Genomic DNA, 72,089 nt, shown 5'->3' on the forward strand with positions numbered 1-72,089 from the left:
TGGTGGCCGAAATTCTCACTCCTTTCCTAATCTAATTTGGATTAATTAATTCCTTTATTTTGAATTAAGAATTAATTAATTTACAATGAAAATAATAAAATAATAACTTTCCTAAACTTATTGTTCCAGAAAATAAATAAATAAAAACTAAAAAGTAATGGTAATTTCCTAAAACAAAAAGCAGAATCAAATTAGGAAACTATAACACTAGCTTTTTGACTAAGTTGACTTTGACCAATCTTTGACCAAATTGAGCTCCAAATCAGCTTCAATATGCTTTTTAGGATGCCAAATATGCTTAATATGCTGTCCCACACGTTTCCCATGCTTGGACAAGGAAGAAAAAACCAACTCAACAAAATACAGTAAAGCAAGCACAAAATACAGTAAAAAACAGACCAAATTTGAAGCTGTCCGTACAGCCCCTTTTTGAATGCCTTTGAAGCTGCCTTGAATTGATTCCATATCCTATTAGACATATGTATTGATTCCATAAAGAGTTGGAACCATTTCATGCTATCCGTTGTCCATATTTTCACTAAAACTGCTACCTGGGTCCGTATCGGCTTCCACCATTTGTATGGTTAGGATAGGTCTTGGCTCTTCGGATATGGACAAGCCCTTTTGAGTATGCATTATTCCCTAGATAAAAGCAGCAATAACATCCTTAAACTTCATCTGTATCGAGTCAGCACCCCAGCGGGTTGTCGGTTGTGCGGGCTCGGGCAGAATCACATCACAGACCACCGGGCCGACAAGCTTATTCGAGAGATGTTTTTTATTTCATTCATACCTTTTGGAAAGAGCTGCTAAATTAAGTTCTCTTTTAGGTGAAGGAAGAATGACTGCTTTACCAATAGTTGAGACTCGATCGGGAGATGTTTCGACTTATATTCCTACTAATGTAATTTCCATTATAGATGGACAAATATTCTATCTGCCGATGTATTCAATGTCGGAATCATACCTGCTACTAATGTGGGTATTTTTGTATCCAGAGTAAGGTCCGCAACTCAAATTAAAGCCATGAAACAAGTAGCTAGAAAATCAAAATTGGAATTGGTGCAATTCGTAAAATTAGAAGCCTTTGCATAATTCGCTTCTTAACTCATTAAAGCTACTCAGAATCAATTGGCAAGAGGTCAACGATTACATGAGTTGCTCAAACAATCTCAATCAGCCCCTCTTGTGGTGGAAGAATAGATAATGACTATTTATACTAGAACCAATGCATTTCTTGATTCATTAGAAATTGGGCCGGTAAGGAAATTTCTCGTTGAGTTACGTACTTACTTAAAAATGAATAAAACTTGGTTCCAAGAAATCATAGCTTTTACCAAGACATTTACCGAGGAGGCAAAAGCCTTTTTGAAAGATGCTATTCAGAAACAGCTGGAACATTTTCTACTTCAAGAACAAGTATAAAGAAAATAAATTGATCATTTTTAATTTTTATCAATCGTAATTCAATATTAAGTAAATCTTAATTTAATACTAATTTTAAAATTTAATACTGATTTTAATAATAATAAATAAATTATATACTTTTTCTATTGTATAAGTATTTAAATTACGTTAAAATAAAATATAAAAAATTTATAAAATATAAAAGATTTTTTTTGTAATAAGTATTTTCTATACTAATATAGAAATAATAATATATTACATTTCTATATTAAATATAATATTAATATTAAATACATAATAATTATATACACATATTAACATACATTAAATATTCAATATATATTAAATATATGGAAATAATATATATACTAGATTATAGTTATATTACAAGTACTAAGTGTATTAGAGCGCCTCTTATTCAAATTATTCAAAAGATCTTTATTGGCATGGAAATCTAAAAATATATGGAAGTAAATTGCGTTTCATAGGATTTGAACCTATACCAAAGATTTAGAAGACCTCTGTCCTGTCCATTAGACAATGGACACTTTTCATTCCAATTTTTTTATATTTATTTTCTTTTCACATTTATTATTCGGACGAAACGAATATGTGAAAGAATTCTGGGAATTACCTATTCAACTACGCACTACATTAATTATATTCATTTTGTTTATATTTCTATAAAACATATTTATTAGAAATTTGATATTTTAATGCATATCAAAATATATAAATACATATTAGATATAAATATCTATTAGACATATAGATTTATAAGTTTCGACTATAAAAAAGAAATATTGAAAAACATTGAATAGAGAGTAGAGAAAGTAAGCACATGCAGGTAGCCAGAATCAAACCCGCATTGTTAGCTTTGAAGGCTAAGGGTTATAATCAACATTGATTCATCATTGTTAATGTCTCTAATTCAAAATTGAACATGAAACTTTGGTTTCATTAGGCTCCTTTATGGAAGATAAATAAATTTCCAGATATCAATTGAAATTAAAAAAAAAATTGACCCTTAACATCTATGTCCGCTTTTTGGTATGAATGCATTCAGAATGGCCCGCTTTCTAGATTAGCCTTATAACAATCTTTCTAGTTACTTTGTTCTCTACTTCTATTTGAAAGAATCCTTGGGAAAAGGATTTTGTTTCCATCGAGCTAAAACAATTTTTTGATGTCTCTAGTAAACCAACGTTATTGTTTAGTTAGCTATTTTGTTTCAATTTTCCCTATACAAAATAGACAAATTGAAGATTTAGTTATGATTAGAAATACCCTATCTATCTTTATCCATGGATCCTTTACTCATACTCATTCAATTGGAAATATTGATTGATCCAATTAAAAAAAAAAATTATGTTTCGTAATTTCATAATCCAATTTTTCAATTGCTAATTGACTCTTGGATACAAATCATGAGAATTTATATTCTTCCTCGATTTTTTCATTGAAAGGTAAAGGATTTAATCCTTTTAAGAAACAAAGTTTTTGCTCAGAATGGAATATTAATCAAACCGACATACTCCTTAACTATTCGAGAGTTCATAGAACGAATCGTACTTTTATCACTAAAATATACCCGCTCCTATCCAATTATTGCATATTAGTGAACATTTTGTCAAACACGAAATTCGGGCCTAATCAAAAGATAGGATCAGAAAAAAATGCATTGCGCACGAATCCATAGTTTCATTTTTTATAATATACATATTTTTATTTATTTATTATTTCAGTAAAATATCAGCAAACAAAAAAAAAAAAGAGGTCCGGCCCAGCTAGGTACCGACCAGGCCAAGCCATGGAAATAAAGGGCCCTTTTGGATGAACTCAAAGAGGTTTTTTTAATTTATTATTAATAATAAATATTTTTTTTCTCATTATTCCTATTTTTTCTTTTTTCTATTTCTTTTTTCTATTTATATATTAGTTTTTCTATTTATATATTATATAAAATACAGAATATATCTATTAAACATCTATTAATTATATAAATCTATTCAAAAAATCTAAAAAATCTATGTTCCATTTTTAGATTTGATTTATATTAGACTATTTTATGTTTATTTCATTTATATTGGATTTATATATTGGACTATTATAGATTGTGAAGATTGGATTGTTGATATCTCTTTCAAGTCTTTTCTTTATACATATATGTTATATGATTATAGAATTATATATAACATATATGCATACGTTTTATATACATTTTATATAATCTAATTATATAATATAGAATTATATATAACATATATGCATATGTTTTATATACATTTTATATAATTTAATTATATAATATAGATGCTTTTATTTTATCTAAATGGTCTAAATTAAATAGTCTAAATGGAATTTGATTCTATATTATTATTTTTTTATTATTTTATTATATAAACTATTGTATATATATACATATTATATATAATAAAATAATAAAAAATATATTAAAAAAAAGAAAAAAAAAAGGGCTTTTTTCAAGCCTTATTTTTGTGATGTAACATAGTAATTACCTCCTTTCTATTAGGGGAGAGATGGCTGAGTGGACGAAAGCGTCGGATTGCTAATCCGTTGTATGAGTTTTTCGTATTGACGGTCCGAGTCCCTCTCTTTTCATTTTCATCGATATCTTGTCCTTTTCTTTGAAATTTCTTGCAAGTTCAGTGTGGAATGGATAAAATCCTACTAAGCTAAGAACATTTTAAAATCAAGGAAGAAAAATGTTTTTTTTTTTTTTCTTTTTCTTCACATCCAGGATTACGCCCTAGGTCATTAGATATGAATCTGAAGATAAAGATTGTCTCCAAAATGCTTTTTTAGGAAAAAAGAGAATAGATTCGCTATTTTATTTTAGACCGCATACCTTACTCCTTTTATTTTGTATTTTGACACCAAGAAATAAAGTGTTTTTTAGAAATAGAATATGAAATTTTAAAAAAATGCATTTGTAACATTTATAATATAAGTGGGTAGGTGGAGTTTTTCATTACCAAAAATTTTCTTTCATACCCACAATTTGACAATGTGAGTACTCCAATAAGGCCTTTCAATGGAAAAAAAGGTCATAATAAGGAAATGGGTTGATCCAAATTTCTCGCAGCTATACAAAAATTTCAACATTGGAATTTAGAGTCCGTACTCTAAAACCTATCTAATCTTATCAAGCTTTATGTTAGAAATTTTTTTTGTTTCCTCGAATCAATCATGAATTTGGCTAGGATGTTATTAAAGATCCCATCGAAAACTTACAGGAGCCTGCCAAACAAAAGCTAAGAGAAAAAATAGCACTGCTATTACTGGCATAACATCTACGTTTGGATTCAAAAAAGCATAGGCCTCTGGTAATTTGGGGACAAAAAACCCATTTGGATAAAGGGCAGAATTAAGACAGATCCAGTTCAAACTAAATATATTAAGCATAACAAATATTTTGTTATTGAAGATAATTGTATTATTTTGATTGAGTTATTAATAAGTTGAGTTATTGATAGAAGGGAAAATGAATAAAACTAAATATGATAGTCCCTAAAAACCTTCTTTGATTTGAACTCCCCCAATCAAAAATCCTTCAATTCTCAAATCAAAAGAGAATAGAATAAATCATACTTTCATACAATATCTTAATTGAATTCTATGTAATGATCAATAAATTCAATTTAATTTTGTACCAACACATATTAAAATTCTAGCAACATTCTATATATTTTATAGATATTTATACTGAAGTTAATGAACAACCAATACCAATATTAGTGTTTATTAAGGTCGAATAGAAATGGGGCGTGGCCAAGTGGTAAGGCAACAAGTTTTGGTCCCACTATTCAGAGGTTCGAATCCTTTCATCTTAGAGCATGCCCAACCCATAATCGCATTATAATATATATATAATGCTATTTATCATAAAAAAGATTTCCTTTTAAAATAAAACACCTTTCTGTTTAAGAGTATAATATTGGATTGGAAAAATTTTATTAGTATTATTAATAATTCTTCTTTGAATCATATATTTTTCATAAATTGAATCGTGTTCAAATAACATGCAGATATAATTGGATCCATTTGTGATCCCTAAATGTTAAAATATTTAGCATAAAATATCTATAATTCCTTTCAGTTACAATTTTTTAGTCTATCTGTATAGGGGTCCCATATTATTGTTATTTCGATTCTACTTTTAGAAATTAGTATGAAAAAACAGCAACCTTACCTTATGCCAGTCTTTATCCACTAGTTCACTAAAAAAAAAAATTGGATTTTTTAGCTATCTAGTTTTTTAATCATTGATGGGTTAATACAAATATGGATTTCTCTTAGGATGCTAAAATGCAGTCCTTGCTTTAAAATGTTATTCAAGTAATGATCTTGAGTCCGGAAAATTTTCAATCACTTAAATCTTTTTGATGATTTCTTATGAGTTCGTAGTACTTGAAGAAGTGTGAAATTGGTAAATTTATCCTATCACTATCAAGTTACTTGAAGGTACAGATTCAAAAAGAAATTTTTTTATTTTATTTGTGGTAGTCATATTTTATTTATATTTTATTATATTAAATAAATAAAATATATGTTAAAATAAATATATGTATTGGGTGTTGGGGATTAAATTGAATTTGTTCTGAGACTTCATTAGAAGCTAGCCATTCATATTTTCATATAGAAATAAAAAGTATAGATTACTATGTATCGACCGAACCAATGACTATTCATGATTCCATAATTGAATCAATTACATACTAGTTCCAAACTAAAGGAATTTTATGGTAAAACTTTGTTTAGAATGATTGGTAGAAAGCAACGTGCAGCTTAAAGGACACGATCCGTTGTGGATTCTTACATCCGCCATTTTTTATTATGTAGGAATTATAGATGAATAAAAGTGCTCTTGACTCGACATCGTTTCTTCTGTTTCAATAGAACTCTCATTTTTTTTGTTTGGGGGGGGGGGGGGGTGATGTAAATCGTACATGATGGAGCTTGAGTAAAAAGTATTGATTCATTTCTCAGAGGCAACAATCTAGGGTTAGTATTAATCAATAAATTGGGACAACTTCGTACATATATTTGTAAATATATTTTCCATATATAAATCGAAAGGATCCAATTCAAGCAAGTTTCAAATTCAAAACTCAAATTTTTGGAATTGGTAAAACTTTTTCAATCAAATCAAAAGTGTATTACACAAGAATCATGATTCTTTAATAGAAAGACATAATAAAAAAAGGGTATGTTGCTGCCATTTTGAAACGATTCAAAATCACTGAAGTAATGTATAAACCCAATGATTCAAGGCAAAGATAAAGGATCCTGGAACAAGGAAGTACCATTTTCGATTGTCCCAATAATTGAATCAGAGTGCAAAATCAAAGAGATTCTAAAAAAGACAGACAATCGGGGGTTAAGGACCACTCAATAAATGAAATACTTAAAGGTTTCCTTGAGTTATTTGAGAGTTATCCAACTTGAGTTATGAGGGTGCAAATTGTAAATATGAATAATATTTTTGGTGGAGGAAAGAATAACTATTTAAATCATAGTCTAGTTGATTTGATGATTTGATGGATATATTTGACCTTATCATTCTATACATAGATATAGTTTCCAATTTTCTTAAGCCGTACGAGGAGAAAACTTCTTATACGTTTTTGGGGGGAATTGTTCATCTATCCCAATGAGCCAGTTATCGAATTCTTACAATTGATTTTCAATCCAGAAGAGAAGGAAGAGATATTTGGAAAATGGGTTTTTATGACCCTTATAAAGAATCATACCTATTTAAATGTTCCTTCTATTCTATATTTCCTTGAAAAAGGCGCTCACCCTAGAGGAACTATTCATGATATCTCAAAGAAAGCGGGGGCTTTTATGGAACTTACCCTTAATCACCAAACAACAATCAATTAATGAAAAATTAATGAAATATATCAAAATGAAATATATAAGAAATTTATAAATAAAGAAGGTGGAGATCACTTGTAAAGAGCTCTGTATAGTCTTTTTTCTGCTATTCTCTTTTAACTTGTTATTCCTACATTTGATTCTGGGTATTACCATTAATGGTAATGGGGGTTAGTTGGATTTCTATGAACAAATAAAAATGGGGATTAAGATTTTTTCTTTTACTTCGATTGATTGGTTGACTAAATTCGAGCTTTCTTCTACTTCTTTTTTTTTTATTTTTTTTCTTTTATTACTTTTTTCTTACATCTGCGTCCCTTATTTGTCTATATGTTGATTATCTATGTAGTGCTAATCCATCACAAGTCCTTATTTTTTTATATTGAAATTTATAATATTTCATTTTTTTCTAGTTCTCCATTGTATTCTTTTCTCAAATACTCATATTGACGGCAGTGTATCGAATAAATATAATTCAATCATGGATAAATGGATCTATTTCTTTTTTGTGCCATAGATTCAATTTCATTCAAGGAATGGGTTCATTGGATTTTTTGTAATACAAGAAGTTTTTTTTTGTATGATACAATTTGTTTTGCCATTTCAAATTCAATGTTGTGATTACGCCGTGCAATTCAACCTCTTTATTTATTTTATTGGGATTCTGATTGTATCTACACATTCCAATTATTTTATTCAGGTTGCTAACTCAATGGTAGAGTACTCGACTTTTAAGTGCAGCTAGCATCTTTTACACATTTGTATGAAGCAATGGATTCGTCCATACCACTGGTAGAGTTTGTAAGATAGCGACTGATCCTGCAAGGAATGAATGGAAGAAGTAGCATGTTGTATCAATGGAGAATTCTGAGAATATTTCATTCCTTCTGTATATGTCCAAAACTTTGTTTAAATTGTTTGAATTCTTGTTGTGGTAGAAAAAAAGAAATTGGAAAATCAATTTTAGGTCAGGTCGAGTGAATAAATGGAGAGAGCCCAACTATGGCCCTAATTATAGGGAAACAAAGAGTAATGTGCTTTTGGTCTTCATTTTTGAATGATTGTCCGAATGATTACCTGAACAAAGTGGATGTTAAAAATATATTAGTGCTTGATGTGGGAAAGGCTTTTCCATGATGGATTATCCATTTTTTATGAGTCCTACCTATTAGATATTCTCCATGGTTTTTTTTTTTTTTTTTTAAATCAAAAGAGCAATTGGAGTGAAAAAATAAGAGATTTCTAACCATCTTGTTATCTTAGATTGAACATAAACCACTTAGATGAAAAAACAGAGGATAGAAAGTCTAGCAATGGTCTTACCTTTTTCTGAGGTATCTATTTTTTTCGTACTATAATACCTTATTTTGACTATATTGTACTATATATCATTTGATAACCCAATAAACCCATTATCTTCGGTTCAAATGGAATTTCAAATGGAAGAATTTCAAAGATATTTGAAGCTAGATAGATCTTAGCAACACGATCTCCTATACCCATTTATCTTTCGGGAGTATATTTATGCATTTGCTCATTATCATGGTTTAAATGGATCGGGTTTGCTGGAAAATGTAGGTTATCACAATAAATATAGTTTACTAATTGTGAAACGTTTAATACTCGAATGTATCACCAAAATCATTTGATTATTTTCGCTAATGATTCTGACCAAAATAAATGTTTTATGTACAACAAGAATTTGTATTCTCAAAGCTCGAGAATGCCAGCCTCAAAAATGGACCTATGTTGCTGGAAACACTGTTTCCAAAACATAGCCATTTTACAAAATAAAATCAATACCCAACAAAGAGGTAATTCCTAAATTAAATACAATAAAATTTAGGCATTTAAAAAGATATTAAAAGGAACAAAAAACATACACATAAATATTGCATTAGGTTATTCAACAAAATATTTCTTTTAAAGAAAGAAAGAGGGTGCAAACCTCGGTAGATTTTGGTTTGCACAAGGTGGCAAAATTACTACATTTTCAACACTCTTCCCTGGTAATCTTGCTAGAGACATTAAGGGTAGTCCTTAATGCCTCAAATTTGGTCTTTCCAAGTGGCTTTGTGAATACATCTGCAAGGTTCTACCCCAAATTCACATACTCCAAAGAGACTTCTCCAAGATCTCCAAACTCCCTCATGAAATGATATTTCACTAGAATATGTTTTGTTATTCCATGTTGTACCTGGTTCTTGGCTATTGAAATTGCTGAAGTGTTGTCACATTTGATGATGGTTGGACTTTCTTGAGTATGACCAAGATCTCCCATCAACTTCCTTAACCAAATACATTGCTTTGCACAAGATGAGCAAGCAATGTATTCGGCTTCCACGGTACTTTGAGCCGTTGTGCTTTGCTTCTTTGCATTTCATGAGAAAGGACCACTCTCAAGTGAAAACAAGTAGCCCAAAGTACTCCTCATATCATCAATGCCGCCTGCCCAATCACTATCCGAATAGCCAACAAGCTTCAACTCATCCTTTGCTTCATATCAAACTCCATAATTACTAGTGCCCTTAAGATACCTAAGAGCTCTTTTAGCACTTTTAAGATGAGTTTGGGTGGGTGCTTACATCTATCTTGAAAGCACATACACGGCATACATAATATCCAATCTAGATGAGCACACACAAAGCAAACTACCAATTAAGGATCGATAAAGACTAGGATTTACCTTTGGTGTGCCATCCTCCTTTTGGTACTTCTCTCCTTGGATCATTGGAGTGCTCATTGGATTGCATTCTTCAAGATTAAATTTCTCCAAAAGATCCTTGATGTACTTTTCTTGTGATATAAATATTCCTCTTTGGCATTGCATTACTTCCACACCAAGGAAGTAATTCATGAGACCTAAGCTAGACATCTCAAACTCCTTCTCAAGTTCATGCCTTAGCTTATCCACATTCCTTGGGTCCTCACCGATGACCAACAAGTCATCCACATACAAAGAAACCACTATCATACTTCCTTCAACCCTCACATATAAAGTGGATTCATTTTGGCTCCTCCAGAAGCCATGTCAAAGTAAGTAGCCATCCATCCTTCCATACCAAGCCCTAGGTGCCTGCTTAAGACCATATAAGGCTTTGTGAAGCTCACAAACCTTATCTTCATGTCCTCAATCACATAACACTCGGATTGCTTCACATACACTTCTTCTTGCAATACACCATTCGAGAATGTCGATTTCACATCGAAGTGAAACACACTCTATTGCTTGGCAGTCGAAAGAGCAAGGATGAGTCTAATGGTTTCCATCCTTGCTATGGGTGCAAACATCTCCCCATAGTCAGCTCCGGCTTGTTGTGCATAACTTTTGACGACCAACCTTGCCTTGTGTTTGTAAATGGTGTAATCTAGATTGTATTTAGTGATACGAACCTACTACGACCTGCTCCTAAACCCGTATTATATTAGCCCGGATCTCAATTAAGTTCAAGTTCTAATGGAATGGACCTCAACCCCTAACCAACCTATGGTTAGAAACCTTGGTATAATGTAGATGCCACAATAGGGGATGGAAAACCTATTGATAAGTCAAGCTAAAACAACCAATTCTCTAAGGGTGTTTTAGGTGTTCTCAAAGAACAAAGAGATAATTAATCTCACAAGTATTTTCTCAATCAAATCAAAGTTGTATTCTTATTGATAACTAAGCCTTTAAATAGGCTTTGAAAAGACAACTTAAAAACCCTAGAACATAAAGAAAACCAGCCACCACACATAAAGAAACCTAGTTGGCCGAAACTATACTTCCTTTCCTAATCTAAGTTTGATTAATTCATTCCTTTATATTAAATTATGAATTAATTAATTTACAATTGAAAGAATAAAATAAAAACCTTCCTAAAATTATTTTTCCAGAAAATAAATAAATAAAAGCCAAAAAGTAATGGTAGTTTCCCAAAATAAAAAGTAAAAAACAAATTAGGAAACTAAAAATGCTAGCCTTTTTGATCAAGTTGACTTTGATCAATCTTTGACCTCTTTGAGCTCCAAATCAGCTTCTAGATGCTTTGTAGGATGCCAAATAAGCTGAATATGAAGTACCACACGTTGCCATGCTTGTAAAAATAATAAAAGGCCAATACAGTAAAGCTAGCAAGCAATACAGCAAATTCGGCCAAATTATTGATGCTGTCCGTACAAGCCCTTTTTAATTGCATTTGAGGCTGCTTTAACTTGATTCCATGACCTCTTAGGCATATGTATTGAACCCATAAAGCATTGGAACCATTTTATACTTCCCAGACTCCAAAAATGTAACAAAATCGTCACCCGGGTCCGTACTAGTCTCCAGTGCTTGTATCAGCAAAACAGGTCTTGGTTCTTTGGTCATGATCATTCCTTCTTGATTATGATTTATCCTTTCAATAAGTACAGTAAGGTTATCCTTGAACTTCTTGGCTTGTGCTCTAGTGATTGGTCCCACCTTCATCCGTAACGGATCGACACCCCAGCGGGTTGTCGGTTGTATAGGTTCGGGCGGATTCGCATCATTCCCCTCCATTTGAAAATGATTTGTCCTCAAATCGAAGTCATCACCAGCAGCAAAAGGAGGTAAATCAGCAACATTAAATGTAGCACTAACATTATACTCACCCAGTAAATCAAGTTTGTAGGCATTGCCATTTATCCTCTCCAAAACTTGAAAAGGTCCATCACCCCTCGGCATGAGTTTTTACTTCCTTTGTTTGGAAAATCTTTCCTTACATAAGTGCAACCTAATCAATTCTCCTAGGTCAAACACTATTATAACAAAATCTAGAAATACATGCTCATCTTTGCAAAAATCACATTTTTCAATGTTAGCAAACAATCTTTCCTTTCTAAGAACTTGAAAAACTTGCCTAAGTTGATTCACATGGTCATCCAAATTTCGGCTATATATTAGAATGTCATCAAAATAAACAACCACAAATTTACCAATAAATGGATGCATTACATGATTCATAAGTCTCATGAGACTACTAGGTGCATTGGATAATCCAAAAGGAGTTTTGAATGCGATTTTCCATTCATCACCTTCTTTTATCCTAATTTGATGATAACCACTACTAAGATCAATTTTTGTAAACATGCAAGCACCATGCAACTCATCAAGCATATCATCTAATCTAGGAATGGGATGTCTATATTTGATGGTAATGTTATTTATAACCCTACAATCAACACACATTCTCCATGTACCATCTTTTTTTGGCACCAATAAACAGGTACAGCACATGGACTTAAACTCTCACGAATATAACCTTTGTCAAGTAAATCACTTACCTGTTTTTACAGCTGTTTTGTTTCTTTGGGATTGCTCCTATAAGCTGGTCTATTTGGTATGGTAGCCCCTGGAACAAAGTCAATTTGATGTTCTATCCCTCAAATAGGTGGTAGTCCACTTGGAATTTCATTTGGGAAGACATCTCCAAATTCCTTCAAAGGAGAAATCATTAAACTTGGCAATTCAAGTTCTTCAAAGTTAGTTTGATCATTTAAATAATTTTCTTTATAAATCATGACCAGCAAAGGTTTCTTACACTCAATAAAATTATTAATATCCCCTAAACTCAAATAAAAGTTGCTACTTGACCTTTCTTTTCTTTCTTTTTCTTTTTCCCCATTGGATTGGCGCAAACCTTCGGATTTCCCTTCCTTCTCCAAGCTCTCGGGTTTGCCACTTTCTTTCCCCTCTCTTTTGGTTTTTCCTTGATCTTTCCACTCAATATGAGTCTTAGAAACCTTACCTTGATCAGAAATATCATTCTTACCTTCTTAAAAGGATAGTGAAGCCGTTGGTGCCATACTTGCTTTTTCCTTGAGCTTTTTGGCTTCTCTCCTTTGTTTCTTTTGTAATTGGTCTTTGTAAACGTCTTTAGGAGATAATGGTTCCAACTTGACCTTCTTCCCTTTAAACCTGAAAACAATACTATTTCCTCGACCAAAATGAGTAGGATCTTTATCAAATTGCCATGGCCTACCTAATAGTATATGTCCAGCAATCATGGGTACAATATCACATAAAACTACATCCTCATATCTACCTATATTAAATTTATCTTTGGCTTGTTTGTTTACTTTCATCTCACCACTATCATTAAGCCATTGTAATCTATATGGTTCAGGATGTTTTATTGTTTTTAAGCCCAATTTATCAACTGTAAGGTTACTTATTACATTAGTACAACTCCCACTATCTACAATCATGCTACAAATTTTACCATGTATTTCACAATGAGTGTGGAAGATGTTCTCCTGTTGACTTTGTTCTTCATCCTTGTAAACAGCAAGTACCCTCCTCGAGACCAAATTTAGCTCAACATTTGATGTGTTTAACAGTTCGGCCTCATCATCAAGTCCTTCATCTTCTTGTTCGATTTCAACCTCACTTTCGGATTCCACCTCTCCATTACCCTAATTACCATTATCCTTCTATTCGGGCATTGGCTGGCTATATGTCCTCTACCTTGGCACTTGAAACAAATAATTTCTCTTGACTTTTGTATTCTTACTGATAACTAAGCCTTTAAATAGGCTTTGAATAGACAACTTAAAAACCCTAGAACATAAAGAAAACCGGCCACCACACATAAAGAAACCTAGTTGGCCGAAACTATACTTCCTTTCCTAATCTAAGTTTGATTAATTAATTTCTTTATATTAAATTAGGAATTAATTAATTTACAATTGAAAGAATAAAATAAAAACCTTCCTAAAGTTATTTGTCCAGAAAATAAATAAATAAAAGACAAAAAGTAATGGTACTTTCCTAAAACAAAAAGTAAAAAACAAATTAGGAAACTAAAAATGCTAGCCTTTTTGATCAAGTTGACTTTGATCAATCTTTGACCTCTTTGAGCTCAAAATTAGCTTCTAGATGCTTTGTAGGATGCCAAATAAGCTGAATATGAAGTCCCACACGTTGTCCATGCTTGGAAAAATAAGAAAAGGCTAATACAGTAAAGCCAGCAAGCAATACAGCAAATTCGGCCAAATTATTGATGCTGTCCGTACAAGCCCTTTTTGATTGCATTTGAGGCTGATTTAACATGATTACATGACCTCTTAGGCATATGTATTGAAAATATAAAGCATTGGAACCATTTCATGCTTCCCGGACTACAAAAATGTACCAAAACCGTCACCCGGGTCCGTACCAGTCTCCAGCGCTTGTATCAGCAAAACAGGTCTTGGTTCTTTGGTCATGAACATTCCTTCTTGATTATGATTTATCCTCTGAATAAGCATAGCAAGGTTATCCTTGAACTTCTTGGCTTGTGCTCTACGGATTGGTCCCACCTTCATCCATAACGGATCGGCACCCTAGTCGGTTTTCGGTTGTACAGGTTCGGACGGATTCGCATAATTTAGTTTTAAAGATCCATTTGACACCAATTTCTTTATTGTTTTCCATTTAGTGACAAAGGACCATGTCTCATTCTTCTCAGTCATCTTCATTTCCATATCCATTACTTCCTTAAACTCTTTCTTCATCAAGGCCTCTTGCACACATATAGGGTCACCAAGTGCAACATTACACCTTTCATAAATCTCGGACAAAGATCTCTTCCCTCTAACACCTTACCAACCTTCAAATCGGCTCCAATGATTTCATGGAATAGATCATCATCCTCTTCAGTGTCTTCATCTTTTTCATCTTCATCATTGTTGTTTTGAACATTTATTTCTTCATTTTCTTCTTCAAACCATGGCTCATCCCCATTCACCAATAGCTTCTCCATTTTCCATTCTCATCAATCTTCACACCTCTTGTTACCATAAGCTTTTTGGTCTCTATGTTATAGACCCTAAAACCTTTGGTAACCTCACTATATCCCACCAATACACCAACATTACCCTTTTTGTCAAGCTTATTTCTCATGTGTGAGTGACCATGGAGAAAGCACATACTAGCAAACACTTGAACATTCTCTAAAGATAATTTCTCTCCAATCCACAACTTATAAGGTTTCTTGCCTTCAATGGATTTGGTGAAGCATCAATTTTGAATGTAGGAACTAGTATAGATAGGCTCGACCCAAAATTTCTTTGGCATTTTCTTTTCATGTACCATACACCTAGCCATCTCCATTAATGTCCTATTCTTCCTCTCACACACACCATTTTGCTGTGGTGTGTATGGTGTAGTAAATTGATGAATTATTCCATTTTCTTTGCAAAAATATTCAAGAGCTGGGCTAGTATATTCACTACCATTGTCGGTCCTCAAGCATTTCAAATGGGACCTACTTTGATTTTTAACCAACTTATTGAATTCCATAAATTTTTCTGGAACTTGTGACTTGTATGAGAAAATAAATCCAACACATCCTAGAGTAGTCATCAATAAAGGTGATAAAGTATTTATGACCACTCAAGCAAGACACACTCATGGGACCACACACATTCGAATGAACAAGTTCTAACTTCTCCTTGGCTCTCCATGCATCAATTTTAGGAAATGGCAACCTAATGGACTTTTCAAGTTGACAAACTTCACACACATTTTTCACATCATCAATTAAGGGCATATCATTCACCAAAGCATTAGCATTCTTCATTGGACCATAACTAGAGTGACCAAGCCTTTTATGCTAAAGTTGAGAAATGGACTAAAATTTGCCTTTTAAAGCTTTTTCACTATCTGGTAAAATCAACCTATAGCTGTTATCTTTCAAGGAAACTTTAAACACCTCCTTTCCAAAAGCATCTGATATCAAACAACCATCACAACCAAAGTTCAAAACATATCCATTTTCAACCAATTGTGCAACACTTAACAAGTTTTCACATAATGAAGGCAGATATAGAACATTTTGGGTAAGTTTTGTACCTTTACTGGTGTTAAATGAGATGTCACATTTTCCTTCTACATCCATGAAGCTTCCATTCCCAATCTTCACCCTTGTCTTGTAGGATCGGTCAAGCTCCATAAAGTTGGTTTCTTCAAAAGTCATGTGGTGTGAACAACCACTGTCTGCCAACCAACTAAAACCACTACTTGTAACTTTAAGGCATGTAGCCATAAATAAGGTCTCGGCCTCCTCATTTACAACATTTTCTTGTTGCTTTAGTTGCTTGCATACTTTGCCGACATGTCCTCTTTTCCCACATTTGTCACAAGTTTCATCCAGTCTCCAAAAGCACTTGTTTGGTGCATGTCCATGCTTCTTGCAATGGGGGCATGGTAGATAACCCCCACGGTTTTGTTGTTGCCTTACGTTGTTGTTGTTATTGGAATTGTCGTTGTTGTTGTTGAAACCTCCATAGCCAGTTCCTCCTTTATTCTTGTTGTTGTTCTTTTTATTCTTCTTTTTGCTTTGACTAGACATAAAAACACTTTCCAATGACTCCTCCTTTCTTATGGCTCTTCTTTGTTCGGTTGCTTGGAGGGTATTGATAAGCTCACTCAAAGTAATCTCATTAAGATTCTTTGATTCCTCAATGGAAGAAATCTCGGTCTCATGTGCAAGTCTTTGTGCTTTTGTGGCATTTGCTCTCAACTTCATAACCTTCTTCCATCACATCCTAAAGTCCAAAGTCTTGTAGGTAGGCTTTCATCTTTATGCTCCAAATGGAGTAATTTTGGCCCTCACAATTTGGTGGAGTGGGAGGTACAAAACTTTGAGAAGCCATGACACAAAATCGGATTTTTAAAGAAAATGGCTCTTCGATTGGATTTTTAGTGAGTTTTCTAGCTAGATTTTTCTACCACTTCAAACCAAAAATGAAAGAAATGAAATGGGGAGTTCTATCACAAGAAAATTGGCTAGAAAGAAAGATCACAAGGTCCCTCAATGGTTCAAACAAAGCTCTGATAGATGTTGGAGTTTTGTGTGGCCTACTCTAACATCTTCTCTTCATCTTCTTTTTCTTCCTTCAAAACAAAAACCCTAACAATCCTAAATATCAACATACAAAAAAAAAAAAAAAAAAACACAAAAATCACCTAAACATCAAACCAAAAATTGAATTAAAGGTTGTGCATACAACACTCTTATCCAAGTGAACCAAAAACCACACCAAACTGCAACACAACCCAATGCTTTATTTCTGTCTTAGTTGATCCTAATTTGACATTAGAAGTATATTGATTTTTCAACAATAACCAAATACTTTTGTCTGTAAATACTGCATATTTGATTCCATCCATAAATCTATTTTCTTCCCTATGAGTTCTAGTCTCAATAAGAATGGTAGTTCTTACTGTTCATATGCTATGATATGAATATACCACACCAATTCGTTATGTATGGATGATGAGATTCCATTGATACAGAGCCAATTCCAATATACTTATTTTATTGGAGGGTCCCATTGGTGTGCATCCAGTAGGAGTTGAACATACGAATTTGCCAATTATGAGTTGGGCGCTTTAACCATTCAATAATGGATGCTTAACGGGGATTCTCGTACATGGTGAATAACCAAATTCCAATTCAAATGAAATCTTAAGGATAAATCAATTCAATTTAGGAGGACTCAATGAAAAGACATCAATTCAAATCCTAGATTTTCGAATTAAGAGAGATATTGGGAATGATCAAGTATTCTCACTATTTCTTAGATTCATGGACCCAATTCAATTCAGTGGGATCTTTCATTCACATTTTTTTCCTCCATAAATAACGTTTTATAAAAGTCTTGGACTCCCAAATTTGGAGTCTCTTACTTTCATGCATTTCACATTTACGGGGTTCAATAACAATCGATATTTCACGATTATGAGTGTATTATTATTTGTAGTAGCGGTCGTTATATATCGTATTAACAATCGAAAGATGGTTGAAAGAAAAAATCTCAATTTGACAGGGCTTATTCCTATACCTGTGAATTTCATTGGACCCAGAAATGATACATTGGAAGAATATTTTGGGTCTTCCAATATCAATAGGTTGATTGTTTCACTCCTGTATCTTTTAAAAGGAAAAATGATATCTGAGAACTGTTTCCTAGATCTGAAAGAGAGTACTTAGGTTCTCCCAATAACTAAAACGTGTATTATGCCTGAATCTAACTGGGGTTCATGATGGTTGAGGAACTGGAGTGGAAGAAAGAGGAATTCTAATTGTAAGATATCTAATGAAGCCGTCACTGAATTTAGATCTCATTCAAAGAGAAAGATATCAAATATCTGGAGTTTATTTTTGTATATTCTATGGATGATCCGATCCACAAGGACCATGATTGGGAATTGTTTGATCGTCTTTCTTCGAGAAAGAGGCAAAACATATTAAACTTGAATTCGAGACAGCTATTCGAAATCTTAGTGAAAGACTGGATTTGTTATCTCATGTTTGCTTTTCATGAAAAAATACCAATTGAAATGAGGGTCTCTTCAAACAACAAGGAGTTGGGTCAACTCTTCAATCAAATGATATTGAGCATGTTTCCCATCTCTTCTCAAGAAACAAGTGGGCTATTTCTTTGCAAAATTGTGCTCAATTTCATATGTGGCAATTCTGCCAAGATCTCTTCTTTAGTTAGGGGAAGAATCCATACGAATCGGAGTGTTTGAGGAACATATAGAGAGAAGATTGAATTTGGTTAGACAATAAATGGTTGGTAAACAAAGATCAGTTTTTTAGCAAGGTATGGAATGCATCGTCAAATATTCAATATGATTCCACAAGATCCAGTTTTGTTCAAGCAACGGATTCTAGCCAATTGAAAGGTTCTTCTGATTGATCCAAAGAATATTTCGATTCCGTTATTAATGAGGATTCAGAATATCACACGTTGTTCAATCAAAGAGAGATACAACAACTAAAAGAAAGATTGATTCTTTTGGATCCTTCTTTTCTTCAAATGAAACAAACAGAGATAGAATCAGATCGATTCCCTAAATGCCTTTCTAGATACTCCTCAATGTGCCGGGTATTCACGGAACATGAGAAGCAGATGAATAATCATCTACTTCTAAAAGAAATCGAATAATTTCTTGGGAGATCCATTCGTTTTTTTTTTCTCTGACTGATGGTCAAAACTTCATCTGGGTTCTAATCCTACTGAGAGGTCCACTAGAGATAAAAAAATTATTAAATAAAGATCAAGATGTTTCTATTGTCCTTTCTAGGCAATCAAAAAATAAAGAAATAGTTAATATATTCAAGATAATTACGTATTTACAAAATACCATCTCAATTCATCCTATTTCATCAGATCCAGGATGTGATATGGTTCCGAACGATGAATTGGATAGTTCCAATAAGATTTCACTCTTGAACAAAAATCCATTTTTTGATTTATTTCATCTATTCCATGATCGAAATAGGGGGGATACATATTACAACATGATTTTGAATCAGAAGTTCAAGAAATGGCAGATCTATTCACTCTATCGATATTCAAGCCAGATCTTGTGTATCGTAAGGGATTTGCCTTTTCTATTGATTCCTACAGACTGGATCAAAAACAATTCTTAAATGAGGTATTCAACTTCATAGATGAATCGAGAAAGAAATCTTTATTGGTTCTACCTCCTATTTTTTATGAAGAAAATGAATCTTTTTATAGAAGGATCAGAAAATAATGGGTCCGGGCCTCCTATGGGAATGATTTGGAGGATACAAAACCAAAAATAGTGGCATTTGCTAGCAACAACACAATGGAGGCAGTCAATCAATAGAGATTGATCCAAAATCTGATTCAAATCCAATATAGAACCTATGGGTACATAAGAAATGTATTCAATCGATTATTTTTAATGAATAGATCTGATCGCAACTTCAAATATGGAATTCAAAGGGATCGAATAAGAAATGATACACTGAATCATAGAACTATAATGAAATATACAATCAACCAAAATTTATCAAATTTGAAAAAAAAGTCATAAGAAATGTTTCAATCATTTTATTTTTGTTTCCCGAACCGAGAGATCCATGAATCAGGATCCTAATGCATATATATACAAATGGTCCAATGGGAGCAAGAATTTACAGGAACATTTGGAACATTTCATTTATAAGTAGAAGGACCATTTTTATTTTCATGTAGTGTTTGATCGATTACGTATTGATCTATATTTTATGGATTGGTTTAAGGTTATCGACCAAAAAGATTTGTCTAAGTCACTTCCTTTCTTTTTGTCCAAGTTTCTTATCTTTTTCTCTAACTCAATTCCTTTTTTCTTCGTGAATTTTAGAAGTATCCCCATTCATAGGTCCAAGATCTACATCTATGAATTGAAAGGCCCGAAGGATCTAACTCTGCAATCAGTTGTTATAATCAATGGGTCTTCAAGTCATTCATTTGAACAAGTGGAAACCCTTCTTATTGGATGATCATGATACTTCCCAAAAAGCAAAATTCTTGATCAATGGAGGAACAATATCACCTTTTTTGTTCAATAAGATACCAAAGTGGTCATTCCATACTATAAATAATCACAAGAAATCTTTTAATATCATGGATTCCTATTTCTCAATGATATCGCATGATCAAGACAATGGTCTGAATCCTGTGAAACCATTTCATAGAAATTCATTGATATCTTCTTTTTATAAACCAAGTCAACTTCGATTCTTGAATAATCCCGATCACGTCTGCTTCTATTGTAACAAAGGATTCCTTTTTTATGTGGAAAAGGCCCTACTAATAATTATTATTTTATGTATGGACAATTCCTCAATATCTTGTTTATTCGCAACAAAATATTTTCTTTGTGTGACGGTAAAAAAAATATATATATATATATGTTTTTTTCAGAGAGAGATACTATTTCACCAGTTACAGGTGTCTAACGTATTCATACCTAATGATTTTTTATAAAATGGTGATGAAACGTATAACTTGCACAAATCTTTCCACTTTCCAATTCGATTCAATCCATTAACTTGTACAAATCTTTCCATTTTCCAATTCGATCCAATCCATTCATTTGTAGAGCTATTTACTCGATCCCAAACATTTTTGGAACACTTCTAACAGCGGGACAAGTAGTCTGTTTTGAAAGAACTTATTGTGAACCACTTTCAGATATGAATCTATCTGATTCAAATTAGAAGAACTTGCATCAGTATCTCAATTTCAATTCAAACAAGGGTTTGATTCACACTCCATGTTCTGAGAAATATTTACCATTCGAAAATAGGAAAAAACAGGGTCTTTGTCTAAAGAAGTGCCTTGAGAAAGGGTGGATGTATAGAACCTTTCAATGAGATAGTGCTTTTTTAACTCTCTTAAAATGGAATATATTCCAAACATATATGCCACAGTTCCTTACTTCGATAGGATACAAATATCTAAATTTGATATTTTTAGATACTTTTTCAAACCATTATTGCCGAAATAATGGTCCACTTCTTCACATCCACCATGCAATGCATGCAGTTATTGATAGACAGAAAAATCCTGGTATGCACTTTCGTGTACTAGCTAAAGCGTTACATCTGTGTGGTGGAGATCATATTCACGCTGGTACTGTAGTATGTAAACTTGAAGGGGAAAGAGACATCACTTTAACCTTTATTGATTTACTACACAATGATTTTCTTGAAAAATATTGAAGCCGTGGTATTTATTTCATGTGTTATCCCTATGGCTTCAGGGGGTATTCATGTTTGGCATATGCCCACTCTGACCAAGATCTTTGGAGATCATTTTGTACTACAATTTGGTGGAGGAACTTTAGGACACCCTTGGGGAAATGCGCCCGGTGTCGTAGCTAATCAAGTAGCTCTAGAAGCATTTCTACAAGCTCGTAATGAGGGACTTGATCTTGCTCATGAGGGTAATGAAATTATCCATGAGGCTAATAAATGGAGTCCTAAACTAACTGCTGCTTATGAAGTATGGAAGGATATCAAATTTGAATTCAAAGCAATGGATCCTTTGTAATCCAGTAATTACTTAGTGTTCATTCTCTTAATTGTAATTGAAATTAAACTTGGCCCAATATTTTAGTAAAAGCATTGAGTTGAATACAAAGATTTTATCAATTTTTGATAGATACAAACCTATCTAGATATACAAGATCTTAAATACAAAATATAAGGTGAAACAACTTAAACATTTCTATTGTTGTGTGGGATCCACAATTAATCGTATGGATCCTTAGTATTGGTGTATTTTTTTTATTTTTTATATTATATAATTTATTATATCTTGCCGTTTTGGATCATGGATCGAGTCGAGTATCACAATTTCTTCTACCCATCTTGTATATTGTCCTTTTCATTCTGTGTTGGAATAGAAACTTATTAGTAGGCGAGACTTTATGAAAAAAGGTTCTTCAATTCATACAAGAAAACAATTTTTTTCTTTTTTTAATGTGAATTTGACATAACATGGAGGAACCTGCTATTTGCTATTTATAATAAAAAAAAAAACTTTTTCAATTATTTTGAATTGAAAAAAAGATTTCATCCTATTTTATCACATATAAAGAAAAGATACTCCAGATTCTCGCAAGGGATAATCACTTTTTTTTTTCTTTTCAGTATCTACTTGTTACTAGTTAATAATCCTAGCAATTGGATTTATATGCTTATTCTGATTCTAAATTCTATTCAGAATATTCAAATTATTTTTATCAAATGACTATTCATTTATTGTATTTTTATGTAAATAGGGGCAAGAAAGCTCTATGGAAAAATGTCAGTTTGATTCGATGTTGTTTAAGAAAGGGTTAGAATACAGGTGTGGGTTAAGTAAATCAATGGATAATTTTGGTGGTCCTATTGAAAATGAAAATACCAATGTAAATAAAGATATGATTATAAATCATATGAATAAAAAAATTCCTAATGGGATTAAGAATAACAATTATAGTTACAGTAATGTTGATCATTTAGTCATCATCAGGAGGTACATTCAAAATGTCATATCTGATCAAACTTTTTTCTTTAGGGATAGTAATAGAGACCATTACTCCATACATTTTGATATTGAAAATCAAATTTTTGAGATCGACACCGATCGTTCTTTTCTAAGTGCACCAAAAAGTTCTTTTTATAGTTATTAGAATTCTAGTTATCTGAATAATGTATTTAAGAGTGACGATCCTCACTATTATCATTACATGTATGATAATAAATATGGTTGGAATAATCACAATACTAGTTGCATTGATAGTTATCTTCGTTCTCAAATCAGAACTGATCGTTATATTTTAAGTAGTGGTGTCAATTCCAATGACAGTTACATTTATAGTACGGATGATAGTGTAAAAACTCTAAGAAAAAAAGAGTTCGAGAGAGCTCTAACTTGAATAAGAAAAAGAAAAAGGGATTTAAAGAGAGTTTTAACTCAACTAAAAGAAAACAAATTAAAGAAAGCTCTAGGTGAAATAAGAGAAAGAAAAAATGTTTAGCATTTCCTCTAAATCAAATACAAATAAGAGATAGAAAAAGTGATTTAAAGATAACTGAAAAATACAAATATTTGTGGGTGCAATGCGAAAATTGTTATGGATTAAAGTATAAGAAATTATTTAAATTTCAAATGAATATTTGTGAACATTGTGGACGTCCTTTGAAAATGACTCGTTCAAATAGAATCGAAAGTTCGGTTGATCCAGGAAGTTGGAAGCCTCTGGATGAAGACATGGTCTCGAGGGATCCCATAAAATTTCATTTGCGGGAGGAACCTTATAAAGATCATATTGATTTTAATCAAAGAATGATAGGATTAATTGATGCTATTCAAACAGGCATAAGTCAACTAAAGGGTATTCCTATAGCAATCGAGGTTATAAATTTTCAGTTTATGGGGGGTAGTATGGGATTGGTAGTGGGTGAGAAAATCACACATTTGATCGAACATGCTACCAATAAATTTTTACCTTTTATCCTAGTGTGTGCTTCTGGAGGGGCATGTATGCAAGAAGGAATTTTAAGCTTGATGCAAATGGCTAAAATATATTTTGCTTTATATTATTATCAATCAAATAATAACTTATTCTATGTATCAATCATTTCATCTCCTAGTACGGGTGGGGTGACAACTAGTTTTGGTATGTTAGGAGATATCATTATTGCCGAACCAAATGCCTACGTTGCATTTGCGGGTAAAAGAGTAATTGAACAAACATTGAATAAGACAGTACCCAAGGGTGCACAAGTAGCTGTATATTTATTCTGTACGGGCTTATTCGATCCAATCGTACCATGTAATCCTTTAAAAGGCGTTCTGAGTGAGTTATTTAAGCTCCATGCTTTCTTTCCTTTGAATCGAAAAATGAAATAAAAAATAAAACTAAGGAGAGCCATATATCCTTATCCTTAATTTAATATTTAATAAATAATTAGATTTAATAAATTCAAAAATTTATTACTTGTTTTGTGGTAATCGAGTAGTTATTTAGTTTACAAGAAGTAAAGTCAAAATTCTAAGAATGGATTTTTCTTTGGTCACATAAGATTAAATTGGAAAAAGAATCATGCGGATACTTTTTTTTATCGATAGCCCATCAAGAAATCTCTATCAAACAAAATAAAAAGAGCGAATTCTGTCTCTTTCGTCCATAAAATTGGGCGGGGGGTCCTGCATCTTTCTATATCCCTCAAGAATCCTTGATTTTACTAAGGATCTCTTTTGTCGGATCGTATTATAACGAAAATTTTTGCGAAGGGAAAAACAAAAATGAAGAATAATAAAAATAAAAAATGAACATAATAAAAAAGTGAATTATCATACATGTATTGCATGCAGAAAGATGAATAAACCCATTTATTTACTTATTTTTTTTACATATTTACACTTTTGATTTACATTAATTATATTATGTACGTACTTAGTATATTCTAATATATTAGATACTTTACAGACTTATAAATTATTTATTTATTTAATATATATGAAAGATTTTTTTAATATATATTAAATATATTAAAAATATATATATCAATCTATAGACTCTTATATTATAGAATCCTCATTATATCCTTATTTTATTATCTTATTTTATTATATCTTAGTATATATACATTATATACCCTTTATTAATAATTAATATTAATTAGTGTATGTACTCACTTAGGTATACTCAGTATAATAGTAATATTAATATATGAATTATAAGATATCTTTATAACAATAAATAACAGGTACAAATAATATATTAAATCGAGGTATCCATTCTATGACAATTCTTACCACTTTACCCTCTATTTTTGTGCTTTTAGTGGGCTTAGTTTTTCCTGCAATTGCAATGGTTTCTTTATGTCTTCATGTTCCAAAAAAAAAATAAAAAATTTAAATATGATGAGCCAAAAATCTTATCTTTTTTTTTTTTTTTTTTTTTTAAGATTGATGTGAATCATAGCATAGTTATCTATTTATTAGAATATGGTATAATGTGTGGCTTCTTCCGAGCATAAGCTAGTGTGAATGTGTAAACATGATATATGAGTAACTGAATTAGAGCTATTTTCAAATGGATCGATATCAGGATGAATTTTGGAAAAGTAAAGTCGATATATGTATGTGGATATCTACAAGATAACATATGAAAGGGATGTTCGTATTTTAGTTTAGATCTAGGCAATTTGATGAATTACTCCTAAAAGTTTACATCATAACAGTGCTAGTTAATGAAAGTAACTTCGGAAACAAAAAAAATGAAAGTAAATTTTTTTTTTGGTTATTCCCCAATTCCAATAAAATGCAACTAGATCTAGTATAGTATGAGTTGGCGATCAAACCGTATATGGATAGAACTTATAGTGGGGTCTCAAAAAATGAGTAATTTCTACTCGGGCTTTATCCTTTTTTTAGGTTCATTAGGATTTTTATTGGTTGCAACTTCGAGTTATTTTAGTAGGCATTTTATATCTTTAGTTCCCTCTCAGCAAATAATTTTTTCCCATAAGGGATCGTGATGTCTCTTTATGGAGTCACAGGTCTTTTTATTAGTTCCTATTTGTGGTGCATAATTTCATGGAATGTAGGTAGTGGTTATGATTGATTTGATATAAAAGAAGGAATAGTGTGTATTTTTCATTGGGGATTTCTTGGAAAAAATTACAGCATCTTCCTTCGATTCCTTATTAAAGACATTCAGTCCATTGGAATAGAAGTTAAAGAGGGTATTTATGCTTGTCGTGCCCTTTACATGGAAATCGAAGGCTAAGGGTCCATTCCCTTGACTCGTACTAATGAGAATTTGACTCTACCAGAAATTAAGCAAAAGCTGCCAAATTGGCCTATTTCATGCGTGTACCAATTGACGTATTCTGAAACAAGAACCGAAGAATCACAGCTTTCTTAGCAAGAGGGAAAAAACGAAAACTCAAGAATCCTCTTTTTTATATAGCACAACTTAACTGAAGTTTCTTCAGAACGCTCATTCGAGCTAAACGCAAATGAATAAGGAATAGTCATAAAACGAAATTGCTTTTTTTTTTTTTTTGTTTAGAATTTGAAGTGCAATATTGTTTATTGTACTTCAGTATTGTTTTTCTATATTCTTTCTAAATTCAAGGACTAACCACTGTACTGAATCACAAAGAAAAAATAGGAAATAGATTCATGGGCTCTATAACTTCTAATGTAATAGAACCAATGCTTGATAGAAATAGAAATAGCAGTATTGAGTCGACAAATGAGGTGAGTTCATTTAAAAATTCCCAGATTAAAAATGGCAAAAAAGAAAGCATTAATTTCCCTTATATATCTTTCATTTATAGTATTTTTGCCTTGGTGGATCTCTCTCTGATTTAATAAAAGTATGGAATCTTAGGTTACTAATTGGTGGCATACTAAACACTTCGAAATTTGTTTGAGTGGTATTCAAGAAAATAGTATTCTAAAAAACATTCGTAGAATTAGAAGAACTCTCCCTCTTGGATGAAATGATAAAGGAATACCCGGAAACACATTTACCAAAGCCTCACCATGGAATCTACAAAGAAACGATCCAATTGATCAAAATGCACAATCAGAATCGTATGGATACATTTTTCATTTCTCAACAAAATATAATCTCTTTCATTAGTCCAAGCAGTTATTCTATTCTAGGAAATGATGAACTTGTTATTCTTAACTCTTGGGTTCAAGAATTCCTATATAACTTAAATGACACAATACATGGGTTTTTTATTCTTTTATTAACTAATTTATGTATAGGATTCCATTTGCCACATGGTTGGGAACTAATGATTGGCTCTATCTACAAAGATTTTGGATTTGCTCATAATGATCAAATTATATCAGGTATTGTCTCTACTTTTCAAGTAATTTTAGATACCATTTTAAATATTGGATCTTTTGTTACTTAAATCGTGTATCTTCGTCACTTCTAGTTATTTATCATTCAATGAATGACTGAAAAATGATAGATCGATTCAATTATAATACTTGTTACTCTGTACATAAGCAACCCATTCAAAATTGTACTTATTCTTTCAACCCATATAGGGGCTTCCTTTAATGTTTCAGTAAAATTATTTCAGTAAATAGCAAATCATAGATAGGGAACTGTACTAGTGACTTATCTAATTTTATTGTAGAAATTTTCGGGATCAATGATTGAACCATGCCAACTAGAAATGCCTTTTCTTTGATAAAGGAAGCGATTACTTGATCTATTTCCGTCTTGCTCATGATATATATAATAACTTGGGCACCCATTTCAAATGCATATCCCATTTTTGCATAGCAGGTTTATGAAAATCCACTAGAAGTGACTGGCCATATTGTATGTGCCAATTGCTATTTAGCCAATAAGCCCATGGATATCAAGGTTCCACAAGCGGTACTTCCTAATATTGTATTTGAAGTAGTTGTTTGAATTCCTTATGATTTGCAACTAAAACAAGTTCTTGCTAATGGTAAAAAAGGATCTTTGAACATAGGGGCTGTTCTTATTTTACCTGAAGGGTTTGAATTTGCCCCTTCCAATCATATTTTGCCCGAGATTAAATAAAAGATAGGCAGTATATCTTTTCAGAGCAATCGTCCCACTAAAAAAAAAATATTCTTATGATAGGTCTTGTTCCTGGTTGGAAATATAGTGAAGTCACCTTTCCTATTCTTTGTCTGGACCCCGCTACTAAGAAAGATGTGCACTTTTTAAAATATCCCATATACGTAGGCGGCAACAGGGTATGGGGTTAGATTTATCCTGACGGAAGCAAGAGTAACAATAATGTTTATAATGCTACAATGTCGAGTATAGTGAGCAAAATCATATGAACAGAAAAAGGGGGATACGAAATCACCATAGTGGATGCATCGGATGGATGTCAAATGGTTGATATTATCCCTCCAAGACCATAACTTCTTGTTTCAGAGGGAAAATCCATCAAACTTGATCAACCAGTAATGAACAATCCTAATGTGGGTGGATTTAGTCAGGGGGATAGGGAAATAGTACTTCAAGATCCATTACATGTCCAAGGACTTTTTCTCTTCTTGGCATTTGTTATTTTGGCATAAATATTTTTGGTTCTTAAAAATAAACAGTTTAAGAAGGTTCAATTTTCTGAAATGAATTTCTAGATCCGAAGATTTATCCACACCAAGCTCTAAAAAGAATCCAACTTTTGTCGCCAATCATGTTATGTAATATGTATACTGTGAAGAAAATTATTTGAGTTTACTCCCCTCTTCTTTATTTCTTTGTTTTTTCAATCCAAATTGAAGTGGTATGATTATGTCAATATTGTTAGATTTCAACGTCATAGAATGAAACAATAGTATTTAGAAAAAGAATTTCTTTTGTAACTCCTTACATAAGGATTTAGAAAATATCGGATCTCCGCTTACACAAGCAAATTGTTCATAAAATTCCAAAATGGCATTTTATTTTAACTTAATTTTTTTTCTCCTTATCATTCCAGAAAGATAAGAAAATTTCAAGGTAACAAACATTCTCTAGAATTTCTCTTAGACCAAACCCATAGCTGGTGATAGAACTAGAATAAATATTTTTTGTTTCCTAATCACACGGCCCATATCCTTGCTTTTCTATCAATCTCTAATTCTAATCTTCCTCCCCAATCTAATATTATGGTGCCGGTATAGACCGAAATTCTGTTATAGTCCAATTCTGGCTGGCATTAGATACGGGGATTTGCAATACCTGATTGATCACAATTCTGTATATGCCATTTACTCTAGAAGTTCCTAAGGAATTCATCAGAGGAGTGTTGGCAATAAAAATTGTTTGTTCTTGCATATCCATCCTAGTTTTCCAAATTGATCTCGCGAACACATATAATTAAGAAGAATAGGTGAGTGATTCGTATACTGCATCCCTTTCTTTTATCAACGGTTCTACCAATTGATATGTTTCCACAAATAATTGAAGTTCAATTTCTTGATCTATATCTTCAATTTTTGGAAATTTATAAAATTCTTCTGCTAAGCCCCGATCAATGAATCTATAAAACACTTCAAATTGTATCTTATTAAATCCAGGTATTGTAGACATTTCATCAGTTCCATCCCTAAGCATTTTTTTATTTCTCGTTTATAGGGAAAAAAATCCCATTATTTGCTCAATCTTCATCAAATCATGTGGATCAATATAGCAATGATGGAATTGATATTCTATTTACTGAATCACATGAAATTTGACCTAACTCCATATAATATATGGAATATATGAAATACATGTGAAGGAGGGATAACGAGAATTTGATACTCAAATTGTAATTTGCAAGAGATACAAATGAATGGAGTTTTGTCTAGAATATCAAAACAATTTGTATAGAATACCAAACCAAAAGGTGATCCAATTTCTACCATTATTGTGATATTCCGTATTCCAATCCGATTGGATACCATAAATGTATTCAGGATTTTCTTTTTCCTAGCACTTAACTTTTTCGTGGGTTCAATTGTTCAAAAAAGAATACATAGAGAAGAGAGAGATTTTTACCTTTTTTTTTTTTTTAAGTCAAATTCGTAGAATAGGATTCAAACCATACTAGAAATCATGTTGTAATATGTATCCCCCCTATTTCGATATGTAAGTGTTCAACACATCATCTTACCACCTTCGGTGGAAATCATTGATAATACGTAGCCTATAGCAAACCTAATGGAACCAATTAACTTATGTATTGAATTACAACTCAAAAGGCATCATGGGCATTGTATAAAAGTTCCAAATAACTTTCAAGATGAAAGTTATCCTATAGATGTCGTATTCATGCCTGTTCGAAATGCCAATCATAGTATTCATTCTTATGCGAATGGGAATGAAAAACAAGGTATACTTTTTCTCGAAATATGGACAAATGGAAGTTTAACTCCTAAAAAAGCACTTCATGAGGCTTCTCAAAATTTGATTGATTTATTTATTCCCTTTTTACACACAGAAGAAGAAAATTTCCATTTAGAAAAAAAACCAACACAAAGTTACTTTACCCCTTTTTACTTTTCATGATAGATTGGGTAAACCATGTAAAAATCAAAACAAAATAGCATTGAAATCTATTTTTATTGACTAATTAGAATTGCACCCTATGGGCTATAATTGCCTTAAAAGGTCCAATATACATACGTTATTAGACCTTTTGAATAACAGTGAAGAAGACCTTATGAAAATGAAACATTTTCGAATAGATGATATAAAACATATATTGGACATTCTAGAAATAGAAAAGCATTTTGCATAAACCTTAATGGGTTATTTCTTTTTTTTTTCCTAAAAAAAAAAGATAAAAATGAGTTTTAAATCTTTAGCACATTCCATATACTCGGAATAGATCCAAAATTGAATTGAATAAATAAATGTATCAAGGGAGAATTCACTTTGAAGCGACCGTTCCATAGATACACACATCGTGTTTTTTTTAATTTTACAATTGAATCAATTTAAAAAAGACCTAAAGTTAGGGATTTATCAATAGGTAATGTTGCTCCAATACCCAACCAAAGGGCTATGCGGCCCAAACCTCCATTTCTCCTACCCTCTGCCCCCTTTGCTTGGCCTTTCCTCTAAGTGGTTATTGTGTAACAAGTGCATAATGTCCACTAGAATGTCCATGTATTTTATCATCAACTTGATGAATTAATTTCAAGATATAAGGCTTGTCCATGTATTTTATCATCAACTTGATGAATTAATCTCAAGATATAAGGCTTTCCTATTGTAATACGTTGTTTAAAAGGATCCCCCGTTCTTCCATCAAATATTATGTTTTTTCCCGGATACTCGGGTTCAAATACCTATAGATTCACTGTTTGCTTATTGGCTTCATATAATTCAGAAGTGACTTGTTTTCTCAAAGCCTCTTGCTCATATCTCTCATCAAAATGTGCTAATCGATAATGTCTATCTAGCAGACTTCCCGCCAACCCAAGAGAGCATTCAAATATCTGCCCTACATTCATGCATGGGGGTACTCCTAATGGGTTGAATACCATATCAATAGGTCTTCCATCTTGCAAATAAGGCATATCTTGTCTAGGTAAAATTTTTGAAATGATACCCTTATTTCCATGTCTTCCAGCTAATTTATCCTCCATTTTAATTTCACACTTTTGTGAAATATATACACGAATCATTTCTGGATTATAACTAGAAACCCTTCTTTTGTGAATCCATCTCACATCAATAACTCGACCTCTACCGCCAATAGGTAACTTTAGAGAAGTTTCATTTGAAGTGGATACCTGAATGCCAAGGATGGCTCATAATAATCTATCTTCCGGAGCATACGATGACTCTTTTACCATCTGGGCCATTAATTTACCTACTAAAATATCACCCGTTTCTACCTAAGACCCTAACATCACAATTCCTTTTTTGTCTGAATTTCAGAGTAAATGGGCTTCTAGATGCAGTATTTCATTAGTGATTCTTTCAGGACCATGACTTGTTGCATGAGTCTTAATTTCATGTTTCCGTGTGTGAAAAGAAGTATAAATATCCTCATATACTAGAACCTCATTAATGAGTACCGCATCCTCAGAATTCTATATATAAGAGTTAGAGAGTTGAGCGGAAATAAACAGAAGCAGAAGATAGCGTTTACCCCAAGAATGGTTTATTAGTCATCCTGACTTGAAGTGGGGTCAAAAGATCAACTGTATTGAGTTTTCACTATCGTTTATATGTATTTTCATACATGTATTACCATAAAAGAAAAAGCGATTGAACAACAATTAGTGGATAGGTAGAAACACCAAGATACGCAAAAGATTAGTAATGTAGATCCTGTAAATTATCCAAAAGCAGACATTTCTACATAATAAACAAAGAATACTGATTGGGGCTCTAAATTTATAGAAGTTATAAGGTAGTACTCCCCACGATTCCAATCTAGAGTATGCTCCTATCCGCCAATTAAATAAATGGCTATCGGGAACGAAATAATCCCTTTTTTGATTTTGTAAGCCCCTTATTCTTTTTTTCTTATATCCATATATATATCGATACAATTCTTGTCATAACTCATGAATTAATGTAATATATAATTCTTTTTCGTAAGTGAAAACAATGGGTTATTGAATTTTTTTACAAGGAGTATTTTATTGAAGAATAAAGTTACTACTCAACAAAGAAAAATTTCAATGATTATGGAAATTTAAAAAAAAAAGGATGAGATCAATTCAGAAGTATTTTTTTATTGATTATTAATTCAATTTATTAATTTATTAAATTAATAATAAATTGAATTCTTTATTATTAATTATTAATATTAATTATACTAATTATTTGTTTTAAATTTATTAAAACATAATAGACAAAATTCAATTAGTCTAAATTTGGATTGTATGATAGATTTGAATCTTATCTATCGTATAACCAAGCCTCGCAAGATAAAAGGACTTGGTCCTTAGATTTTTTTATGGCCCTTCAGGAGCCGTATGAGGTGAAAATCTCATGTACGGTTTTGGAAGAGCGATGGAAACAGTGATGGTACCGCCGACTATGATTATCTAATAGTTCAAGTACAGTTGATATAGTTGAGGCGCAATCAAAATATGGTTTTTGGGGATGGAATTTGAGGCATCAACCTATAGGGTTTATCGTTCTTCTAATTTCTTCCCTAGTAGAATGTGAGAGATTGCCTTTTGATTTACCAGAAGCAGAAGAAGAATTAGTAGTAGATTATCAAACCGAATATTCGGGATAAAATTTGGTTTATTTTCTGTTGCTTCCTATCTAAACCTATTAGTTTCATCATTATTTGTAACAATTCTTTATTTGGGCAGTTGGAATATCTCTATTTCGTATATATTTGTTTCATAGCATTTTGAAATAAATCAACGATATGAGATTTTTGGGGCAACAATTGGTGTTTTTATTACATTAGCTAAAACTTGTTTGTTTTTGTTCATTCCTATCGCAGCAAGATGGACTTTACCTAGGCTAAGAATGGACCAACTATTGAATCTTGGATGGAAATTTCTTTTACCTATTTCTCTCGGTAATCTATTATGAACAACTTATTTCCAACTCTTTTCACTGTAAAGGAATATGATATTCTATATTCATAACTTAGCTTAAACAGGAGAAATAAACAAACGTCAAATTATTCATATATATTCATGATATCTTCCCTATGGTAACTGGGTTCATGAATTATGGTCAACAAACAGTACGAGTTGCAAGGTACATTGGTTAAAGTTTCATGATTACATTATCCCACGTAAATCGTTTACCTGTAGCTATTGAATTTCCTTATGAAAAATTAATCACCTTAGAGTGTTTCTGCGATCAAATCCATTTTGAGTTTGATAAATGTATTGCTTATGAAGTATGTGTTCGTTTGTGTCCTGTAGATCTACCTGTCATCGATTGGAAATCAGAAACTGATATTTGTAAGAAACGGTTGCTTAATTACAGTATTGATTTCGGAATCTATATATTTTGCGGTAACTGTGTTGAGTATTGTCCAACAAATTGTTTATCAATGACTAAAGAATATAAACTTTCTACTTACGATCATCATGAATAAAATTATAATCAAATTGCTTTGGGTCATTTACCAATATTAGTAATTGACGATTATACAATTCAACCAATTTTGGATTCGCCTCAAATAAAAAATAAGTAACTCCCTAGATTCAAGAAATTTTTTGAATTACTAAGTATTAAGGTTCCTTTCGTTTTGTTTGGTCACGCCCTACAAATCCTAACTATTCATTAGTTGGTAATAATCATGTCTTAATTTGGATTGAAAATCGAGTAATTAATGTGTATATAATTATTTCAAAATATAGTTTTGGATTTGAACTACTCTTTCTTTTAGATAAAGAATGAAATTAGTCCAATATCTGTACCCACATTAATTCACATCCCCAAGGATTTCATTCAATAAGGAATTGATTATAAATCATAAAAAAAAATTTCTCATCGAGTCTCAATAAGGTCATGAAAAAATTTTAATTTTTTATGTATTTTCTTTTTACATATAATGGATTTGCCTGGACCAATACATGATTTTCTTATATTCTTTCTGGGATCAGGTCTTATATTAGGAGGTGTAGGAGTAGTATTATTTACCAACCCAATTTATTCTACTTTTTCATTAGGACTCGTTCTTGTTTTTATATCCTTATTCTATATTCTATTAAACTCTTATCTTGTAGCTGCAGTATAACTCCTTATTTACACGGGAGCTATAAATGTTTTAATCATATTTGCTATGATGTTCATGAATGGTTTAGAATATTACAAAGATTTTAATCTTTGGACCATTGGGGATGGGGTTACTTTGCTAGTTTGTACAAGTATTTTGGTTTTACTAATAAGTACTATTATGGATACCTCATGGTACAGGATTATTTGGACTACAAGATCAAACTAGATTATAGAGCAAGATTTGATAAGTAATAGTCAACAAATTTGAATTCATTTACCAACAGATTTTTTTCTTCCCTTTGAATTCATTTAATAATTCTTGTAGCCGCTTTAATAGGAGCAATCGCTGTGGCATGCTAGTAATAAATCTTAAATCTATAGAATTAGCAACAGCAATCCCAATGAAACTTCAGTCTGTGTTATCACATCTATTTCTCTTCAATTCTAATTAAAGATTGTTTATGTTGAAAAGAGAAATTCTTTTATTAGTTCTATTACCAATCTATTTATTTGTTCCATACCTTTTAGGTTCTAGTCAATTGAATCGGTTGAATTGTTGTTCATATTATATTGACATAAATCAAAATTTAATTGATAATGAGTTGGTCAATGATGCTCGAACATGTACTTGTTTTGAGTGCCTACTTATTTTCTATCGGTATCTATGGATTGATCACAAGCAGCACTATGGTTAGAGCCCTTATGTGTCTTGAACTTATACTGAATGTGGTTAGTATAAATTTTGTAACATTTTCTGATTTTTTGGATAGTCTCCAATTAAAAGGCTCAATTTTTGTTATAACTATTCGGCAGCTAAAGTAGCCATTAGACCGGCTATTATTTCGTCAATTTAGCATAACAAAAAATCAACTCATATTATTCAATTGAATTTGTTGAATAAGTAGTATTAATCATAGAAATTAGAATATTCATAAATTCGAATTAGCATGTATTGTACATAATGTATGATCATGTTTGTGAAAAAGTAAGAAATCAAAGTATCTTGGCTCCCTTACATGATTGATTAAAAAAATTCTGGTAAATCATTGATTCATCTAATGTCTAAATATACGATTTATTTATAAATTTTCTAAATCAAAAATTTAGAATGTTCAAAAAATTTATAGATCCAATGTCACATTCAGTAAAGATTTATGATACGTGTAGAGGATGTACTCATTGTGTTCGAGCCTGCCCCATGGATGTATAAGAAATGATACCTTGGGACGGGTGTGTAAAGCTAAGCAAATCGCTTATGCCCCAAGAACAGAGGACTATGTCGGCTGTAAAAGATGTGAATTTAACTGTCCAGTGGATTTCTTGAGTGTTTAAGTTTATTTATGGCATGACACAACTCAAAGTATGGGGCTAGCTTATTGATACGTTTCAGAAAACCTTATTTCAATATATTTATTTTTTTACCAACAAAAACCCATGCTCAAAATAATATATTTTATTTTATATTTTTGAGCACGGGTTTTTCTGGTCCAAGTGTATCTTGTTTTTACCACAAATGATTTTCCTTGGTTAACGATAGTTGTAGTTTTGCCAATATCTACGAGTTCTTTAATTTTCTTTCTCCTTCATAGAGTGAATAAGGTAATTAGGTGGTATACTATTTGTATATGCATAATAGAACTCCTTCTAATAACCTATACATTTGGGTATCATTTCCAATTGGACAATCCATTAATCCAACTTACAGAGAATTATAAATGGATCCATTTTTTTAATTTTTACTAGAGATTGGGAATAGATGGAATTTCTATAGGACCTATTTTACTGACAGGATTAATCACTATTTTAGCTACTTTAGCGGCTCGGCCGGTGACTCGAGATTCTCGATTATTCCATTTCCTGATGTTAGCAATGTATAGCATTCAAATAGGACCATTTTCTTCTCAAGACCTTTTACTTTTTTTCATCATGTGGGAGTTAGAATTAATTCCAGTTTATCTACTTCTATCCATATGGGGCGGAAAGAAATGTTTGTCTTCAGCTACAAAATTTATTTTGTACACTGCAAGAGCTTCTGTTTTTTTATTAATAGGAGTTATGGGTATTGGTTTATCTGGTTCTAATGAACCAACATTAAATTTTGAAACATCAGCTAATCAATCATATCCTGTAAGACTGGAAATCATTTTTTATATTGGATTTTTTATTGCTTTTACTGTTAAATTGCCGATTATACCCTTACATACATGGTTACCAGACACCCATGGAGAAGCACATTACAGTACTTGTATGCTTCTAGCTGGAATATCATTAAAAATGGGAGTGTATGGAGTGGTTCAGATAAATATGCAATTATTACCTCATGCTCATTCTATCTTTTCTCCTTGGTTGATCATAGTTGGTACAATTCTAATAATCTATGCAGCTTCAACATCTCCGGGCCAACATAATTTTCAAACAAGAATACCTTATTCCTCTGTATCACATGTGGGTTTCATATTTATAGGAATTGGTTCTATAAACGATACAGAACTCAATGGAGCCATTTTACAAATAATCTCTCATGGATTTATTGGTGCTGCGCTTTTTTTGTTGGCAAGAATGAGTTATGATAGAATACATCTTATTTATCTCGAGAAAATGGACGAAATGGCTACCACAATTCCAAAAATATTCATGACTTTCAATATCTTATCGATGGCTTCTCTTGCATTACCGGGCATGAGCGGTTTTGTTGCAGAATTGATAGTATTTTTTGGAATACTTACTAGCCAAAAATATCTTTTAATTACAAAAATAGTAATTACTTTTGTAATGGCAATTGGAATGATATTAACTCCTATTTACTCATTATCTATGTTACGTCAGATGTTCTATGGATACAAGCTTTTAATGCTCCAAACATTTTTTTTTTTTTTTATTCTGGGCCACGAGAGCTATTTGTTTCGCTCTTTGTACTACTACTTGTAATAGCTGTTGAATTTATCTATGGATATGATGCCAAAAATAGATCGATTTTATATCACCCTTCAATTCGAATTAGCAAAAGCAATGTCTCCTTGCATAATATGGATTCCAAACATTCATGGTCTGGATGTGAGTGAGTTGAATTACTTATCCCTCGGTCTATTCGTGAACTATCCCTCCAGGGGTTGTGAAAGATGTTCCACTAGAAATATTCTTGTTATTGCTTCGACTCATATTCCCCAAAAAGTGGATCCTACTCTAATAGCTCCGAATAAATTAAATACATGCATTAAGATATGAAGGCTTCTTATTCCACAACAACGAAAGCACTTTTTCACTCTTTCATAAACTAGGGGATTTCACTTTGAAAATAAAATGTTCCATACTAATGGATTCGGGTCCATAACCATGGGTTCCAATGTATGAGATCTTGTAGCACTTACCAATCAGGCCCTATCGATTAGTATTACACAAAAGAAATCAATTATAGACACTAATATAATTAGATCTACTCTTTGTAGACAAACTTGGGATTTGCAATCCCAGGTAAGATCGGTTTAGGATCATAGGATCCTTTTCTATAAGATAGGAAGGGCTGTTGCACAAAATGTACTTCTAAGTAGTTGCTCCATAGATCTTATATCTATCTATATGAAGAAGAAATCATGTAACGAAAGGTATTCTTATTTATGCAAATGGTACTTCGCACTTAGAACAAGCTTGAAGAAATTAATGATACTTCTTTATCTTTTGAGTTGTTCTGCAGGATTGGTCGCTCAAGACCTTTGGTCTTTACCATGACTCGATGAAAAACATGGGATCACTTCTTCTGGACTCATTGAGAATGATTCTGATTTAGTTCATGGCCTATTAGAAGTAGAAGACGCTTTGGTGGGATCCTCATGGACAGAAAAAGATTGCAGCCAATTTGATAATGATCGAGGGACATTGCTCCTTCGGCCTGAACCAAGGAATCCCTTAGATATGATGTAAAATAGATCTTGTTCTATTGTTGATCAAAGATTTCCTTGTGAACAATACAAATTGAAATTTGAAGAAGGAGAAGGAGAAAGAGTCCTCAATCCACAACAGATAGAGGAGGATTTATTCAGTCATATAGTTTGGGCTCCTAGAATATGGGGCCCTTGAGGCTTTCTATTTGATTATATCGAAAGGCCCAATGAATTGGGATTTTCCTATCGGGCTAGGTCATTTCGGGGCAAGTAGATCATTTATAATGAAGAGGATGGGTTTCAAGAGAATGATTCGGAGTTCTTGCAGAGTGGAACCATGTAGTACTAGAACGAGATAGATCTTCCAAAGAACAAGGCTTTTTTCGAATAAGCCAATTCATTTGGGAACCTGTAGGTCCACTCTTTTTCCTATTCAAAGATCAGCCCGTTGTCTCTGTGTTTTTACATCGAGAATTCTTTGCATATAAAGAGATGTCAAAGGGGCTTCTTACTTCCCAAACAAATCCTCCTACATCTATATATAAACGCTGGTTTATCAAGAATACGCAAGAAAAGTACTTCGAATTGTTAAGTCATCGCCAGAGATGGCTTAAAACCAATAGTTCATTGTCTAATGGATTTTTCCATTTTAATACTCCATCAGAGAGTTCTCAGTATTTATCAAAGCTGTTCCAATCTAATGGAACACTATGGATCAAATGACAAAGACATTGTTGAGAAAAAGATGGCTTTTCCCCGATGAAATGAAAATTGGATTCATGTAACACGAGAAAGGTTTCCCATTGCTTAGCCGAAAAGATATGTGGCTATGAAACAGGGATTAAGTGGAACAGAATTGACTGAGTGGTAATGTCGTGGAAACACCCGTTTCTTCCATATTTTGGACCTTACCTCTAAGGAATAATATACTACTACTAAAACATGGAAGAGTTGAAATCTTAGATCAAAATTCACTGAGCATTCTCAATATTCAATATTATGCCTTGAAGAGGACTCAAACCTCCACGCTCTTTAGCACGAGATTTTGAGTCTCGCGTGTCTACCTTTTCACCACTAAGGCATCTTGAAAGTGAATCGTATTCCATGAATATGATATCTTTCTATTGTGATGTATGGAATATACGACAAAGGTGCAGTGTTAGAGTATTTCTATTGATCGGTCATGTCATATAGGCCGGAATCGGAGATCCAATCGCTTCGATTTGAATTATCTGGAGGTTGCCTTATCTTATATTTATATATTACATAAAAACGATGGACAATCAAACCTATTTCTCGATTCAATAAAAGCCCAAATAGGTTAGGTGGATAGGGTCCCAAATAACGAGAGATATGTTAAAAGCAGGTGTGATTACGCCTATTCCTAATCCTAAATGGAATGTAATGACGTAGGGATCCATACATAAATATAGTATCTATTTAGATACGCTCGAATGACCCCTTCTCATAATTAAAATGTATATAACCCTATTCTGGTCTGGTCTGGTATGGAATGAACATATAATCATAAAATCGACTCGATCATCAGATTATAGATTATAAGTTCATAACCCTAGCCCATTCCCATTTTGGGCGGAACAGATCTACTAATTATTTGATTCCAGTTAGTAAAAGGGATCTTGAACTAAGAAATAGATTCTAAAAGCTAAAACAGGGTATCCTGAGCAATTTCAATAATTGGGTTCATTGATATTTCTGGTATAGTAGATGTTATGACACATACAATCATACTCAATTTAATGGAATTGTTTGATCTTAAAGGGGATCTTCTATAATTTTACACGTGAGAGGTTATTTCTTAGTTTCGTCTATTCATTAAGAACTTGATTATTTTTAGATAATAGTAGATAGAAACAATGCTCGTAAGGAGTCCTATTGAAACCAAGAAATATAGGCATGCCTGCCATCCACACCAGAATAAATGAAGTTTTCTGAAAAAACCTGCTAGTAGAGGAAGACCTCCTAAGGATAAGAGACATAGGGCGAAAGAGAGAGCCAAAAAAGGATATTTCATGTATAATCCTGCATAATCTCTAATGTTATCAATTCCAGTACGTAGACCAAATGATACAGTGTAAGCAAAAGTTCTTAGATTCGTGGAGATATAGAACAGCTTATAAGTTATCATGCTTGCATATCCACCAGTTGAGTCTCCAACAATTATTCCAGTAATTACATATCCAATTTGACCTATGGACGAATACGCAAGCATATGTTTCATGCTTGTTTGAGTAATAGCAATGACTTCCCTAATATAATGCTAAGAATAGCTAGGATTTCCAAAAGAAGATGCCATTCGTTTGATGAGAAATAAAAAGGAATATCAAAAATTCGAGTGGCTGAAGCGGAAGCAGCTACTTTCGAAGTAACAGAAAGAAAAGCAACAACTGGAGTGGGAGAGGTAGAGTCAAAAGGAGGATTCCTCACTTCTTTCTCTCATTCAAAACCATGCATGATACTTTCATCTCGCACGGCTCCTAAGTGATAAAAGAAAGAAGAACTCATCTTCTTTCTTTTTTGATTACTTGCCTCGTGTATGTATAAGAACGAATCCATTTGATTTCTAAAAAGGATTACTAATCCTTAACATTTCAAGGAATCCTTTATCAATGGTTGTGAATGACTAATTTTTCTCAATCTTTTCGACCTTGGTTCCATAGGAGCAAGTCACAAAGATTGAGAAATAGAACCATCTAAGTTGATTCGTTCTCAATAGCCATAAGATGATCATCTTAGGGTGATCCTTTTATCGACAAATGCTCCTATTACACTCATAGTCTCTGAAGGATGAGAACCGACTATGTAGAATCTACATCAAGAATTCAAGTATTGTATACATCATTAGTCCGATCCTTTGTAGGAACTACCCGTGACAACGAACTTACAAAATGAATCTCTTTATCATAAAGAGATTCGTTGTTCCTGACCCTGCTTCACCTTAATTGTTATTCGAACAAGTAAAAGTTATGTCTTGGTCCGAGTTGGGATAGCATTTCTCTTCTGCAGGTCCATGGAGTTTTGAAATATCCAAACATCTTAGAGATAGATAGAGAGGTAGGATTTTATCAAATGAACTGCACTCCTTCGTATACGTCAGCAGTCCATTGATGAGAAGGGGCTGGGGAAAGCTTGAACCCAATTCCTATAGTGATGAATATAAGCGAAATTGAAATTCCTGGGGAGTTATACATTTGTGTATTGATAAGACCATTCACTATTTCTTGAAGCTCGATCTCTTACCCGGATGAACCATATAGCCAAGAGAAACCATGAACCAAAATAGAAGAGCTTGCCCCACCCATGAGTAAATATTTCGTAGTAGCCTCAGTAGACCATACATCTTTCGTGGTATATCTAGATAACAGCTAGAAGTATAAACTGAAACATTCTGGAGCTATAAAGATAGTTGTTAAATCATTAGCACCGCATAAAAACATTCCTCCTAGAGTAGCTATTAATACGGATAATCAAAACTCTGTTATAGCCATTTCTGTACATTCAATTACTCTATGTTGGAGGAATACATAAAGTTGAACATAGTAAAATAAGAAATTGAAAGATTTCATTGAAATTGTTCGTTTGGAAATTTCCCAAAAAGCTAATCATAGGTTCTTCTGTCCACTAGAACAATAGGGCCGTTATGCTCATTACTAAATGATATGAATCCGCCCAAGACCGTTCAACCGACAACCCACTGGGGTGCTGATCCAATACAGATGAAGGTGGGGCCAATCACTAGAGCCAAAGCCAAGAAGTTCAAGGACAATCTTGCTGTCTTTATTGAAGGAATAAGTCATAATCAAGAGGGGTTGTCCATATCTAAAGAACCAAGGCCTCTTTTACTCATACAAGCAATAGAAGCCAAAACAGGCCCAGGTGATGTTTTTAGTGCCAATATGGAGGTCGGGTTGTATGAATAGGGTCCCCATTCTTATGAGTTCAATTCATATGGTGGATGAGTCATAGAAACCAGCCAAAGTAGCTTCAAAGCCGAACAACATAGTGGTTTGTACACAAGGGGAAGAAAGGCCAAAATTTGCTGTATTCTTTGCTGGCTTTACTGTATTTTACTGTACTAGCCTTCTCTCATATTTCTAAGCAAGGGCAACGTGAGGAACTTCATAATAAGCTTATTTGGCATTATCAACCTAGCCAAAAATTACCATATTTAGTTTCCTAATTTGTTTTTACTTTTTGTTTTAGGAAACTATCTTTAATTTTTGATTTGTATTTATTTATTTATTGAACAAATAAGTTTAGGAAAGTTTTTATTTTATTATTTTGTTTGTAAATTAATTAATTCCTAATTGAAAATAAGGGAATTAATTAATTAGATTAGGAAAAGGAAAGATTCGGTCAAGCTAGAACTCTTCATTGTGTGGCCGGTTTTTCCTAGGGTTTTTAGGGTTTATTTTGTTTCTTTCAAAGCCTCTTTAAAGGCTTATTTTTCAATAAGAATACAACTTTGATTTGAATTGAGAAAATACTTGTGAGACTAATTATCTCTTTGTTCTTTGGGAACACCTAAAACACCATTAGTGAATTGGTTGTTTTAGCCTGATTTATCAATAGGTTTTTCCATCCCCTATTGTGGCGTCTACATTATACCGAGGTTTCTAACCTTAGGTTGGTTAGGGGTTGAGGTCAATTCCATTAGAACTTGAACATAATTAGATCCGGGCTAATATAATATGGGTTTAGGAGTAGGTCATCCTAGTTTTGTATCATTTGGTATCGAAGCCAAATTTTGTTCAGGTTTGATCTATCTTTATTTTCTTTATTTGTTTTTGTGTTATTTTGCAATTTTAGCATTAGGTTAAGGTTGCATCCATCCCATACACGTTCTGCATTTAAAAAAATAAAAAATGAAAAAAAAAATCATTCCCAGTTGAATTAGGTTTCCTAGTTTTACTGTATTTTTTGTTTCGTAGTTTGTTGGTTGTCTTTCATCATTGTTCTTTTATTTTGGTTATTGTTGATTTTTCTTTGCTATTTTAGTCTTAAATATTTGCATTCATCTATTAAAAAAAATAAAAAAAATAAAAGAGTTTGCGGCAGCATTTGTTTCTATAAAAAAAAAAAAAAAAACTGCACATTTGTGTTTATTTAGAGGTCACGGGTTTTGGTGAATTTTTGGATTTGGAATTGCAAATTTGTTGTTTATTCTTGCTACTGCAGTTGTGTTTGATATTCAGTGAGTGAAAAAGAGAAAAAAAAAAAAAAGAAGAAGGCTGAATATAAAAAATATATACATATATCGGTTTGTTGACAATTGGTGTTTGAAGTTTGTTGCTGGAAATTTCTTGTAAGTACTGCTTCATTGATTATTTATTCCATATTTGGAGTTTCTAGAGAGTTATTTTTGCTGCTGGATAATTGAGTTTGAGTGCTAAATTATTTTGATTAAAATTAGTTAAAGGATTTGATACAGAAACTTGAATTACAAAGAACAACAACCAATAACTTTTCTATATTTTCGTTCTCTTTGATTCTTGTTCGTATTTGAATTTATTTTTCTATAATTTTATTATTGAACTCACAATCTATTACCATCTGGTCCAGTTCTTCAAAATTCCAAAGTTTTTTGCTTTATTTTACCTAGAAAAACAGAAAGTAGGTATTCTCATTCCGTTCGGTATTTGTTTATTTTTGCTTGATAAGTTTAATTAAAACATACTTGTGATCTAATTGCTGTGTTGAGAGTGTTTTAATTAGAACTTTGAGATAATTTTTTGAGTGCAAAAAGGCAAGAGAATGTGAGCTTAAAAGAGGGTAAAATCCGAAACTAGTGTGCAAATACGAGTGTCGAGACCTTGTTTGAGTGAAACACGTGAGGGAGTGAATATTGTGAGGATTTATTTTATTATTTTACTAACATGGCAGATTCTAGAATAAGAAGAGGAGACACACCACTGAGAATTAATGAAGAAGAGTCCGTAGGATTTCATGGTGATCCACGAGCTACCAGGAGTGGTGAGCAAACGGATTTGAAAGTTGTTTTGGAACAATTACAGTGGGTGAGTGCTCAAGTTGAGCACATGAATCAAAGGATGGGATGGCTAGAAGTTTCCCAAGGAATGCCAAACACAAGAAATAGGCAAGAATTCCATGAAGGTGGAGGTCGAGGACGAGGAGGCCATGAGAGACTGAGAGAGGAATTTGAGGAGGAGAATTTCGGTGGAGATTTTGAGGAAGGCATGGATGAAACCTTTGCTGTCGAAGAGAAAGCTGGCCGAGCAAGGTATAGGAGGGAAGAAACAGATGATAATCTTAGCAATGTCAAGATCAACATCCCACCATTCATGGGAAAAAGTGTTCCTGAGGCATATTTGGTGTGGGAAGAAAAGATGGAGATGATATTCGACTGCCATAATTATTTGGAGGGTCAGAAGGTGAAGTTGGTAGCAATGGAGAAGAGTTGGTGATGACTTGATCACAACATGGTGACAAATGAAAGGAGCCATGAGAAAGCGGTTTGTGCCATCACATTACCATAGGTTGCTGCATCAAAGGCTTCAATCTTTGTCTCAAGGAAGTAGGTTCATGGAGGATTATTACAAAGAGATGGAGATGATCATGATGAGGTTGAATATGAATGAGGATAGGGAGGCAACAATGGCAAGATTTCTTGATGGTTTGAATCGTGACATTGCCAACCAGTTTGAATTGCAACAATACTTGGAGTTGGAGGAGATGTTGCATGTTGCCATTAAACTTGAGCACCAATTTAAGAGGAGGGGTGTAGGGTCACGGCTTGGAGGTGTTTCCAGCAGTGGGAGATTCAATTCAAGTGGCTGGAGAAACAATTCAGCTAATGAAATCAAACCAAAACCTAAAGCTGGAGAAGAAAGTACCAACCAGTCAAAAAGGGAGGCCAAGATCGAATCTATCCAAGCACTTAGAGGTGAGATAAAATCTGATCCTAAACCTAAAAAATCTAGAGAAATAATTTGTTTTAAGTGCCAAGGAAGAGGACACATGGCCAGCCAATGCCCAAATAGAAGAATCATGGTATTAAAGGGTGATGGTGAGCTGGAATCTGCAAGTGAAGAGGTGAAGCTGAAACCGAGCAAGAGGAGGATTGCAATGATGATGAAGCCGAACCAGTAGACACAACTAATGCCGAGTTGAGCTTGGTTCCAAGGAGAATACTTGCTGTCTACAAAGATGAAGAGCAGATACAAAGAGAAAACATCTTCCACACTCGCTGCGAAATACAAGGTAAGATTTGTAGCATGATTATAGATAGTGGGAGTTGTACCAACATGATAAGTAATCTTATAGTTGATAAATTAGGCTTGAAAACAATTAAAGATCCAGAACCCTATAGGTTACAATGTGATGTGATTCCGCCCGAGCCCGCTCTACCGATAACCCGCTGGGGTGCTGACTCGACACGGATGAAGACTAGGCCAAACACAAGAGCTCAAATTAAGAGATTTAAGGGCAACCTGGGAGTATTTATACAGAGGGTAATCAATCTCAACAGAGCTTGTCCATACTTGAAGATACAAAGCCTATTTGAAGCATCCAAGTGGTGGAAGCCGATACGGACCCGGGTGACGGTTTTGGTACATTTTTGGAGTCCGAGAAGCATGAAATGGTTCCAATGCTTTATGGGTTCAATACATATGCCTAACAGGTCATGGAATCAAGTTAAAGCAGCCTCAAATGCAATCAAAAAGGGCTTGTACGGACAGCTTCAACAATTTGGCCGAATTTGCTGTATTGCTTGCTGGCTTTACTGTATTTTACTGTATTAGCCTTTTCTTATTTTTCCAAGCATGGGCAACGTGTGGGCCTTCATATTAAGTTTATTTGGCATCCTACAAAGCATCTAGAAGCTGATTTGGAGCTCAATTTGTTCAAAGATTGGTCAAAGTCAATTTAGTCAAAAAGCTAGTATTTTAGTTTCCTAATTTTATTCTACTTTTTGTTTTAGGAAACTACCATTATTTTTTAGTTTCTATTTATTTATTTTCTGGACAAATAAGATTAGGAAAGTTATTATTTTATTATTTTCATTGTAAATTAATTAATTCCTAATTCAAAATAAAGGAATTAATTAATCCAAATTAGATTAGGAAAAGGAAAGTTTCGGCCAAGGTAGACTTCTTCATTGTGTGGCCGGTTTTTCCTAGGGTTTTTAGGGTTTATTTTGTTTCTTTCAAAGCCTATTTAAAGGCTTATTTTTCATTAATAATATAACTTTAAAAACTTTGATTTGATTGAAAAAATACTTGTGAGATTAATTATCTCTTTGTTCTTTGAGAACACCTAAAACACCATTAGAGAATTGGTTGTTTTAGCTTGACTTATCAATAGGTTTTCCATCCCCTATTGTGGCGTCTACATTATACCAAGGTTTCTAACCACAGGTTGGTTAGGGGTTGAGGTCCATTCCATTAGAACTTGAACTTAATTAAAGATCCAGGCTAATATAATACAGGTTTAGGAGCAGGTCGTCCTAGGTTCGTATCATTTGGTATCAGAGCTAAATTTTGTTCAGGTTTGATCTATCTTTATTTGCTTTATTTGTTTTTGTGTTATTCTACAATTTTAGCATTAGGTTAAGGTTGCATCCATCCTATACACGTTCAGCATCTTAAAAAAAAAAAAAAAAATTCATTCCTAGTTGAATTAGGATTTCCTAGTTTTATCGTATTTTTGTTTCCTGGTTTGTTGGTTGTCTTTTATCATTGTTCTTGTTAATTTGGTTTCTGTTGATTTTTCTTTGCTGTTTTAGTCTTAGAAATTTGCATTCATACATTCAAAAAAAAAAAAAAAAAAAAGAAGAAGTTTGCGGCATCATTTAAAAAAAAAAAAAAAAAACTGCACATTTTGGAGGTCACGGGTTTGGTGTTTGTTTTGGAGTTGGAATTGCAATTTTGGTAATTATTCTTGGTACTTCAGTTGTTTGTGTTCTGTGAGTGAAAAAAAAAAAAAAGAAAAAAGAAAGAAGAGGTAAAGTCGAATAAACAAAAAAAAAAAAAAAAAAAAATTTCAGTTTGTTGGAGTTTGATTTGTTTGCTGGAAATTTGTTGGAGCTGCTGGTTTTTGATTATTTATTCAATATTTGAGTTGCTGGGAAATTATTCTTGCTGCTGGATATTTGGATTTTGGATGATTAAATTTTTTGGATTAAAATTAGTTAAAGGAATTGATACAAAACTTGAATTACAAGAACAACAACCAACACTTTTCTATATTTTTGTTCTCTTTGATTCTTGATCGTATTTGAATTTCTTTTCCTGGAATTTTATTCTTGAACTCATAATCTACTACCATCTGGTGCAGTTTTCAAAAATTCCAACGTTTTACCATTATTTTGTGTTTTCTTGTCTAGAAAGCCGAAAAATTAGGATTTGTTGGATTCTTTCGGTATTGCCTACATTTTGCTACTGTTTTGTTGATAAGTTTAATTAAAACATACTAGTGATCTAATTGCTGTTTTGTGGGTGTTTTAATTAGAACTTTGAGATAATTCATTGAGTGGAAAAAGGCAAGAGCGTGTGAGCTTAAAAGAGGGTAAAAGCCGAAACTAGTGTGCAAACACGAGTGTCGAGACCTTGTTTGAGTGAAACACGTGAGGGAGTGAATATTGTGAGGATTTATTTTATTTTTTGCAAAATTTTACTAACATGGCAGATTCTAGAATAAGAAGAGGGGATCCACCCTTGAGGATCAATGAGGAAGAGTCCGTAGCATTTCATGGCGATGACCGAGCTACCGGAAGTGGAGACCAAGTGGACTTGAGAACTATTTTGGAATCAATACAGCGGATGAGTGCTCAATTTGAGCATGTAAACCAAAGAGTGGGAAGATTAGAAGCCTCACAAGGAAGGCCGAATACAAGAAATAGGCAAGAATTCCATGGAGGACGAGGCCAAGGACGAGGAGGTCGCGAGAGGCCGAGAGAGGAATTTGATGAGGAGCCATTGGACGGTGACTTTGAGGAAGGTATGGACGAAACCTTTGCTGTCCAAGATAGAGCTGGCCGTGGGAGATATAGGAGGGAGGATACAGATGAAGATTTGGGAAATATCAAGGTTAATATCCCACCTTTTATGGGTAAAAGTGATCCTGAAGCTTATTTGGAGTGGGAAGAGAAAATGGAGATGATTTTTGACTGCCACAACTATTCGGAAGGTAAGAAGGTGAAGATGGCAGCAATGGAGTTTGGCCATTATGCACTCCAATGGTGGATAAATGAGCAAAGCACCCGAAGGAGGGTTAGTGAAGACTTAATTACAACATGGCGACAAATGAAAGGAGTCATGAGGAAGCGGTTTGTGCCATCCCATTACCAAAGGTTGCTGCATCAAAGGCTTCAATCTTTGTCTCAAGGAAGTAGGTCCGTGGAGGATTATTATAAAGAGATGGAGATGTTAATGATGAGGTTAAACATGAGGGAGGATAGAGAGGCAACAATGGCAAGATTTCTTGGAGGGTTAAACCGTGACATTGCCAACCAACTTGAATTACAACAATACTTGGAATTGGAGGAGATGTTGCATGTAGCCATTAAACTTGAGATCCAATTCAAGAGGAGGGGTGTTAGTACATGGTTTGGAGGAGTTTCTAGCAGTGGAAGGACAAGTTCAAGTGGCTGGAAAAACAATTCCACTTATGAAAACAAGATGAGGCCGAAATTAGGAGAAGAATCTACCAACCGGCCAAGAAGGGAGGTCAAGACCGAATCTGTCCAAGCACTTAGAGGTGAGATAAAATCTGATCCTAAACCTCAAAAATCTAGAGAAATAATTTGTTTTAAGTGTCAAGGAAGAGGACACATATCCAGCCAATGCCCAAATAGAAGAATCATGGTATTAAAGGGTGATGGTGAGCTGGAATCCGCAAGTGAAGAAAGTGGAGCTGAAACCGAGCAAGAGGAGGGTTGTAATGAAGATGAAACCGAACCTGTAGATACATCTAATGCCGAGTTGAGCTTGGTTTCAAGGAGAGTACTTGCTGTCTACAAAGATGAAGAGCAGATACAAAGAGAAAACATCTTCCACACTCGCTGCGAAATACAAGGTAAAATCTGTAGCATGATTATAGATAGTGGGAGTTGTACTAATGTGATAAGTAATCTTGTAGTTGATAAATTAGGCTTGAAAACAATTAAACATCCAGAACCTTATAGATTACAATGGCTTAATGATAATGGTGAGATGAAAGTAAACAAACAAGCCAAAGTAAAATTTAATATAGGTAGATATGAGGATGTAGTTTTATGTGATATTGTGCCTATGATTGCCGGACATATACTATTAGGTAGACCATGGCAATTTGATAAAGATGCTACTCATTTTGGTCGAGAAAATAGTATTGTTTTCAGGTTTAAAGGGAAGAAGATCAAGCTGGAACCATTATCTCCTAAAGAGGTTTATAAAGACCAATTACAAATGCAACAAAGGAGAGAAGCCGAGAAGCTCAAGGAAAAAGCAAGTATGGCACCAATGGCCTCACCATCCTTTCAAGAAGGTAAGATTGAGGTTGCTGACCAAGGTAAGGGTTCTAAGGTTCATGTTGAGTGGAAAGACCAAGAAAAAGCTGAGAGAGAGGTGAGAAAAGAGAGCAAACCCGAAAGCATAAAAAAACTAGAAATTTCCGCCAATGAGAGCCAAACCGAGGAAAGAAAAAGAAAAGAAAGAAAAGAGAGGAAAAACCAGAATTTTTATTTGAGTTTAGGGGATATTAATAAGGTTATTAAGTGTAAGAAACCTTTGCTGGTCATGATTTATAAAGAAAATTATTTTAATGATCAAACTAACATTGAAGAACTTGAATTGCCAAGTTCAATGATTTCTCTTTTGAAGGAATTTGGAGATGTCTTATCAAATGAAATTCCAAGTGGACTACCATCCATACAAGAGGAAAAATGTGAGCTTGCTGTCCAAGGTAAGTCTTCTAAAACCCAGCTTGAGTGGACAAATTATATTAAACCCAAAAGTGAGAAATTTGGTGCAAAAGCCGAGAGTGATGTAAAACCCATTGAATCCGTGAGTGTGAAAGAAAAAGAAAGGAAAAATATAAATTTTTATCTTAGCTTTGGTGATGTTAATAAAGTAATTATGAATAAGAAGTCATTGCTGACCATGACTTTTAAAGATAATTATTTAAAGATGTCTTTATTGCATAGAACTTTATCTGCATTGTTGAGAGCTTTACTTAGTGGCAATTTGAAAATTTGGGAAATATTGTTTGCTAACTTTAAAAAGTGTAATTTTTACCATAATGAGCATGTATTTCTAGATTTTGTTGTAATAGTGTTTGACCCAGGAGAATTGGTTTGGTTGCACTTACGAAACGAAAGGTTTCCTAATCAAAGAGAGTTAAAGCTCATGCCGCCTATGGATGGACCTTTTCAAGTTTTGGAGCCCAATAACAAGAATGCCTACAAGCTTGATTTACTAGGTGAGTATAACATGAGTGCTGCATTTAATGTTGCTGATTTAACTCCTTTTGCTGCAGGTGATGATCTTGATTTGAGGACAAATCCTTTTCAAGAGGAGGGGAATGATGTGATTCCGCCCGAGCCCGCTCTACCGATAACCCGCTGGGGTGCTGACTCGACACGGATGAAGACTAGGCCAAACACAAGAGCTCAAATTAAGAGATTTAAGGGCAACCTGGGAGTATTTATACAGAGGGTAATCAATCTCAACAGAGCTTGTCCATACTTGAAGATACAAAGCCTATTTGAAGCATCCAAGTGGTGGAAGCCGATACGGACCCGGGTGACGGTTTTGGTACATTTTTGGAGTCCGAGAAGCATGAAATGGTTCCAATGCTTTATGGGTTCAATACATATGCCTAAGAGGTCATGGAATCAAGTTAAAGCAGCCTCAAATGCAATCAAAAAGGGCTTGTACGGACAGCTTCAACAATTTGGCCGAATTTGCTGTATTGCTTGCTGGCTTTACTGTATTTTACTGTATTAGCCTTTTCTTATTTTTCCAAGCATGGGCAACGTGTGGGCCTTCATATTCAGTTTATTTGGCATCCTACAAAGCATCTAGAAGCTGATTTGGAGCTCAATTTGGTCAAAGATTGGTCAAAGTCAATTTAGTCAAAAAGCTAGTATTTTAGTTTCCTAATTTTATTCTACTTTTTGTTTTAGGAAACTACCATTATTTTTTAGTTTCTATTTATTTATTTTCTGGACAAATAAGATTAGGAAAGTTATTATTTTATTATTTTCATTGTAAATTAATTAATTCCTAATTCAAAATAAAGGAATTAATTAATCCAAATTAGATTAGGAAAAGGAAAGTTTCGGCCAAGGTAGACTTCTTCATTGTGTGGCCGGTTTTTCCTAGGGTTTTTAGGGTTTATTTTGTTTCTTTCAAAGCCTATTTAAAGGCTTATTTTTCATTAATAATATAACTTTAAAAACTTTGATTTGATTGAAAAAATACTTGTGAGATTAATTATCTCTTTGTTCTTTGAGAACACCTAAAACACCATTAGAGAATTGGTTGTTTTAGCTTGACTTATCAATAGGTTTTCCATCCCCTATTGTGGCGTCTACATTATACCAAGGTTTCTAACCACAGGTTGGTTAGGGGTTGAGGTCCATTCCATTAGAACTTGAACTTAATTAAAGATCCAGGCTAATATAATACGGGTTTAGGAGCAGGTCGTCCTAGGTTCGTATCACAATGGTTAAATGATAGTGGTGAGATGAGGGTAAATAAGCAAGCCAAAGTTAAATTTAATATAGGTAGGTATGAGGATGTTGTCTTGTGTGACATTGTACCAATGCATGCCGGACATATTTTACTAGGTAGACCATGGCAATTTGACAAAGATGCTATTCAATTCGGTCGAGAAAATAGTGTTGTTTTCAGGTTTAAAGGGAAGAAAATCAAGCTGGAGCCATTGACTCCCAAGGAGGTCTACAAAGATCAACTACAAATGCAACAAAGGAGGGAGGCCGAAAAGCTCAAGGAGAAAACAAGTATGGCACCAACGGCTTCACCATCCTTTCAAGAAGGTGAGATTGAGGTTGCTGATCAAGATAAGCTTTCTAGAACCCAAATCGAGCGGAAAAACCAAGAGAAAGCCAAGAGGGGGGTGAGAAAAGAGAGCAAACCCGAGAGCACCAAAAATCTGGAAATTTCCATCTATGAGAGCCAAACCGAGGGAAGAAAAAGAAAAGAAATAAAAGAGAGGAAAAACCAGAATTTTTATTTGAGTTTTGGGGATATTAATAAGGCTATTGAATGTACAAAACCCTTGCTGATCATGATATATAAAGAAAATTATTTTTTGCTGATCATAATATATAAAGAAAATTATTTTAATGATCAAACTAACCTTGAAGAACTTGAATTGCCAAGTTCAATGATTTCTCTTTTGAAGGAATTTGGAGATGTTTTTCCGAATGAGATTCCAAGTGGACTACCATCTATTCAAGGGATAGAACATCAAATTGACTTTGTCCCAGGGGCTACCATGCCAAATAGACCAGCATATAGAAGCAATCCCAAGGAAACAAAGGAGCTGCAAAAACAGGTAAGTGATTTGCTTGATAAAGGATATATCCGTGAGAGTTTAAGTCCATGTGCTATTCCTGTTTTGTTGGCACCTAAAAAGGATGGTTCTTGGAGAATGTGTGTTCATTGTAGGGCTATAAATAACATCACCATTAAATATAGACATCCCATTCCTAGGTTAGATGATATGCTTGAGGAGTTGCATGGTGCTTGCAAGTTTACTAAAATTGATCTTAGGAGTGGTTATCATCAAATTAGAATGAAAGAAGGTGATGAATGGAAAACCGCATTTAAAACTAAATATGGGCTATATGAATGGTTAGTTATGCCTTTTGGATTATCTAATGCACCTAGTACTTTCATGAGGCTTATGAATCATGTAATGCATCCATTTATTGGTAAATTTGTGGTTGTTTATTTTGATGATATTTTGGTGTATAGTCGAAACTTGGATGAGCATGTGGATCAACTTAGGCAAGTTTTGCAAGTTCTTAGAAAGGAAAGAATTTTTGCAAACATGAACAAGTGTGATTTTTGCAAAGATGAGCTTGTTTTTCTAGAATTTGTAGTAAATGCTGCAGGAATCAAAGTGGATCAAGCTAAAGTGCAAGCAATCAAAGAGTGGCCGGTTCCTACAAAAATCACCCAAGTGAGGAGTTTCCATGGCTTGGCAAGTTTTTATAGAAGATTTTTCAAGACTTTTAGCACCATGTCCGAACCTTTGAATGAAATTGTCAAGAAGAATGTTGGCTTTAAATGGGGGAAAGTACAAGAAAAATCTTTTAATTTGTTGAAAGAAAAATTGTGTAATGCACCTTTATTAGTTTTGCCAAATTTTTCTAAGACTTTTGAAATTGGTGTGATGCTTCGGGTGTAGGTATTGGAGCTGTCTTAATACAAGAAGGAAGACCCATAGCCTACTTTAGCGAAAAATTAAATGGAGCTGCACTAAACTACCCGACATACGACAAGGAGATGTATGCTTTGGTGAGGGCTTTGGAGACGTGGCAACATTATCTCATGCCAAAGGAGTTTGTGATTCATACGGATCATGAGTCTTTGAAGTATATTAAGGGTCACAAAAAGCTCAACCAAAGGCATGCCAAGTGGATTGAATTTATTGAAACCTTTCCATATGTGATCCGCTACAAAAAAGGTAAGGAAAATGTGGTTGCCGATTGATTATCGCAAAGGTATGTACTCTTTTCTACCTTAGATGCTAGATTGCTTGGATTTGAACAATTGAAAGAACTTTATGAGCATGATAGTGACTTTGGAGAAATTTTTATAATCTGTTTGAAACATGGATTTAATAAATTTTACATATTTGAGGCGTATATGTTTAAGGAAAACAAACTTTGTGTGCCTAATCGTAGCATTAGGGAATTATTGGTTCGGGAAGGACATGGGGGTGGTTTAATGGGTCATTTTGGTGTTTCTAAAACTTTATCCTTGCTGCAAGAACATTTTTATTGGCCTAACATGAGGAGAGATGTTGAGAGAATTTGTGAAAGATGTTTGAAGTGCCGAAAAACAAAATCAACATTGAAGTCACATGGATTCTACAAGCCTTTGTCGATCCCTACCTATCCTTGGGTAGATTTGTCTATGGATTTTATTCTTGGTTTGCCTAGGTCAAGGACAGGTAAGGATTCAATATTTGTTGTAGTAGATAGGTTTTCTAAGATGGCACATTTTATTGCATGTAATAAAGCTGATGATGCATCCAATATTGCTAATTTATTTTTCAAGGAAATTGTGAGATTGCATGGAATGCCAGGAACTATTATTTCGGATAGGGATGCTAAATTCTTAAGTTATTTTTGGAAAACTTTGTGGGCTGAGTTAGGTACTAAGCTTTTATTTTCAACTACTTGCCACCCACAAATAGATGGGCAAACCGAAGTTGTGAATAGAACCTTGTCCGCTTTGTTATGTGCTTTAATTAGTAGATATTTGAGAACTTGGGAAGAATGTTTGCCGCATGTTGAATTTGCTTATAATAGGTCTTTACATTCAGCTACTAAATATACACCATTTGAAATTGTTTATGGTTTTAATCATTTGACTCCATTAGATCTAACCCCTTTACCTTTGAGTAAGTGTGCTAATCTAGATGGAAAATAAAAAGTTGATTTTATAAAACAGATTCATGATTAGACAAAGGCAAATATTGAGAGGAGGACCAAGCAATATGCAAAGGTGGCTAATCAAGGCCGAAAACCAATAGTCTTTGAACCTGGAGATTGGGTGTGGCTGCATTTGAGAAAAGAAAGATTTCCCGAACAAAGGAAATCAAAACTCATGTCGAGAAGTGATGGATCTTTTCAAGTTTTGGAGAGGATAAACGACAATGCCTACAAACTTGATCTACCGGGTGAGTATAATGTTAGTGCCACCTTCAATGTTGCTAATTTGTCTCCTTTTGCTGCAGGTGATGACTTTGATTTGAGGGCAAATCCTTTTCAAGAGGAGGGGAATGATGCGAATCCGCCAGAGGCCGTTCAATCGACAACCCGCTGGGGTGCTGATCCAATACAGATGAAGGTGGGGCCAATCACTAGAGCCCAATCCAAGAAGTTTAAGGACAATCTTACTGTCTTTATCCAAGGAATAAGTCATAATCAAGAGGGGTTGTCCATATCTAAAGAACCAAGACCTGTTTTACTCATGCAAGCAATAGAAGCCAAAACGGGCCCGAGTGACGTTTTTAGTGCAAATATGGAGGTCGGGTTGTATGAATTGGATCCTCATTCTTATGAGTTCAATTCATATGGTCGATGAGTCATATAAACCAGCCAAATCAGCTTCAAAGCGGAACAACGTAGTGGTTTGCATACAAGGGGAAGAACGGCTGAAATTTACTGTATTCTTTGCTGGCTTTACTGTATTTTACTATATTAGCCTTTTCTCATAGTTCTAACGAAGCGCAACATGAGGAACTTCATAATAAGCTTATTTGGCATTCCACAAAGACTATTGAAGCTGATTTGGAGTGCAATTAGGTGAAAGAAGGGTCATTATCAACCTAGCCGAAAATTACCATATTTAGTTTCCTAATTTGTTTTTACTTTTTGTTTTAGGAAACTATCTTTAATTTTGGATTTGTATTTATTTATTTATTGAAAAAATAAGTTTAGGAATTTTTTTTTTATTATTTTGTTTGTAAATTAATTAATTCCTAATTGCAAATAAGGGAATTAATTAATTAGATTAGGAAAAGGAAAGATTCGGTCAAGCTAGAACTCTTCATTGCGTGGCCGGTTTTTCTTAGGGTTTTTAGGGTTTATTTTGTTTCTTTCAAAGTCTATTTAAAGGCTTATTTTTCAATAAGAATACAACTTTGATTTGAATTGACAAAATACTTGTGAGATTAATTATCTCTTTGTTCTTTGAGGACACCTAAAACACCATTAGCGAATTGGTTGTTTTAGCTTGACTTATCAATAGGTTTTTCCATCCCCTATTGTGGTGTCTACATTATACCAAGGTTTCTAACCATAGGTTGGTTAGGGGTTGAGGTCAATTCCATTAGAACTTGAACATAATTAGATCCGGGCTAATATAATACAGGTTTAGGAGCAGGTCGTCCTAGGTTCGTATCACTAAACTTGTTGAAGAGATGAAATACAACCAATGTATATCCTTTTGATCAGAGGTTAAATTGATCATTAGAAGAAGAATTAGGCCCAAAATTAGGATACATAATGGGAAAATAAAACTTCCATCAAAGAGAAGCAAATGACAGGCTTTCATAAAAATTCTCATAGAATCGAGAATGACGTTTTCATTATGTACATGCCAGATCATGAATTAGTAACTGCGTCCAATCTCCAAAAAATCCCAATGTTTCGAACTTTTTGGAATGGAATTTTTACGGAATCCCCATGAATAGGATCAAACCTTATTCCATTGTATTTACATGAGATTCCTCTTTCTTATTCTTAACCAAGTCCCGAGAGGGCTTAGTAGATCCATGATTTATGTTTCGTCATTCCTTTCCTTCTAGTTTGTTTCAAGAAATATATTGATCAATTCTGATTCTTTATTTTTCTATTGATTCTTTTCCGATCAAGATGTATGGATCCATGGGTCTATGTGTCTATATAGATCCTGTTCATGGATTAACGAAAATGTGCAAAAGCTTTATTTGCCTCTGCCATTCTATGAGTCTCTTCCTTTTTGCGTATGCTTTTGGGATGCCCTTAATAACCAATGAATGGCAAGTGCTTTTCCTTGTGTGGATCCTATTTCAATGGGGACTTGATGATGCAAATCCGCCCGTGCCCACACAATCTACAACCCACTAGGGTGCTGACCCGATATGGATTAAGACAGGGCCGATCACTAGGGCTCAAGCTAAGAGGTTTAAGGACAACCTTCATGCCTTTATCTAAGGGTAATTCATTCTCTAAAGGGATTGTCCATACCTGAAGATACAAGGCCTATTTTGAGCATACAAGTGGTGAAAGTCGATACGAACCTGGGTAACAGTTTTCGTGCATTTATGGATTCTGCATAGCGGGAAATGGTGTCAAATATTCTTGAATTCACTTGATATCACTAAAAATTCATGGGAACTGGTCAAGGTCGAAGCTAAGCTGGCCATTTAAGTGGTGTGCGCATGAGAGAGAAATTGGCCGTGTTTTACTGTATTTCCCGCTGACTTTATTGTACTCTGTTGAGTTGGCTTTTTCTCTTTCTTCCAAGCAACGACAATGTTTAGGTCTTCATAATCAGCCTATTTGGCATCCTACAAAGCATATGGAAGCTGATTTGGAGCCTAAATTGGTCAATGATTGATCAAAGTCAACTTAGTCAAAAAGATAGTGTTTTCGTTTCCTAATTTGGTTTCTACTTTTTGTTTTATGAAATTACCTTTACTTTTTGGTTTCTATTTATTTATTTGCTGGATAAATAAGTTGAGGGAATTTATTATTTTATTATTTTCATTGTAAATTAATTAATTCCTAATTCAAAATAAAGGAATTAATCAATCAAAATTAGACTTTGAAAGGAGGAGACTTTAGGCCATATTAGGAATCTTCATTGCATGGCCGGTTTTACCTATTGTAATTAGGGTTTATTTTGTTTCATCTTACCCTATAAAATGGCTTATTTTTTAGGAAGAAAACACCATTAATAGTATTAATAATTTATTTTGTAAGATTAAATTTCTCTTTGTTCTTTTGAACACCTAAAACACCATTAGTGAATGAGTGTTTAAGCTTGACTTATCAATAGGATATCCATCACCTATTGTGGCGTCTTCATTATATACTGAGGTTTCTAATCACAAGTTGGTTAAGAATCAGGGTGACCATTAGAACTTGAACATAATTAGATCTGGGCTAATATAATAAGGGTTTATTTGTTTTTGTGTTATTGTGCAGTTTTAGCATTAGGTTAGGGTTGTGTCTATCATCATACACGTTCTGCATATTTCAAAAAAAATTAAAAATTTCCTAATCAAATTAGGTTTTCCTAGTTTTACTGTATTTTTTGTTTCCTAGTTTGTTGGTTGTCTTTCATCATTGTTCTTGTTAATTTTGGATTATTGTTGATTTTCCTTTGCTATTTTGGTCTTAATTATTTGCATTTATATATTCAAAAGAAAAAATAAAACATAAAAGAGAGTTTTGAAAGCATATTGCATAAAAAACCTAAAATTTGTGCAATTTGTTTTTTGTTTGAAGAGTGGTCTCGGGTTTGGTGAATTTGTGGCTTTAGAATTGCAATTTTTGGTGTTGATCCTTGCTACTATAATTGTGCCTTTTTATTCTTGTTGTTGGAGGCCACGGGGTTCGTGATTTTTTTCTGTTGGAATTGTAATTTGGTTGCTAATTTTTGTTATTGGATTTATGTTTGATATTCAGTGAAAAAAGAACAAAAAGAAGAAGAAAAGCGGAATAATAAAAAAAAAATTCGATTTTGTTGAATTTGGTGCTGAAATTTGTTGATGGAAATTTCTTGGAGCTGTTGATTTGTTGATTATTTATTCAATATTTGGAGTTGTTGGAGAATTATTTTTGTTGCTGGATATTTGAATTTTGGATACTTAAATTATTTGGATTAAAATTAGTTAAAGGATTTTATACAAAAACTTTAATTACAAGAACAACAACCAACATTAGTCCTTATTTTTGTTCGTGTTTGGAATTCTTTTCCCAAATTTTTATTCTTCGTTCTTTAATTTATTACCATCTAGTACAGTTCTTATTGATTCCAAAAATAAAAAAATAAAAATTTCTTGTAATTTGCCTTATTTTGCCTAGAAAAGCCGAAATTTAGGTATTTTAAATTCATTCGGTATTACTTGCTTTTTGCTACTGTTTTGTTGATAAGTTTAATTAAAACATACTTGCATCCAAATGCAATTTTATGGGTGTTTTAATTAGAACATTGAGATAATCCATTGAGTGGAAAGAGGCAAAAGTGTGTGAGCTTAAAAGAGGGTAAAAGCCGAAACTAGTGTGAAAACACGAGTGTCGAGACCTTGATTGAGTGAAACACTCGAGGGAGTGATATTTAGTGAGAATTTATTTTATTACATTATTTATACTAACATGGCAGATTCAAGGTTGAGGAGAGGAGATCCACCACTAAGAATCAATGAAGAAGAATCCGTAGGATTCCATGGTGATTCCCGCGCTACGGGGAATGGCGAGCAAATGGACATAAGGGCTGTCTTGGAACAATTGCAGTGGATAAATGCTCAATTCCACCACATAAATCAAAGGATGGACAGAATAGAAACATCTCATGGAGGACCAAATGATACGAACCTAGGACGACCTGCTCCTAAACCCATATTATATTAGCCCGGATCCTTAATTAAGTTCAAGTTCTAATGGAATGGACCTCAACCCCTAACCAACCTGTGGTTAGAAACCTTGGTATAATGAAGACGCCACAATAGGGGATGGAAAACCTATTGCTAAGTCAAGCTAAAACAACCAATTCTCTAATGGTGTTTTAGGTGTTCTCAAAGAACAAAGAGATAATTAATCTCACAAGTATTTTCTTAATCAAATCAAAGTTGTATTCATATTGGAAAATAAGCCTTTAAATAGGCTACAAAGCCACGAAATAAAACCATAAAAATAAAGAAAAACCGGCCACCACATAGAAAGTAACCAAGTTGGCCGAAACTATACTTCCTTTCCTAATCTAAGTTTGATTAATTAATTTCTTTATATTAAATTAGGAATTAATTAATTTACAATGGAAAGAATAAAATAGAAACCTTCCTAAAGTTATTTGTCCAGAAAATAAATAAATAAAACCAAAAAGTAATGGTAGTTTCCTAAAACAAAAAGTAAAAACAAATTAGGAAACTAAAAATGCTAGCTTTTTTTATCAAGTTGAATTTGATCAATCTTTGACCTCTTTGAGCTTCAAATCAGCTTCTAGATGCCTTTTAGGATGCCAAATAGGCTGAATATGAAGTCCCACACGTTGCCCATGCTTGGAAAAATAAGAAAAGGCTAATACAGTAAAATACAATAAAGTCAGCAAGCAATACAGCAAATTCGGCCATATTGTTGATGCTGTCCGTACAAGCCCTTTTTGATTGCATTTGAGGCTGCTAACTTGATTCCATGACCTCTTAGGCATGCTTCCCGGACTCCAAAAATGTACCAAAACCGTCACCCGGGTCCATATCGGCTTCCACCACTTGGATGCTTAGAATAGGCTTTGTATCTTCAAGTATGGACAAGCTCTGTTGAGATTGATTACCCCCTGTATAAATACTCCCAGGTTGTCCTTAAATCTCTTAATTTGAGCTCTTGTGATTAGCTTAGTCTTCATCCGTGTCGAGTCAGCACCACAGCGAGTTATCGGTGGAGCGGGCTCGGGCGGAATCACATCACCAAATTTTAGACTGGAGTTCCATAGAGGTCGAGGTCGAGGTTGAGGAGGCCGTGGATGACCTATAGAGGAGTTTGAAGAGGAAAATTTTGGAGATGATTTCGAGGAAGGAATGGATGAACCACTTGCTGTCCAAGAGAGTCTAGGCCATGGGAGGCATAGGAGAGAGGAGGTAGATGATGATCTTGGCAACATCAAGGTAAACATACCACCTTTCATGGGGAAAAGTGACCCGGAGGCTTACTTGGAATGGGAGGAGCGTATGGAGATGATCTTCGATTGCCACAACTATTCGGAGTCTAAGAAGGTGAAATTGGCACCAATGGAATTTGGTCATTATTCACTCTAATGGTGGACCAATGAGCAAAACACCCAAAGGAGACTTGGTGATGACTTGATCACTACATGGCGACAAATGAAAGGAGCCATGAGGAAGCGGTTCGTACCATCACACTATCATAGGTTGCTGCATCAAAGGCTTCAATCTTTAACTCAAGGAAATAGGTCCTTGAGGATTACTACAAGGATATGGAGATGCTTATGATGAGGTTAAATATGAATGCAAATAGAGAAGCAACCATGACAAGGTTTCTTCATGGTTTGAATCGTAAAATAGCCAATCAACTAGAATTGTAACATATGTGGAATTGGAAGAGATGTTGCATGTGGCTATTAAATTAGAGCATCAATTCAAGAGGAGGGGTATAGGCTCATAGTTTGGAGGTGTTTCCAACAGCGGAAGATCAATTCCAAGTGTCTGGATAAACAATCCCACCTATGAAAACAAGCCAAAGCCGAAGGTGGGAGAAGAAATCACCAATCGGCCAAAAAGGGAGCCTAAATCCGAATCTGTCCAAGCACCCAGAAATGAGGTAAAATCTGATCCTAAACCTTCAAGAACTAGAAAATTTATTTGTTTTAAGTGCCAGGGACTGGGACACATTGCTAGCCAATGCTCGAATAGAAGAATCATGATGTTAAAGGGAAATGGTGAGCTAGAATCGGAAAGTGAGGAAAGTGGTGATGAAGCTGAGCAAGAGGAAGAGGACTTTCAGGATGAAGTCGAAACCTTGCATGCATCTTGATGCGAATCCACCCGAGACTGCTCGACCAACAACCCGCTGGGGTGCTGACCCAATACAAATGAAGGTGGGGCCGATCACTAGGGCCCAAGCCAAGAGGTTCAAGGACAATCTTGCTGTCTTCATACAAGGAATAAGTCACAGCCAAGAGGGGTTGGCCATATCTAAAGAACAAAGGCCTGTGTTACTCATACAAGCAATAGAAGCCAAAATGGGGTCGGGTGACGTTTTTGGTAACAATAAAGAGGCCGGGTTGTATGAATTGGAACCCCATCTTTATGGGTTCAATTCATATGGAGGATGAGTCATAGAAACCAGCCAAAGCAGCTTCAAAGCCGACCAACAAGGTGGTTTGCGCACAAGGAGAAGGAAAGGGCCGGATTTGCTGTATTCTCCGCGGGTTTTACTGTATTTTACTGTATTAACCTTTTTTCATACTTCCAAGCAAGGGCAACGTGGGGAACTTCACAATAAGCTTATTTGGCATCCTACAAAGCATATTGAAGCTGATTTGGAGATTAATTTGGTCAAAGAATAGTCAAAGTCAAATTAGTCAAAAAGCTAGTATTATAGTTTCCTAATTTTATTCTACTTTTTGTTTTAGGAAACTACCTTTACTTTTTAAGTTTTATTTATTTATTTTCTGGATAAATAAGTTTAGGAAAGTTTTTATTTTATTATTTTCATTGTAAATTAATTAATTCCTAAATTCAAAATAAAGGAATTAATTAATCCAAATTAGTTTAGGTTTAGGAAAGTTTCGGCCAAGGTAGGATTCTCCATTGTGTGGCCGGTTTTTCCTAGGGTTTTTAGGGTTTATGTTGTTTCTTTCAAAGTCTATTTAAAGGCTTATTTTCCATTAATAAGATAACTTTGAAACTTTGATTTGATTAAGAAAATACTTGTGAGATTAATTATCTCTTTGTTCTTTGAGAACACCTAAAACACCATTAGAGAATTGGTTGTTTTAGCTTGACTTATCAATAGGTTTTCCATCCCCTATTGTGGCGTCTACATTATACCAAGGTTTCTAACCACAGGTTGGTTAGGGGTTGAGGTCCATTCCATTAGAACTTGAACTTAATTAAAGATCCGGGCTAATATAATACGGGTTTAGGAGCAGGTCGTCCTAGGTTCGTATCATTTGGTATCAGAGCTAAATTTTGTTCAGGTTTGATCTATCTTTATTTGTTTTATTTGTTTTTGTGTTATTCTGCAATTTTAGCATTAGGTTAAGGTTGCATCCATCCTATACACGTTCAGCATCTTAAAAAAAAAAAAAAAAAATTCATTCCTAGTTGAATTAGGATTTCCTAGTTTTATCGTATTTTTGTTTCCTAGTTTGTTGGTTGTCTTTTATCATTGTTCTTGTTAATTTGGTTTTTGTTGATTTTTCTTTGCTGTTTTAGTTTTAAATATTTGCATTCATACATTCAAAAAAAAAAAAAAAAAAAAGAAGAAGTTTGCGGCATCATTTAAAAAAAAAAAAAAAAAACTGCACATTTTGGAGGTCACGGGTTTGGTGTTTGTTTTGGAGTTGGAATTGCAATTTTGGTAATTATTCTTGGTACTTCAGTTGTTTGTGTTCTGTGAGTGAAAAAAAAAAAAAAGAAAAAAGAAAGAAGAGGTAAAGTCGAATAAACAAAAAAAAAAAAAAAAAAAAATTTCAGTTTGTTGGAGTTTGATTTGTTTGCTGGAAATTTGTTGGAGCTGCTGGTTTTTGATTATTTATTCAATATTTGAGTTGCTGGGAAATTATTCTTGCTGCTGGATATTTGGATTTTGGATGATTAAATTTTTTGGATTAAAATTAGTTAAAGGAATTGATACAAAACTTGAATTACAAGAACAACAACCAACACTTTTCTATATTTTTGTTCTCTTTGATTCTTGATCGTATTTGAATTTCTTTTCCTGGAATTTTATTCTTGAACTCATAATCTACTACCATCTGGTGCAGTTTTCAAAAATTCCAACGTTTTACCATTATTTTGTGTTTTCTTGTCTAGAAAGCCGAAAAATTAGGATTTGTTGGATTCTTTCGGTATTGCCTACATTTTGCTACTGTTTTGTTGATAAGTTTAATTAAAACATACTAGTGATCTAATTGCTGTTTTGTGGGTGTTTTAATTAGAACTTTGAGATAATTCATTGAGTGGAAAAAGGCAAGAGCGTGTGAGCTTAAAAGAGGGTAAAAGCCGAAACTAGTGTGCAAACACGAGTGTCGAGACCTTGTTTGAGTGAAACACGTGAGGGAGTGAATATTGTGAGGATTTATTTTATTTTTTGCAAAATTTTACTAACATGGCAGATTCTAGAATAAGAAGAGGGGATCCACCCTTGAGGATCAATGAGGAAGAGTCCGTAGCATTTCATGGCGATGACCGAGCTACCGGAAGTGGAGACCAAGTGGACTTGAGAACTATTTTGGAATCAATACAGCGGATGAGTGCTCAATTTGAGCATGTAAACCAAAGAGTGGGAAGATTAGAAGCCTCACAAGGAAGGCCGAATACAAGAAATAGGCAAGAATTCCATGGAGGACGAGGAGGTCGCGAGAGGCCGAGAGAGGAATTTAACGAGGAGCCAATGGACGGTGACTTTGAGGAAGGTATGGACGAAACCTTTGCTGTCCAAGATAGAGCTGGCCGTGGGAGATATAGGAGGGAGGATACAGATGAAGATTTGGGAAATATCAAGGTTAATATCCCACCTTTTATGGGTAAAAGTGATCCTGAAGCTTATTTGGAGTGGGAAGAGAAAATGGAGATGATTTTTGACTGCAACAACTATTCGGAAGGTAAGAAGGTGAAGATGGCAGCAATGGAGTTTGGCCATTATGCACTCCAATGGTGGATAAATGAGCAAAGCACCCGAAGGAGGGTTGGTGAAGACTTAATTACAACATGGCGACAAATGAAAGGAGTCATGAGGAAGCGGTTTGTGCCATCCCATTACCAAAGGTTGCTGCATCAAAGGCTTCAATCTTTGTCTCAAGGGAGTAGGTCCGTGGAGGATTATTACAAAGAGATGGAGATGTTAATGATGAGGTTAAACATGAGGGAGGATAGAGAGGCAACAATGGCAAGATTTCTTGGAGGGTTAAACCGTGACATTGCCAACCAACTTGAATTACAACAATACTTGGAATTAGAGGAGATGTTGCATGTAGCCATTAAGCTTGAGAACCAATTCAAGAGGAGGGGTGTTAGTACACGGTTTGGAGGAGTTTCTAGCAGTGGAAGGACAAGTTCAAGTGGCTGGAAAAGCAATTCCACTTATGAAAACAAGTTGAAGCCGAAATTAGGAGAAGAAACTACCAACCGGCCAAGAAGGGAGGTCAAGACCGAATCTGTCCAAGCACTTAGAGGTGAGATAAAATCTGATCCTAAACCTCAAAAATCTAGAGAAATAATTTGTTTTAAGTGCCAAGGAAGAGGACACATATCCAGCCAATGCCCAAATAGAAGAATCATGGTATTAAAGGGCGATGGTGAGCTGGAATCCGCAAGTGAAGAAAGTGGGGCTGAAACCGAGCAAGAGGAGGCTTGTAATGAAGATGAAACCAAACCTGTAGATACATCTAATGCCGAGTTAAGCTTGGTTTCAAGGAGAGTACTTGCTGTCTACAAAGATGAAGAGCAGATACAAAGGGAAAACATCTTCCACACTCGCTGCGAAATACAAGGTAAAATTTGTAGCATGATTATAGATAGTGGGAGTTGTACTAATGTGATAAGTAATCTTGTAGTTGATAAATTAGGCTTGAAAACAATTAAACATCCAGAACCTTATAGATTACAATGGCTTTATGATTGTGGTGAGATGAAAGTAAACAAACAAGCCAAAGTAAAATTTAATATAGGTAGATATGAGGATGTAGTTGTATGTGATATTGTGCCTATGATTGCCGGACATATACTATCAGGTAGACCATGGCAATTTGATAAAGATGCTACTCATTTTGGTCGAGAAAATAGTATTGTTTTCAGGTTTAAAGGGAAGAAGATCAAGCTGGAGCCGTTATTTCCTAAAGAGGTTTACAAGGACCAATTACAAATGCAACAAAGGAGAGAAGCCGAAAAGCTCAAGGAAAAAGCAAGCATGGCACCAACGGCTTCACCATCCATTCAAGAAGGTAAGATTGAGGTTGCTGACCAAGGTAAGGGTTCTAAGGTTCATGTTGAGTGGAAAGACCAAGAAAAAGCCGAGAGAGAGGTGAGAAAAGAGAGCAAACCCGAAAGCATAAAAAAACCAGAAATTTCAGCCAATGAGAGCCAAACCGAAGAAAGAAAAAGAAAAGAAAGAAAAGAGAGGAAAAACCAGAATTTTTATTTGCGTTTAGGGGATATTAATAAGGTTATTGAGTGTAAGAAACCCTTGCTGGTCATGCTTTACAAAAAAAATTATTTAAATGATCAAACTAACTTTGAAGAACTTGAATTGCCAAGTTCAATGATTTCTCTTTTGAAGGAATTTGGAGATGTCTTCCCGAATGAGATTCCAAGTGGACTACCACCTATTCGAGGGATAGAACATCAAATTGACTTTGTTCCAGGGGCTGCCATACCAAATAGACCAGCTTATAGGAGCAATCCCGAAGAAACAAAGGAGCTGCAAAAACAGGTAAGTGATTTGCTTGATAAAGGATATATTCGTGAGAGTTTAAGTCCTTGTGCTGTTCCTGTTTTGTTGGTACCTAAAAAGGATGGTTCTTGGAGAATGTGTGTTGGTTGTAGGGCTATAAATAACATTACCATCAAATATAGACATCCCATTCCTAGATTAGATGATATGCTTGATGAATTGCATGGTGCTTGCATGTTTACAAAAATTGATCTTAGGAGTGGTTATCACCAAATTAGGATGAAAGAAGGTGATGAATGGAAAACCGCATTCAAAACTAAATATGGGCTGTATGAATGGTTAGTTATGCCTTTTGGATTATCTAATGCACCTAGTACTTTCATGAGGCTTATGAATCATGTAATGCGTCCATTTATTGGTAAATTTGTGGTTGTTTATTTTGATGACATTTTAATATATAGCCGAAATTTGGATGACCATGTGGATCAACTTAGGCAAGTTTTGCAAGTTCTTAGAAAGGAAAGATTATTTGCTAACATTAAAAAATGTGACTTTTGCAAAGAAGAGCTTGTGTTTCTAGGTTTTGTAGTAAGTGCTGCAGGAATTAAAGTTGATCAAGCTAAGGTGAAGGCAATCCAAGAGTGGCCGGTTCCTACATCCATTACCCAAGTGAGGAGCTTTCATGGCTTGGCAAGCTTTTACCGAAGATTTGTCAAGGATTTTAGTACCATAGCAGCACCATTGAATGAAGTTGTCAAGAAGAATGTTGGCTTCAAATGGGGGGAAGTACAAGAAAAATCTTTTAATTTGTTGAAAGAAAAATTGTGTAATGCACCTTTGTTAGTTTTGCCAAATTTTTCTAAGACTTTTGAAATTGAGTGTGATGCTTCGGGTGTAGGTATTGGAGCTGTTTTAATGCAAGAAGGAAGGCCCATAGCCTACTTTAGTGAAAATTTGAATGGAGCTGCCCTAAACTACCCGACTTATGATAAGGAGATGTATGCTTTGGTGAGGGCTTTGGAGACGTGGCAGCATTATCTCATGCCAAAGGAGTTTGTGATTCATACGGATCATGAGTCTTTGAAGCATATCAAGGGTCAAAGAAAGCTCAACCGAAGGCATGCTAAGTGGATTGAATTTATTGAAACATTTCCATATGTGATCCGCTACAAAAAAGGTAAGGAAAATGTGGTTGCTGATGCATTATCCCGAAGGTATGTGCTCTTTTCTACCTTAGATGCTAGATTGCTTGGATTTGAACAATTGAAAGAACTTTATGATCATGATAGTGACTTTGGAGAAATTTTTAGAACCTGTTTGAAACATGGATTTAATAAATTTTACATATTTGAGGGATATTTGTTTAAGGAAAACAAACTTTGTGTGCCTAATTGTAGTATTAGGGAATTATTGGTTCGGGAAGGACATGGGGGTGGTTTAATGGGTCATTTTGGTATTTTGAAGACTTTATCCTTGCTGCAAGAACATTTTTATTGGCCTAACATGAGAAGAGATGTTGAGAGAATTTGTGAAAGATGTGTGAAGTGCCGAAAAACAAAATCAACATTGAAACCGCATGGATTGTATAAGCCTTTGCCGATTCCTACCTATCCTTGGATAGATTTGTCTATGGATTTTATTCTTGGGTTGCCTAGGTCAAGGACAAGCAAGGATTCAATATTTGTTGTAGTAGATAGGTTTTCTAAGATGGCACATTTTATTGCATGTAATAAAACTGATGATGCATCCAACATTGCTAATTTATTTTTCAAGGAAATTGTGAGATTGCATGGAATGCCAAAAACTATTGTGTCGGATAGGGATGCTAAGTTCTTAAGCTATTTTTGGAAAACATTGTGGGCTAAATTAGGTACTAAGCTTTTATTTTCAACTACTTGTCATCCACAAACTGATGGACAAACCGAAGTAGTCAATAGAACCTTGTCTGCATTGTTGAGAGCATTAATTAGTAGAAATTTAAGGACTTGGGAAGAATGTTTGCCACATGTTGAATTTGCATATAATAGGTCTTTACATTCAGCAACTAAATTTACTCCATTTGAAATTGTTTATGGTTTTAATCCTTTGACTCCATTAGATTTAACACCTTTGCCTTTAAGTGAGCGTGCTAATCTAGATGGAAAACAAAAAGCTGATTTTGTAAAGCAGATTGATGAGAAGACTCGAGCAAACATTGAGAGAAGGACCGAGCAATATGCAAGGGTGGGTAATCAAGGCCGAAAATCAATGGTGCTTGAACCTGGAGATTGTGTGTGGCTGCACTTAAGGAAAGAAAGATTCCCCGAACAAAGGAAATCAAAACTCATGCCGAGGGGTGATGGACCTTTTCAAGTTTTGGAGAGGATAAATGACAATGCCTACAAACTTGATCTACCGGGTGAGTATAATGTTAGTGCCTCTTTTAATGTTGCTGATTTATCTCCTTTTGCTGCAGGTGATGACTTCGATTTGAGGACAAATCCTTTTCAAGAGGAGGGGAATGATGCGAATCCACCCGAGACTGCTCGACCAACAACCCGCTGGGGTGCTGACCCAATACAAATGAAGGTGGGGCCGATCACTAGGGCCCAAGCCAAGAGGTTCAAGGACAATCTTGCTGTCTTCATACAAGGAATAAGTCACAGCCAAGAGGGGTTGGCCATATCTAAAGAACAAAGGCCTGTGTTACTCATACAAGCAATAGAAGCCAAAACGGGGTCGGGTGACGTTTTTGGTAACAATAAAGAGGCCGGGTTGTATGAATTGGAACCCCATCTTTATGGGTTCAATTCATATGGAGGATGAGTCATGAAAACCAGCCAAAGCAGCTTCAAAGCCGACCAACAAGGTGGTTTGCGCACAAGGAGAAGGAAAGGGCCGGATTTGCTGTATTCTCCGCGGGTTTTACTGTATTTTACTATATTAACCTTTTTTCATACTTCCAAGCAAGGGCAACGTGGGGAACTTCACAATAAGCTTATTTGGCATCCTACAAAGCATATTGAAGCTGATTTGGAGATTAATTTGGTCAAAGAATAGTCAAAGTCAAATTAGTCAAAAAGCTAGTATTATAGTTTCCTAATTTTATTCTACTTTTTGTTTTAGGAAACTACCTTTACTTTTTAAGTTTTATTTATTTATTTTCTGGATAAGTAAGTTTAGGAAAGTTTTTATTTTATTATTTTCATTGTAAATTAATTAATTCCTAAATTCAAAATAAAGGAATTAATTAATCCAAATTAGTTTAGGATTAGGAAAGTTTCGGCCAAGGTAGGATTCTCCATTGTGTGGCCGGTTTTTCCTAGGGTTTTTAGGGTTTATGTTGTTTCTTTCAAAGTCTATTTAAAGGCTTATTTTCCATTAATAAGATAACTTTGAAACTTTGATTTGATTAAGAAAATACTTGTGAGATTAATTATCTCTTTGTTCTTTGAGAACACCTAAAACACCATTAGAGAATTGGTTGTTTTAGCTTGACTTATCAATAGGTTTTCCATCCCCTATTGTGGTGTCTACATTATACCAACGTTTCTAACCACAGGTTGGTTAGGGATTGAGGTCCATTCCATTAGAACTTGAACTTAATTAAAGATCCGGGCTAATATAATACGGGTTTAGGAGCAGGTCGTCCTAGGTTCGTATCATATCTAATGATGAGTTAAATTTGGTTTCTAGGAGAGTGCTTACTATCTACAAAGGTGAGGATCAAGTTCAAAGAGAAAACATCTTCCCCACCCGATGTGAAATCCAAGGTAAGATTTGTAGTATGATTATTGTTCGTGGAAGTTGTACAAATGTGATTAGTAACATTGTGGTTGATAAGTTAGGCTTAAAACCTACTAAACATCCAGAACTTTATAGATTACAATGGCTTAATGATAGTGGTGAGATGAAAGTGAATAAACAAGCCAAAGTAAAATTTAGCATAGATAAATATGTGGATGTTGTTTTGTGTAATGTTGTGCCTATGCATGCTGGACATATATTATTAGGTAGACCATGAAAATTTGATCAAGATGCTACTCATTATGGTTGAATGAATTGTATTGTTTTTAGATTTAAAGGTAAGAAAGTCAGGCTGGAGCCATCGACCCCGAAGGAGGTTTTTAGAGACTAACTACAAATGCAACAAAAGAGGGATGCCGAGAGGCTCATAAAGAAGGCTAGTATGGCACCAACAGCTCCACCATCCATTCAAAAGGGGAAAGGTGAGCTTGTTGTCCAAGGTAAGTCCTCTAATACCCAGGTTGAGTGGAAAAATTTTAACAAACCCAAGATTGAGAAACTTGGAGAAAAAGTCGAGAGTGATGCAAAATTCAATGACACCGTGAGTGTGAAAGGAAAAGAAAGAAAAGAAAGGAAAAATAAAAAATTTTATTTGAGTTTTGGGGATGTTAATAAAGCCATCTTGAGTAAGAAACCATTGCTGGTCATGAATTATAAAGATGCTTTTGTTGTATAAAACTTTATCTGCCTTGTTGAGAGCTTTACTTTATGGAAAATTAAAAATTAGGAAGATATTTGTTGCTAACTTTAAAAGGTGTAATTCTTTCCATAATAGATATGGAATGATAATGATATAGAGTCAAATTCCATTTAGACCATTTAGATAAAATAAAAGCATTTATATTATATAATTATATTATATAAAATGTATATAAAACGTATACATATATGTTATATATAATTATATAAGCATATATGTATAAAGATATAACATATATGTAGAAAGAAAAGACCTGAAAGAGATATCAACAATCCAATCTACATAATCTACAATAGTCCAATATATAAATCCAATATAAATAAAATAAATGTAAAAAACCCAATATAAATCAAATCTAAAAATGTAATCTATATTTGTTAATATGTTTAACATAGGTTTTTAGATTTTTTGAATAGATTTATATAATTAATATATGTTTAATAGATATATTCTGTATTTTATATAATATATAAATAGATAAAATAATATATAAATAGATAAAATAAATAGAAAAAAAGAAAAAATAGAAATAATGAGAAAGAAATAATATTTATTTTTAACAATAAATAAAAAAAACCTCTCTGAGTTCATCCGAAAGGGCCATTTATTTCCACGGCTTGGCCTAGTTAGTACCTAGCCGGGTCAGGCCTCTTCTGTTTTATTTAATCGTAATAAGATAAAATGATTTATTTGATTTGAAAACAATTAATATGAAACCAAAACAAAAAGGCTTGTTATTGAAACAACATGTCATAAAAAGACCTATTTTGATATAGAATCAAACCGAGATTTCCTATCTTCTTTATTTATTTATTTATTTTTTGTTTATTGATATTTTACTTAAATAAAAAATAAATAAAA

General features: G+C 33.8%; 6 pseudogenes; 5 read left to right on the forward strand and 1 right to left on the reverse strand.

Moving 5' to 3' along the window:
* The first annotated feature begins 17,850 nt into the window (after positions 1–17,850).
* On the forward strand, positions 17,851–19,248 carry LOC132804228 (protein Ycf2-like; annotated as a pseudogene).
* Positions 19,249–21,521: 2,273 nt separating this feature from the next.
* Positions 21,522–22,152, forward strand: LOC125419927 (ribulose bisphosphate carboxylase large chain-like; annotated as a pseudogene).
* A 698-nt stretch (positions 22,153–22,850) lies between these two features.
* Positions 22,851–24,489, forward strand: LOC125419928 (acetyl-coenzyme A carboxylase carboxyl transferase subunit beta, chloroplastic-like; annotated as a pseudogene).
* Positions 24,490–27,790: 3,301 nt separating this feature from the next.
* On the forward strand, positions 27,791–28,755 carry LOC132804229 (cytochrome f-like; annotated as a pseudogene).
* Positions 28,756–33,146: 4,391 nt separating this feature from the next.
* LOC132804230 (NAD(P)H-quinone oxidoreductase subunit 1, chloroplastic-like) lies at positions 33,147–33,685 on the forward strand (annotated as a pseudogene).
* A 7,739-nt stretch (positions 33,686–41,424) lies between these two features.
* Positions 41,425–57,011, reverse strand: LOC132804106 (NAD(P)H-quinone oxidoreductase subunit 2 A, chloroplastic-like; annotated as a pseudogene).
* Between the last annotated feature and the right edge of the window lie 15,078 nt (positions 57,012–72,089).

This window comes from Ziziphus jujuba, chromosome 6 (genome assembly GCF_031755915.1).
Source record: "Ziziphus jujuba cultivar Dongzao chromosome 6, ASM3175591v1".
Taxonomy (NCBI): Eukaryota; Viridiplantae; Streptophyta; class Magnoliopsida; order Rosales; family Rhamnaceae; genus Ziziphus; species Ziziphus jujuba.